The sequence below is a fragment of the Schistocerca nitens genome, chromosome 5 (genome assembly GCF_023898315.1).
Source record: "Schistocerca nitens isolate TAMUIC-IGC-003100 chromosome 5, iqSchNite1.1, whole genome shotgun sequence".
Classification (NCBI taxonomy): domain Eukaryota; kingdom Metazoa; phylum Arthropoda; class Insecta; order Orthoptera; family Acrididae; genus Schistocerca; species Schistocerca nitens.
Window position 1 is genome coordinate 101530463 of NC_064618.1, and position 72089 is coordinate 101602551.

Consider the following 72089-nt stretch of genomic DNA (forward strand, 5'->3'; position numbering starts at 1 on the left):
AGGCGGTTCCATGGCCTCTTCATTTGAATGTTGAAAAGTTCTCACTCTTCTTGTTTATAAACGCTACATTTGCTAAATTGAGCATGATTTAATAAAACGCACTCCGAGGAAATTCTTTTCTCAATTAAAATATCGAGAAACAGAAATACCAAGACACGATATATATTATGTGTTGTTTTAACGAAGTCGTTCAGCTCGCAGCCAAGTATTTCGCTGAGAAAAGTAGATGGTTCTTTTTCACCTCTTTTGTTTCGCATATTTAATCAGCCCTGGAACAGTAACTTCATTTTTATGTCTCGCTGGCATTTCTCATAATATAGTTACCTGAACTCATGAAATAACAGGCAAAATAGTCTATGGATTTAATGCAGCCATCATTTCATATCTCGCCTTCAACTACTGTGCCCCAGTTAGTACGATTATATCCATATTGTGATCAGACTGACCGCTAGCGTGTTACTAGTGATTATTGGTAATGAGGCCAACATGCAAGTCACAACCACTATACGAGTAAATATCTTGTGCAGAATGCGGGATGATTATGTTATCATACAGAATAACTAATATACTAGTGACACAGTGGAGGACTGTGGAACCAGTGTCATTTTCTTTCGCTTAAAACCCACACAGTGAATTAAAACGTAAATAAACTATAACAATTACAGTCACATTTTTGCGCAGGTGCGATATAATTCACAAGATATACAAAAGTATTGAAAAATGGTAACAATTCCTAAAAAACAACGGCATTTACTCAAATATTTGTAACGGTTGGTGATATTGTTACAGGCTGTTATTCAGTCACGTTTCAGGTAAAGATTTAAACAGTTACCAACAAAATAATTATCTATAGAGAATTAATTTACGTAAGAAATCTGCAAGAAAAAGATGCACAGATTTTCCAGTTAACGTTGTGTTAATACTGACTGACAAATGAGCCACTCGTCTGATTTCAACCACACTACGCAACGTAGGTAAAAGACCACTCTTTCGAAACGCCGTAATTGTCTCCCACTGCGACGCAGAAGTTTGAAATTTTGCTCAAAGGTGCCTGCAACTTTCCTGTATAATGGTGCAAAAGCATGGTGGCCTGCCACGTCGCGCTCGGACTCGGCAACGTTTCAAATATCAAGGTTTCAGAACATGTGAAAAGAAGGCCAGAGCGCAGAAAGTGCATGTAAGGTGCATGACGGGTTAATGATGTCACATTGGCGCGAAATTTCACCACAATTCGGCCCAGTGCTACCGCGGATGTGTCTCACGATGGGATGGTCGTCAAACCCCCCCCCCCTCCCCCTCTTACCCGTATTTCACCCCTTCTCCTGACGCATCTGCGATGGAGGTCAGAACCGCAGGTACAGGATGGCACACGAGAGACGGACTGTTTTTAATTAAATAATACTCAGCCAACTTTAAAATTAATGCATGTTTATTTACACAGAATCAAAGCTCATTATTTGCCATTTTAGTTAACAAAGTTATTTGTGAAAAATAATGTCGTCAAGGTGATGTCCATCATTTCGAATGCAGGACTCAAGTCTCTCCTCAAAAACCTCCATCTCACGGACTAAACTCTCTGCAGGGATGGCAGCAATTTCTTGAATGATTGCATTCTTCAACTCGTCCAAATTTCGTGGTTTGTGGTTATAGACACAGTTCTTACGGCACCCCCACAGAAAAAATTCACATAACGACAAGTCGGGAGCCCTGGGAGGCCAAGGAACATTGCCAAAACGTGAGATAATCCGGCCAGGAAACATGCGTCTAAGAACTGTCATTGAAGTGTTTGCGCTGTGCGATGTTGCCCCATCCTGCTGGAACCAAATGCGTTTTAAAGGGATTCGTCGTCTTCTTAGTTCTGGTTTCAAGAATGTTTCAAGCATACGAATGTAACGAACCGAATTAACAGTAACTGTGGCACCGTTCTCTTCAAAAAAATAAGGTCCAATGATGCCAACGGAGACAAGAGCACACCAGACTGTTACTTTTTTCTGAGTGTAGAGGACGCTGGTGGATATGGTGTGGATGCTCTGGAGCCCAGTAACATAGGTTTTACTTATTCACGGTCCTGTTTAAATGAAAATGAACTTCATCGCTCGTCAATAAAATTTCATTTTCATTCGATCCCAAAATCACTTGCATTCTGTAAGCGAAGTCTTCTCGTACAGCAAAATCAGTTTCCTTAAGTTTTTGGACAATGAACATTTTGTAGGGATGGAATTTTAATTCTTTATGGAAAATTCGTCCAACCGATTCACGATTGAATCGTAACTCACTAGCATGACGTCTAGCTGACCGTCCTGGGCTTCTGACTGCCGCTTGCCTTACCCTTTCAACATTTTCTGATGTCGTTACTGTGCGTCTCGGCCCAGGATGCTTCTCATCCAGTATGTTTCCAGTTGATCAGAAGTTTTCCATCCATCTGCGGATTGTATTACGGATCGGAACAGCTCCATGTCGACCGACGTTAAACCGCGCACGAAACAATCGCTGCGTAGCAATAATAGACTCACCACTTTTCACGAAACTGTCATAGACAAACACTCGACGTTGCAAGTCCCACTGCTCCATAGTGACTGAGTAAATGAAATGGCGCCTTGTGTGGATCACAACTATCCCCACCACGACCACCTCCCACAACCGCGCCTTCAGTGCTACGCAGTTCAAAACCGCCCGTCCCCGTGTGTCACCGTGTATCATAAACGGTGTCACTTCATTGAGGCGTTGGTTCCACACATTTGGAAGTCAAAAACGACAGTTCGAAGTGCGATGAGCAACAGGCCGGTGTCCATGATGGCCTTGTACACTGCTGACGTCCATGGACTAACCAACTCTTATGACAACATCGTAGGCCAGCCACCCCATTGAACGTGATCACGGCAGTGCAGATGATAATGATGATGTAGGTTCGTTGGGCGCTCGACATCGTTGTCATCAGCGGCGTACAACTTCCAAATCTTTCCGTTTCCAATCTCGCCACTTCCCATAATGATGATGAGATGATGAGGACAATACAAACACCAAAAAGTCCCCGTGCGGAGAAAATCCCCGACCCGGCCGGGAATCGAACCCAGGATCCCGGGATCCAGAGCCAGCAATGCTAGCCACTTGACCACGATCTGCGGACTTTTTCAGTGCAGTGCAGAACGCTCTGTTGTACTGGGTGGAACCACTAGGAACCGTTGAAAACCATCCGACGAAATTTGAACTTGAAATGAAGCAGTAAAGGATGGATGTGCTATTTCAGCCATCCTGCTACGCGCGCTCTTCTGGTCTGATCACGGAGAGGCGCGACGGTGACACGCGCATGAATAAAACTGCAAAGGGTACCTGTAAGGCACCCCAGTTCGGCCCCACTTTCGATGCACCCGCTCTTGAGTAAGAGGGGCTGTGATGACCATGTACCTGTAGAGAAATTGACTGTGGTGAGGGACCTAGTTGCCTGAAGGTAGGCTATGGTGCGGCTAGTGCCTGCAGGAGTCATCCAAATTTGGAGGCGTGTTAAGGGGTTCCCTGTCTAAAAATACCGAGGACCCTGTCATAGTTTGTACAAAAGAGGAACACGTACAGTGCAGTTTTATAAGTCAAATGTAGATCGCTTTTTTTGTCGTCAGTCTTCTGACTAATGTGTTTTATTGCAGTCTTTGATCACAATATCACTTCTTGACGATGACCAGTTTCAGTCCGTAATGACCATCCTCAGATCTACAATATACAAATATGTACACCTAGTGAGCAGTGTATATATTTGTATATTGTAGATCTGAGGATGGTCATTACGGACTGAAACTGGTCATCGTCTAAAGAAGTGATATTGTGATCCAACACGAATAAAAAACATTTGACAGTATTGGATCACTGTTTGTATATGCGACCATGTCGCAGTTGAAGTCTTCTGACTGGTTTGATGCGGCCTGCCACGAATTCTTCTCCTGTGCCAACCTCTTCATCTCACAGTAGCACTTGCAACCTACGTCCTCAATTATTTGCTGGATTATTCCAATCTCTGCCTTCCTCTACTGTTTTTGGCTCAACATCGCCCCCTCCCCCCCGCGATCTAGTACCATGGAGGTCATTCCCTGATGTCTTAAGAGATGTGTCCTATCATCCTGTCCCTTCTCCTCATCGGTGCTTTCCTTACCTTATCAGTCCACCTAATTCTCAACATTAGTCTGTAGCACAACATCTCAAATTCTTCGATTCTCTTCTGTTCCGGTTTACCCACAGTCCATGTTTCACTGTCATACAATTCTGTGCTCCAAACATAACGTTCTCAGAAATTTCTTCCTCAAATTAAGGCCTATGTTTGGTACTTGGCCAGGAATGCCCTTTTTGCCAGTGCTAGTCTGCTTTTGATGTCCTCCTTGGACCATCCGTCATTGGTTATCTTGCTCCTAGGTAGCTGAATTACTTAACTTCATGTACTTCGTCACTATCAGTTCTGATGTTAAGTTTCTCACTGTTGTCATTTTTGCTACTACTTTTGTATTTCTTCGATTTACTCTCAATCCATATTCTGTACTCATTAAACTGTTATTCCATTCAGCAGATCATGTGATTCGATTTCACGCAGGATAGCAATGTTATTAGCGAATCGTATCATTGACACACTTTCACCACGAATTTTAATTTCACTCCTGAATCTTTCTTTTTTCCATCATTGCTTCTTCGATGTACAGGTTGAACAGTAGGGGTGACAGACTGTGTCCCTGTCTTACACCCTTTTTAATGCGAGAACTTGTTCTTGGTCGTCGACTCCTATTATTCCCTCTTGGCTGGTGTACATATTTTATAATACCCGTCCTTTCCTATAGCTTACTTCTATTTTTCCAAGAATTTCGAACATGTTGCACCATTTTACATGGTCGAACACTTTTTCCAGGTCGACAAATCCTGTGAACGTGTCTTGATTTTTCTTTAGTCTTGCTTCCATTATCAACCACAACGTCAGAATTGCCTCTCGGATGATTTTGTCTTTCCTAAAGCCAAACTGATCGTCATCTAAACACATCCTCAATTTTCTTTTCCATTCCTGTATATACTAGCCTTGTAAGCGACTTGGATGCATGAGATGTTAATCTCACTGTGCAATAATTCTTGCACTCGTCAGCTCTTGCAGTCTTCGGAATTGTGTGGGTGAGATTTCCGGAAGTTAGATGGTATGTCGCCAGACTCATATATCTACACATCGACGTGGATAGTAGTTTTGTTGGCATCGACCCCAATGATTTTAAAAATTCTGGTGAATTGTGATCTGTCGCTTCTGCCTTATTGATCTTAAGTCCTCCTAAACACTGTTAAATTCTAATATTGGACCACCTCTCTCTTCCCTGTCGACTCCTGTTTCTTCCTCTATCACATCAGAAAAAATCTTTTTTCTCATACAGGCCTTCAATGTATTCTTTCCACCTATCCGCTCTCTTCTGTGCATTTAACAGTGGAATTCCCGTTGCACTCTTAATGTTACTACCCGTGCTTTTAATTTCACCGACGGTTATTTTGACTTTCCTATGTTCACTCAGTCCTTCGGACAATAATTTCTTTTTCCATTTCTTCACATTTTTCATCCAGCCATTTCGTCTTAGCTTCCTTGCACTTCCTATTTATTTCATTTCCCTCAACGACTTGTATTTCTGTATTCTGTAGATCACTATCAAGTGAAAAAGTGAAGTATTCAAAGACATCACGTGAAATTACGAAAAAAGTGGGCTTCTGAAAGTCGAAATAAACAAGCAGTGGCTATTAGTCCCAAATTTTTCTCCACTCTTTCACGACAACGGTAACCAAAAACAAAATTCTTCATAACAAGTAAATAACTATAAAAAACATTAAGAACCGCCGAGGATAATAAAAGCGTTAGACATTTCTTGGAAAACATCGTGAACCTGCGACAAGCTTGTGACAGGAAAACGTTCGTGGTTATAACACGTTTGGAGCAAATACGAACCACTGATAGTGCGTTGGTGTGCAAAATTTGCAGTCAAAGTAACTTTCCTGTGACGTGTCACTGCCAACTAACGTAGCTCCATGAAACGTAGAAAGAATTTCTGCGGTATTGTACAGGTGGTAACCCATTGACTTAAACAATAATACTTTCATTCAAAGACAATAACAACATAGAGTCACGGCCTTTTATTAGTACTAAAGGCAGGACATGATTCTCAGTAAGGTGTGTGATCAGCATAGGCGTCAGTGCATGCTGTTCAGTGCGCTCCTATGCTGACAAAAAGGTTGCTAAGGAGTTTTTATGGTAGGGCGCTTCATTCCTTCACCAGCGCAGCTGACAAATGCTGGTGCATGAAGACGCGCTGAAATACACTCCTGGAAATGGAAAAAAGAACACATTGACACCGGTGTGTCAGACCCACCATACCTGCTCCGGACACTGCGAGAGGGCTGTACAAGCAATGATCACACGCACGGCACAGCGGACACACCAGGAACCGCGGTGTTGGCCGTCGAATGGCGCTAGCTGCGCAGCATTTGTGCACCGCCGCCGTCAGTGTCAGCCAGTTTGCCGTGGCATACGGAGCTCCATCGCAGTCTTTAACACTGGTAGCATGCCGCGACAGCGTGGACGTGAACCGTATGTGCAGTTGACGGACTTTGAGCGAGGGCGTATAGTGGGCATGCGGGAGGCCGGGTGGACGTACCGCCGAATTGCTCAACACGTGGGGCGTGAGGTCTCCACAGTACATCGATGTTGTCGCCAGTGGTCGGCGGAAGGTGCACGTGCCCGTCGACCTGGGACCGGACCGCAGCGACGCACGGATGCACGCCAAGACCGTAGGATCCTACGCAGTGCCGTAGGGGACCGCACCGCCACTTCCCAGCAAATTAGGGACACTGTTGCTCCTGGGGTATCGGCGAAGACCATTCGCAACCGTCTCCATGAAGCTGGGCTACGGTCCCGCACACCGTTAGGCCGTCTTCCGCTCACGCCCCAACATCGTGCAGCCCGCCTCCAGTGGTGTCGCGACAGGCGTGAATGGAGGGACGAATGGAGACGTGTCGTCTTCAGCGATGAGAGTCGCTTCTGCCTTGGTGCCAATGATGGTCGTATGCGTGTTTGGCGCCGTGCAGGTGAGCGCCACAATCAGGACTGCATACGACCGAGACACACAGGGCCAACACCCGGCATCATGGTGGGGGGAGCGATCTCCTACACTGGCCGTACACCACTGGTGATCGTCGAGGGGACACTGAATAGTGCACGGTACATCCAAACCGTCATCGAACCCATCGTTCTACCATTCCTAGACCGGCAAGGGAACTTGCTGTTCCAACAGGACAATGCACGTCCGCATGTATCCCGTGCCACCCAACGTGCTCTAGAAGGTGTAAGTCAACTACCCTGGCCAGCAAGATCTCCGGATCTGTCCCCCATTGAGCATGTTTGGGACTGGATGAAGCGTCGTCTCACGCGGTCTGCACGTCCAGCACGAACGCTGGTCCAACTGAGGCGCCAGGTGGAAATGGCATGGCAAGCCGTTCCACAGGACTACATCCAGCATCTCTACGATCGTCTCCATGGGAGAATAGCAGCCTGCATTGCTGCGAAAGGTGGATATACACTGTACTAGTGCCGACATTGTGCATGCTCTGTTGCCTGTATCTATGTGTCTGTGGTTCTGTCAGTGTGATCATGTGATGTATCTGACCCCAGGAATGTGTCAATAAAGTTTCCCCTTCCTGGGACAATGAATTCACGGTGTTCTTATTTCAAATTCCAGGAGTGTACATGTGCCACGCGTGCTTGACGGGTTATAACACTGTTCCCTGATAACTGAACCTTTAGTTATGTCACGAGAAGAGCTACGTATAACACTAACATGCCACGAAACACGCTAATGTTACCCTCTGAGAGGATTCCAAGTTGGACCGTGCGTGTGTCTAATGGAAAAGGGTATCGGACGATAATTTCGAATTTTGTGAATTTGACAGTGAAAGAAAACGGGCATTAACCTTGGGAGTTAACAGTAAAATTATAAGTGAATGAAAAAAAAATGAGCAGTCGTCAGCCTAATTAGGCACATTAACTTGGAAATATATATTTGGGAAAATTGGATATTCGTTATTGAAGCTACTTTTGTTGAGATTTCCCTCTGAATAGCAGACATGATACAAACTGACACAGAGCTCTCTGTACTGTGTGTAGCAGCAGTTATCAATAACACACACACCAGTAAATTATGGGAAGCAAAATTACACCGAGCTCGTACCAATGACGACCACAACCAATGGCATTACTTAATCAAAATACTGAAACGTCAGTGCATAAAGTGAAGAACTAATTTCGGGCAGGAGGGACTTCTATCTTGACAGCCATGAACAACACAAATAAAGATGAATAACATCTTAAATACACTGTTTGAGCCCCTCTACATACCGCAGTTTTCCTTAGTAACAGTGATAGTTCATTCCTTTCTTAATAGGAGGACAATATGATGGGGACCCACAAACTGGTATACTTTCAATAGCCAAGGTTCTTTGATTATTGAAAAAGTAAAAACTATCTATAAAAACTAATAATTCACTTAAATTACTATGTAGGGTAAAAAAATGCAAGCGCGGGATTAGCCGAGCGGTCTAAGGCGCTGCTGTCATGGACTGTGCGGCTGGTCCCGGCGGAGGTTCGAGTCCTCCCTCAGGCGTGGGTGTGGGTGTTTGTCCTCAGAATAATTTAGGTTAAGTGGCGTGTAAGGGACTGATGACCTTACCAGTTAAGTCCCATAACATTTCACACACATTTGAACATTTTTTAACAATTAAATGCAATACTGGGCTCAATTAACTTCAAAAGGAACAATTGGCGATGGGTACCAAAACTACACTGTCTTTGAAAATGTGCATAACTTTACTTCTAATAGTAATACCGCAAATCAGTACATTAACGATTTATATGTACTTTTTATTACCTGTGAACAAGGTATTCTTAGCAATAATACCCTACTGGCCATTAAAATTGCTACACCACGAAGATGACGCGCTACAGACGCGAAATTTAACCGACAGGAAGAAGATGCTGTGATATGCAAATGATTAGCTTTTCAGAGCATTCACACAAGGTTGGCGCCGGTGGCGACAGGTACAACGTGGTGACATGAGGAAAGTTTCCAACCGATTTCTCATACACAAACAGCAGTTGGCCGGCGTTGCCTGGTAAAACGTTGTAGTGATGCCTCGTGTAAGGAGGAGAAATGCGTACCATCACGTTTTCGACTTTGGTAAAGGTCGGAATGTAGCCTATTGCGATTGCGGTTTATCGTATCGCGAAAATGCTGCTCGCGTTGGTATAGATCCAATGACTGTTAGCAGAATATGGAATCGGTGGGTTCAGGAGGGTAATACGGAACGCCGTGCTGGATCCCAACGGCCTCGTATCCCTAGCAGTCGAGATGACAGGCATCTTATCCGCATGACTGTAACGGATCTTGCAGCCACGTCTCGATCTCTGAGTCAACAGATGGGGACATTTGCAAGACAACAACCATCTGCACAAACAGTTCGACGACGTTTGCAGCAGCATGGACTATCAGCTCGGAGAGCATGGCTGCAGTTATCCGTGACGCTGCATCACAGACAGGAGCGCCTGCGATGGTGTACTCAACGACGAACCTGGGTGCACGAATGGCAAAACTTCATTTTTTCGGATGAATCCAGGTTCTGTTTACAGCATCATGATGGTCGTATCCGTGTTTGGCGACATCGCGGTGAACACACATTGTAAGCGTGTATTCGTCATCGCCATACTGGCGTATCACCCGGTGTGATGGTATGGGGTGCATTTCAGCAGGACAATTTACGACCGCATGTTGCAGGTCTTGTACGGGCCTTTCTGGATACAGAAAATGTTCGACTGCTGCCCTGGTCAGTACATTCTCCAGATGTGTCACAAATTGAAAACGTCTGGTCAATGGTGGTCGAGCAACTGGCTCGTCACAATACGCCAGTCACTACTGTTGATGAACTGTGGTATCGTGATGAAGCCGCATGGGCAGCTGTACCTGTACACGTCATCCAAGCTCTGTTTGATTCAATACCCAGGCGTATCAAGGCCGTTATTACGACCAGAGGTGGTTGTTCTGGGTACTGATTTCTCAGGATCTATGCACCCAAATTTCGTGAAAATGTAATCATATGTCAGTTCTAGTATAATATATTTGTCCAATGAATACTCGTTTATCATCTGCATTTCTTCTTGGTGTAGGAATTGTAATGTCCAGTAGTGTATATACGATTTTGTCAACCATTTGCCAGGACTTTTACCATCGCTGGCTTTTTATGGTTATTTATATAGGCCATTTAGTTAGAGTTTCTTGCCTTCTATTTAAGTGGTTTTCTGATTAATGAGATTTAAATCGGAAAAGTGTATATGAACGCCAGAATAGCAAGGAACTTTAAAATTTTAAATTAGATGTAAGTTGTGTGTGCTTAGATAATTTACGTCTGTCTTCGAGCAAGAAGGAGGCAGATGGGTAGAGTCAGCCATTGTCTTGAGTTTTTACAGTACTCTGACAGTACACTGATGTAAACAAAAATAACACCAAGAAGTACTTATGCGACATAAACGAAAGTTGGTAGACGTGTTTCTACATCTGAAAAATTATGGCTATTCAAACTTCGTGTCAGTTGCGTGAAAGTGGTGCTAGTAGTGCCAATATGAGGATGCAAATTAGGTTTGCTTTAAATACACGTTGTAACGGTCGTGAGCCTTAGTTACCTTTGAAATTGGACGTGGTAAGTTGGAGTTAGGCAAGAATGCCTTTATGGAGATAAAGACCCCATTATCGACGCCTCATTGAGTTTGAACGGGGTCATGTAATAGGGCTACGAGAAGCTGGATGTTGCTTCTGCGATATTGCAGAAAGACTTTGCAGGAATGTAGCCACAGTGCATGATCGCTGGCAGCGGTGGTAACGAGAACGTACGGTCGCAAACAGACCGGGCTTCGGACGGCCACGTGGCACTACCGAGAGGTAAGACCACTATGCTCGGCGTATGGCTGTGGAGAATCGTACAGCATCTGCAGCAGCAATCTGAGCGGCAGTTCGCACCACAGTCACTCAACAAACTGCTGCAAAATGGGAACTTCAAGGATAGCTCCGAGCCAGACGCCATTTAGTGTCTACGAGGTGTGGCTAGAAAAAAACCGGACTAGTACTGGTGAAACAATAAAACGAATGCAATAAGGCTGAAAGTCGCGTGGCCTGTCACGTGAATCTCGCTCCGCCTACTGCTCGAGTTTCATCTGCCTCCTGCACTCAGTCTGCCCGTGGCGTCTGTTTTAAGTAGTTGACGTTTTGTCTGTGCGTCGGAAAATGTTGAGTGTACAGAAAGAACAGCGTGTTAACATCAAATTTTGTTTCAAACTAGGAAAATCTGCAAGTGAAACGTTTGTAATGTTACAACAAGTGTACAACGATGATTGTTTATCGCGAACACAAGTGTTTGAGTGGTTTAAACGATTTAAAGATGGCCGCGAAGACACCAGTGATGACACTCGCACTGGCAGACCATTGTCAGCAAAAACTGATGCAAACATTGAAAAAATCGGTAAACTTGTTCGACAAGATCGCCGTTTAACAATCAGAGCAGTGTCTGAGTTAACAGGAGTTGACAAGGAAAGTGTTAGGCAGATTCTTCATGAAAGTTTCAACATGAACAAAGTGTGTTCAAAAATGGTTCCAAAGTGTCTCACAATTGAACAGAAGGAACGCCGAAGAATGATTTGTTCTGACATCCTGGAAAACATTGAAAGTGATCCCACCTTCTTACAAAATGTTATTACTTGCGATGAATCGTGGTTTTTTACTTACGATCCCAAAACTAAACGCCAATCGATGCATTGGAAAACTCCTGGTTCTCCACGACAAAAAAAAGCACGAATGTCAAAATCGAAATTCAAGGCAATGATGATTGTTTTTTTTTTTTTTTTTGACATCAAAGGGATTGTGCACATTGATTGGGTACCAGAGGGACAAACAGTGAATCAGTATTACTACATTAGCGTCCTGGCTACCCTACGTGAGCGAGTACGGAGAAAACGGAACGATTTGTGGAGAAAAAAGTCATGGATCCTTCACCAAGACAATGCCCCAGCTCACAGTGCGTTGTCAGTGAAGACGTTTTTGGCAAAACACAACATTCCCATCTTAGATCATCCACCCTACTCACCTGATTTGGCCCCCTGTGACTTTTTTCTTTTCCCTAAAGTCAAGTCAGCTTTGAAAGGAACTAGATTTGAGACTGTTGAAGCAGTAAAAGAAAAAGCGACGAAAGTAATGTATGGACTTACCGAAAATGATCTGCAGCATTGCTATGAACAGTGGAAAATTCGTATGGAGCGGTGTAGAGACCGAGGAGGAGAGTACATTGAAGGAGATAACATGAAATTGTAAATAATTGTAAATAAATGTTTTTTCCAGCATCAGTCCGGTTTTTTTCTAGCCGCACCTCGTATTCCACTGACATCAGTCGTGTGAAGCGAGTGTTCATTGAAGGTCAGGGTGGAGGTCTGGTGTGTTCTGGATAGGGGATGGTCGTGTGTTGATTAATATGAGGCCAGCTGAGGACCTGCACCGAGCCTGTCTGCGTGCTACACGCACTGGAACAACACCCTAAGTTATGGTCTGGGGTGCGATATCATATGCAGGAGCAGTCTCGTCGTTATCCTAGGCATCCTGACTGCAAATTTGTACTTTAGTCTGGTGATTCGACCTGTTGTGATATCATTCGTGAGCAGCATTGCAGGGCGTGTTTTCCAACAGGAGAATGCTTGCCCACATACCGCAGTCTACACAGTGCCGACATGTTGCCGTGTCCTGCTCGACCACCAGATCTGTCTCCAATTGAGCACATATGGGACAATATTGTGTTCGAACATTATGAATTACGTCGAAGAAAACGGTCTATTGACACACAGTCGCCGGCAGGAGTGGTCGAGCGGTTCTAGGCGCTACAGTCTGGAACCGCGCGACCGCTACGGTCGCAGGTTCGAATCCTGCCTCGGGCATGGACGTATGTGATGTCCTTAGGTTAGTTAGGTTTAAGTAGCTCTAACTTCTATGGGACTGATGACCTCAGAAGTTAAGTTCCATAGTGCTCAGAGCTATTTGAACCATTTTTGACACACAGTCAACATGTGTTTAGAAAACATCGTTCGTGTGAAACACAGCTAGCTCTTTATTCACATGAAGTGTTGAGTGCTATTTACAAGGTGTTTCAGATCGATTCCGTATTTCTGGATTTCCGGAAGGCTTTTGACACTGTACCACACAAGCGGCTCGTAGTGAAATTGCGTGCTTATGGAATATCGTTTCAGTTACGTGACTTGATTTGTGATTTCCTGTCAGCCAGGTCACAGTTCTAGTAACTTATGGAAAATCATCGAGTAAAACAGAAGTGATTTCTGGCGTTCCCCAAGGTAGTGTTATAGTACCTTTGCTGTTCTTTGTCTATATAAACGGTTTGAGAGACAATCTGAGCAGCCGTCTTCAGTTGTTTGCAGATGACACTGTCGTTTATCGACTAATAAAGTCATCAGGAGATCAAAACGAACTGTAAAACCATTTAGAAAAAATATCTGAATGGCGCGAAAAGTGGCAGTTGAGACTACATAACGAAAAGTGCGAGGTCATCCACGTGAGTGCTAAAAGGAACTCGTTAAACTTCGGTTACACGATAAATCAGTCTAATCTAAAAGCCGTAAATTCAACTAAATACATAGGTATTACCATTACGAACAACTTAAATTGGAAGGAACACATAGAAAATGTTGTGGGGAAGGCTAACTAAAGACGGTCTTTTATTGGCAGGACACTTAGAAAACGTAACAGACCTTCTAAGGAGACTGCCTACGCTATGATTGTCAGTCCTCTTTTAGAATACTGCTGCGCGGCGTGGGAGGACTGAGCGAGTACATCGAAAAAAGATCAAAGAAAGGCAGCACGTTTTGTATTATCGCGGAGTATGGGAGAGAGTGTCACAGAAACGATACAGGGTTTTGGCTGGACATCATTAAAAGAAAGGCGTTTCTCGTTGCGACGGAGTCTTCTCACGAAATACCAATCGCCAACTTTCTCCTCCGAATGCGAAAATATTTTGTTGACACCGACCTACATAGGGAGGAACGACCACCACGATAAAATAAGGGAAATCAGAGCTCGTACGGAAAGATATTCGTGTTCATTCTTTCCGCGCGCTATACGAGATTGGAATAATAGAGAATTGTGAAGTTGGTGCGATGAACCCTGTGCCAGGCACTTAAATGTGATTTGCAGAGTATCCATGTAGATGTAGATGTAGATCGAACGGAAATTCCAGCGTCATCCAGAACCAGCATTAACCGTTCCTGATTTGACCGACCAAGTGGAACAGGCATGGAACTCTATCCCACAAACTGAGATTCGGGACCCTTCCAGCACAATGCATGCTTGAATTCAACATTCTGGCGGTTACAACGGTTAATATTGTACCAGAATTTCATATTTGCAATGGCTTATCTCGCTTTTGCATTAACCTGCGATCTTTCAGTGTGTTACCTAGACAAATGTTCTCCCGAAATTTCATACTCCACAGTAATTATCTTTTGGTATCGCATTGATTTTGTCAGTGTATTTAAATGTGTTTCTCCTTTTTGGCAGGATTTTAGCGTGTTTTGTGGCGTGTCTAGGATGGAGTTTGCGTGATTAAGAGGAAGTATTTGATTTTTGTCAGTGACTGGGTATGCCAAGGTTAACGCGTGCTCACATACGTAGTTTAGAGAAGATGACTGAATGTGATATAGAAGCTATTAGTCCAGATGTGAATAGAAACTGTGAACTTAAATAGAAGTCGGGCAAGACAGTTCACACACACTACTGAAGTTTGGTAAAGTCTTGCTACCGAATGTCAAGGATCGGTACCGATATACAGTGAATTAAGTGACATACGTATTGATAGGGAGCAATCCGAAGCTGAGAATGTCACAGGCAACGGGAAACTCTATAGCCACCGGGTAGCAGTCGCTAACTCTCTGAGTGTTGGCTGTCGTGCTCCGACACCTTCTTCGCCACCACCTTTCGATCTTCTTTCCTTGTTGGCTGAGACGGCATTGTAAAATAAGAAAAAAAACCACTATAGTGTGTCCAAAAAGACAGAACAATGGCATAAAAGAGCGGAAGAGCATTACAAAATAGTTGATGAGCGTCATAAAAAAGGACGTTTTTTGAAAAAGAATAAAACTTTGTGGCACTCGCGCTAATGAATAATCAGTAAGATGACAGGTACAGTGTGAAATCCAAGAGAATAGAAGAGCAATTGAAATATTATAAGGGATATTTCGAGGAATTACAGCAGCAGCTAACGGGTCGCGTGCATTGATAGTAGCGGAATGAGTAAGTACTTGAGGCAATAAGTTAGGCACGTTATCTCAGGAAGTGAAGGGTGTAACCGAAGAATTGCGCAAGCGCGCTGATGTGTTTAAAGAATGGAAAGACGAAGTAACGGTTGACATGACATAAGTCAGGAAACAAGTAGATCAGTTGCCGTTATGTAATGATGGGGGTTCAGAAGGACCATGTCAGTAAGCTAGAAAGATCAATAGTAGATAGCAGTGTTGTTCCAATTTAAGAAAATACAGGCAGATATCAACCGTCGTAATCGATGGTAGATGGTAGAACTGTTCGAAGAGTGGGACGAAAATAGTGGTTCAGAGGACAGTATGACAGTCAGAGAGACAGTAATGAGTGAAGAAGATAGGCGAAAGGAAGAGGAAGAATTTTCGTCAGTTAACCAACATACTCTGCTAAACACGTGGGTGTTCTGTAACACTGTCTGAAAATGTGCAGTCAACAGTACCTGTAAGTATTTTGTGCATAGAGATCGAAGAGAACGAAGTTACAAAACATTTGGTCCAGTGTAGAAGTGCATGTCGTTCCCGAACAGATCGAACACTTCGCATCCAAAGATTTGGGGACGTTTCATATGTCGACCCTTAGCCGAGGATACCTCACTGGAATCTTCTGACTTTTTTCTTGTAGTTTGTGTAATTAGTGTAGATTTTGTTTATTGCTAGCGTGTAATTGTAGAGAGAATCTCCTTTGTAGAAAGCATCGCAAATACGACACGCTCAAACTTGAAAACATATGAAACGTCCCCTTTGAACAATTATACAAGACTGTCCTTAAACTGACACACAATATTTTTAGCGCAACGCAATCTGACTTTCAAAATTCCGTAGAAAAGAATGGCCCTGACTAACATTAACCTTTACCTTTCACAAATCACTTACCCCGCAAAAATCTTCGTTACTCAAGCTACAGCAATACAGAGAGCGCCACTACTGCCAGCTAAATAAAAGATTCAAACTACCGAAGGCACTAACTACTGATATGCATAGTTAACAAATGAAAGATTTTGATAGAGAACAAACAATGTATTTACCTTACTAGTGTTCAAAAGTCATAATATAAATAGCAGTTCATGACAACCAGTCTTACAAATTTCAAAACTCCGCCATCTCTCTCCCCACAACCACCACTGCTGGCGGCTCACCTCCAACTGTGCCACGCTACGCGCTGTTAACATCCAGCTGCCCAACGCTACAATGGCAGACAACAATGCAAACTAGCCACAGACTGCACACAGCACAGCCAGTGATTTTCATACAGAGCGCTACGTGGCGTTGCCAATATAAAAACCTACAGCCTACTTACAATATGTAACACATGAGAAATTCCTAACCGTTAGACACAGATGATGACACGATCGCACGTACGGTCGACGCGGCCATCAGGTGTCAAAGCAGTCACAGACAACCATTTAGGGCCGTGCCGTGCCACAACCCCCGCGAACTGAGGCAGCCGCTGCTCGGTTTCCACGCGCTCCGTCACAGTGCCGGAGCCGGCGTCATCGAACACCGGTGAAAGTTGCATGCTTCTATACAGTCACCGTTGTAATGTCATAGCATTCCAAAGCCCGTTCACGCCAGTCTCATACCGAGGCATCTCCAGGCAGGCGCCACCTGTTTTTACCATTGAAGGCAGAATAGCACAGAGCGTGTTGACACACGTGTTCAACCGCACGTACCCGCCCCAGTGTGACTGTCACATCGCCATCTAAACCATTCTCAATGTTATTCTTACGTCACATGGCTTTGTGAAAAAAGAAATATCAGCCAAGTCCAGCTCTCCGTAATTTTATAGTGCCCCAGAAATAGTTAACGCTCTCTTTCATGTTGTCTCAGCTTGTATACGCCAAAATTACTGCCCTAACAGAACCTGTTTACCAAAATATCGCCGAATCCAGTCTTCAAAAAATGGTTCAAATGGCTCTGAGCACTATGGGACTTAACTGCTGTGGTCACAAGTCCCCTATAACTTAGAACTACTTAAACCTAACCTAAGGACATCACACACATCCATGCCCGAGGCAGGATTCGAACCTGCGAGCGTAGCGGTCGTGCGGTTCCAGACTGTAGCGCCTTTAACCACTCGGCCACTCCGGCCGGCAATCCAGTCTTCCTCCCGGACATAACGTGATAGCCTTCCTGCTCTCAACATACGCAAATGTTCTCTCCGCTCCTATATCCCACCACAATCAATCGAGCATTTTCTTTCTGTGGCTTTCTGTCGTTATTTTGCAAAGATTGCTAAATTGCACCGACAGTTCCCTCAATCTATACACCCCCAACCTGTTCTTTCTTTCTGCAGACGCTAAACTCAGTGGTAATAAACTATTTTACACTGATTACCATTTTGCACCGACAACTAAACAACGCAAAGTTGTCTACAGGTCATCAAATGCATACGATACTCAACAAGAATATTGGAGCGTCAAACCGATCTCCAACCAGGGAATATATCACCGAGTACTGTCTCGATCTAATAAACCTGTAGTTCATATCCCCACCATACCAGATCATCCCCTTTACATCAGAGACAGTTCGTGAATTGTGTACAAAGCCAGACCGACAGGCATTACATGCACTGACCAAAAAAGGATAGTGCATTGAGAATGGCTAGTTGCTACCTGAAATCTAGATCTGCCAATAAAAATTACAAAGGACGACTGATAGCTGAAATCTATTATTTACAAACTTCAGGATCTGTTCCCATATTCTACTAACTGGGACATTAAATGTTATAGCATTCCTTATCATCAAATCAGAGTAAAAGTTGCCACAACTACACTTAAATTTACACTTCCTAGCCACGCACGTTAATTCTGTGTGCCACTGACGGTACGTCTGTTCCGGCTTCTTCTGATAGCGAAAAAACTGATGTCCAGCTGCAGGTACTTGGAATTGCTGGTCGTAGTGCTTGGTTAATGCAGCGATTACTTGCTCATAACTGAGTTCGTCGGGAGATGCAGTTTAGTTTTTGTGTTAACATGAATACTGGGGACCTCGCAATCGAAAGAAAGTATTGTAGCTTTACAGTACGCTGAACTCGGTGAACTTGACAATGTAGTTGGAACTGTGTCAGGTGTTCGTACCACTCCTCTTCCTGCCGCAAAGGTGGTATGCTGGTCGGCGGCACTTGCTGGGCTGGTTGGTTGGTTGGTTGTGGTTGTGCGGCTGACCCAGCTCCTGCAGCCAGTAGTTGTATCGACGTCAGTAAGGTAGCGATTCGTTGGTTCTTTAACTGAAAAATTTATGTTACATTCATCACATTGTGAGGCATGTGGACAGGGGTTCGAGGGATGGGGTAGCTATGGTTTGCACAAATACGTTACAGCAAATAAGCAAGCAAAGCCTCGGAAAAGAAATTTGATTAGTTCTGCGGCTCCCCCCCCCCCCTTCTCCTGGAATACATGTCATAACAAGACAAAAAATTAGTAAAATGATCACCCCTGCAAGCTAAAACACAGGAGAAGCAAACAGAATCGTCGACCAAGATGATTAACTTCAATCTGTGCTGTTGAATTACCCTCGTCGTCACTTTTGCCCCACCTCGTTGCCGCTGCAGAGTCTTGTACTTTTGTATCCCGCCTGGAAGGCGGCGCGTTGATATGCTCCTGAAAACTGAAGGGTAGGCCGAATGTAGGAAGCTACGAGGAGCAGGTGAGGTAGACCACTTGGTACCGCAATTAGGTTATAACTCTTTTACATAACATTGCGTACAGATGAGCACGCAGGTGCGAAACCGTTCAGCCATTAAATATAATAGCGGCTAGAAATTACACAGGCAAAATCTAGTGGCTCGCCGACTATGAAATAGCAACAATGTTGCTTGGTCGTCCCCTCGGAATCAACTGGACTGAATCTGGAGCGGCGCTCGTAGAGCTGCACAGCGCCGGCTAGAGGGCGCTGTCGTCGGTGTCGGTGTCTTAGAGCCAACCTAGAAGAGAGCACCTACGTTGTGGCATCGTAGCTATCGATACCACATGTACCATGGGAAGCAAGGAGAGGACGTTGTTTGGTGGCCTGTATCCTCTTTCTACAAGAAAACTGTACACATGTATTACCAAGGTTCCTTCTTAACACAAGCAGTGACATTATGACCACTACCCAGCGCTACGTTGGATGCCGCCTGATGGCGTTGCACGCATGTGACGCTGTAACGAAAGTATGTAACAGAAGGACTGATGAACGAGGGGACACCTTAGCGAAGATATGGGCTGCAAATGGGGAAATCCTTTGAGATAGCGAATTTGACAGAGGGCCGATTATTATTAGGCATTGCCTGTGAACGAGCATCTACAAAACGGTGAGACTGGTAGAACGTTCATGTACTGCAGTCGTGAACATCTACGGAAAGAGGTAGAAGGACAGTAAAAGTACCACTTGGCGCTAAATGGCTGGACTTCTAGGACTCTCCACAGAACGCGGGGTTCGGAGGCTTGTCTGATCTGTAAAGCAGGACAGGTGGTGATCTGTGGCATCTCTGCCGAAAGAACGCAATGCTGGTGCACGCACAAGTGCTTCGGAGCACACCATTCATCGTACATTTTTGAAGATTAAACTCAGCAGCAGACCACCCCAATGTGGTCAATTACGTCAATTACGATTGTAGTGGACACGGGACCATCGGGATTCGACCGGTAATCAATGGAAACGTGTTGGCTCTTCGGGTGAATCACATTTTTGCTCACTACTTCGTCATCGAGGTGAACGGCGGCTCGAAACGCGCAGCGCCCTGGACGCAGGCTGGTGGGAGCTGTATTATGCTATGCCTACCTGTTACGTAGAGACGCTCTCCTAGATTTATCTCCCCTTGCAGAGTCGTAGCGTCGCCGTCGGATTCTGAAAGTGCAGTACTACTGTGAATGTTTCACGCAGTGAAGCGAGAAGAAGTTTTCTTTTGTGCAGATAATTTTTAAACGGACTGCCGTTAAGGAGCGTAAAATGAACTTGTTCATACAGATTATAAGCCGACTATTAACGGTACGAAGGAATGGTCTACCACAAAACTAGATCGACAGCATCCTATCGGTGACTGGCGACTATGGCACACAGTTTCTAGCTTGAGCGTGCAGTAGCCAGAGTTTATGTAATACCGTGCATCTTCGGTCAAGCAAAACCTATTCATTTATTTATTAATATCAACGTTTCCTAGCACTGTAAAGTTACTGAAAGATAATATTTGTGACCCATGGACTCCTAATGTCTGAGTGGCAAAAGGCATCTTTTCTTAGCAAATGTTATCAATACCAATTACTCGATTCGCGCTAGATTTGTTGTACTTTCCCTACGCATCACTTCGCCGATGTCACGAGCGATTTCCTGGCTCTGAAAGCACCAGACGGCCAACCACCTCAGCTAGCCAGTGTGTGAATCTACCGCTCGCTCCTTACTGCAGCGTTCATACGGTCACCTCACGTCTGTGAAGTGACAAAATTGGAGACAAAGTAAAATGAGCTCTTTCTGCAAGTAAGGGGTTCCTTAAAACGTTCTCTTGCGCTTGCATGTGACTCGTGGTAGCAATCGAAGGTGAGCTGACAGCTGCGAACCACCTGCATCCCTTCATACTTGGTGTCTTCCCCGACAGTGACGCATTCGGGAGGACGACAGTTCAATCCCGCGTCCGGCCATCCTGATTTAGGTTTTCCGTGATTTCCCTAAATCGCTCCAGGCAAATGCCGGGATGGTTCCTTTCAAAGGGCACGGCCGACTTCCTTCCCTAATCCGATGAGACCGATGACCTCGCTGTCTGGTCTCCTTCCCCAACCAACCAACCAACCAACCAACCCGACAGTGATGTAATCTTTCAGCAGTATAACTGTTCTTGCCTCAGAGCCAGAGCCGTGCTACATTGGTTTGCGGATCATTATAGTGAACTCACGTTGATGTCTCGGCGACCAAATACACATGATGTAAATCCCATGGAACCCATCTGGGTCGCTATCGGGCGTCATCACCGCATAGGCATATCAGCGGCCGGTTATTTACGCGAATTACTTGACCTGTGGGTAGAGATGTAATGTCACATTCTCCACAAACCTACCAACAAACTGGCGGACCCCTGATAAGCAGAATCAGTGATGTATTCCGTTCCAAAGACAGACAAACAAAGTGTTAACCAAGTGGTCGTAACGTTTTGGCACATCACCGTAGAAACAAATACTCTAGACAAATTTAAAATCTTTGTAGTAGAGAAAATCGTATCAATAGTCTACTTCATACAGTGAGTCGACAGAAGTAATGCCCAACACATTTTTTTTCTCGGCCAATTTTGGTTGAAAAAACCGGAAATTTCTTGTGGAATATTTTCAAACATTCCCGCTTCGTCTCGTATAGTTTCATTGACTTCCGACAGGTGGCAGCGCTGTACAGAGCTGTTAAAATGGCGTCTGTAACGGATGTGCGTTGCAAACAACGGGCAGTGATCGAGTTTCTTTTGGCGGAAAACCAGGGCATCTCAGATATTCATAGGCGCTTGCAGAATGTCTACGGTGATCTGGCAGTGGACAAAAGCACGGTGAGTCGTTGGGCAAAGCGTGTGTCATCATCGCCGCAAGGTCAAGCAAGACTGTCTGATCTCCCGCGTGCGGGCCGGCCGTGCACAGCTGTGACTCCTGCAATGGCGGAGCGTGCGAACACACTCGTTCGAGATGATCGACCGATCACCATCAAACAACTCAGTGCTCAACTTGACATCTCTGTTGGTAGTGCTGTCACAATTGTTCACCAGTTGGGATATTCAAAGGTTTGTTCCCGCTGGGTCCCTCGTTGTCTAACCGAACACCATAAAGAGCAAAGGAGAACCATCTGTGCGGAATTGCTTGCTCGTCATGTGGCTAAGGGTGACAATTTCTTGTCAAAGATTGTTACAGGCGATGAAACATGGGTTCATCACTTCGAACCTGAAACAAAACGGCAATCAATGGAGTGGCGCCACACCCACTCCCCTACCAAGAAAAAGTTTAAAGCCATACCCTCAGCTGGTAAAGTCATGGTTACAGTCTTCTGGGACGCTGAAGGGGTTATTCTGTTCGATGTCCTTCCCCATGGTCGAACGATCAACTCTGAAGTGTATTGTGCTACTTTTCAGAAATCGAAGAAATGACTTCAGCGTGTTCGTAGGCACAAAAATCAGAACGAACTTCTCCTTCTTCATGACAACGCAAGACCTCACACAAGTCTTCGCACCCGAGAGGAGCTCACAAAACTTCAGTGGACTGTTCTTCCTCATGCACCCTACAGCCCCGATCTCGCACCGTCGGATTTCCATATCTTTGGCCCAATGAAGGACGCAATCCGTGGGACGCACTACGCGGATGATGAAGAAGTTATTGATGCAGTACGACGTTGGCTCCGACATCGACCAGTGGAATGGTACCGTGCAGGCATACAGGCCCTCATTTCAAGGTGGCGTAAGGCCGTAGCATTGAATGGAGATTACGTTGAAAAATAGTGTTTTGTAGCTAAAAGATTGGGGAATAACCTGGTGTATTTCAATGCTGAATAAAACAACCCCTGTTTCAGAAAAAAATGTGTTGCATTACTTATTGAACTGCCCTCGTAGTATCGCGCACATAAGGTAGAAAAGGGGAGTGCACTTCAGGAATTTTATGCGTCTATTATGTAACTGGTGTCTCTGTGCGTAGGCCCCGGATGGTAGAGTTCATGGTGGCCAGGTGGTAAGTGTTTGAGCTTCGTAAGACAAACGATGAGACGTTGCGACTCCTGCTCACAGCATCATTTTTGTAGCACAAGTGTAAACTACGTGATATTCAAAAAAACTGCATCTACACTATTCGTCCTTGCTACATTAGCAACGTTTCACCGCTACGCAGGTTAACTGCTAAATGGGGCCTCCACTTTGTCTTCAGCTCGAAGCGTCAAGCCGGCCGCGGTGGTCTAGCGGTTCTAGGCGCTCAGTCCGGAACCGCGGGACTGCTACGGTCGCAGGTTCGAATCCTGCCTCGGACATGGATGTGTGTGATGTCCTTAGGTTAGTTAGGTTTAAGTAGTTATAAGTTCTAGGGGACTGATGACCACAGACGTTAAGTTCCATAGTGCTCAGAGCCATTTGAACCATTTTTTCGAAGCGTCAAGGTGCAAAGTAGTTCCGGGTTCCTTACGAGATTGAATGTATAAGGGATTTCCCAAATCACGACAGCCATACATATTCACAAAAACTCTATGCGTTTATTTTCATTTACTTGTCGATAGTTACAAATATGTTTATTCTAAAAATTAAATGTAATTAAAATTAGTAAGTAGCCAAATAACATGAATTTAATGAAACTTCATGCAAATACAGGTGGTTTTTTAATAATATTCACCTCTAAAATGTCATATAAATTAAATAATATCACCAGAGATGAAAAAAATATAGATCCAAATTTAAATGTGTGCGGGAATCGAACTGTCGCTTCGTGTACGTATGTCTTAAAAATACTTGAACGCTAATCACTTTCTGAAAGACATCATCTTTACGCCAGTGACTGTTATAATTTTTTATTGCACACTGTTGCCATTTCGGCCTTAGACCATTATCAAGTGCTGATACTACGTCTTTAAAGCAGTCAACGTAATTAATCTGATAAATTTGTATGTCGTTGACAATCCTGTTAAATACATTAAATGTATTTAACACGATTGACAACGACATACAAATGTGTCAGCTTACATTACGTTGACATGGCTGAAAGCCGTAATATCAGTACTTGATAATGGCCTAAGGCCGAAATTGCAGTAGTGTGTAATAAAAACTTATAACAGTCACTGGCGTAAAGATGATGTCCTTCAAAAAGTTTGTTATGGCTGTGATTCCTAGCTACAACAAGCTAATCAATTGCCTATCATAAACTATGACTTCGGGTACCTACGCACAGATACATTATTTCCATAACTTTTCTTGCGATTTTCTCGGAACTGTCAAGGTAGTGCACTTACTACTTGCACATTATCTTGTTTTAATGGCCGGCAAAATGTGTACAAAGTTTGAAATAAATCTGTGATCCCAACGTCGTGACCACCCGTTGTTAGACCTCCAGACGACGGGAGTTTGATTACAAAATGGCTCTGAGCACTATGAGACCTAACTTCTGAGTCCCCTAGAACTTAGAGCTACTTAAATATAACTAAACTAAGGACATTACACACATCCATGCCCGAGGCAGGATTCGAACCTGCGACCGTAGCAGTCGCGCGGTTCCGGAATTCACGCCTAGAACCGCTCGGTCATCGCGGCCGTCTTTTGATTCCAAAACGAGTTGCTGTGGGTTGTACTGAGGTTACTAAAGTTATGGGGTAGCGATATGCACATATACAGATGGCTGTAGTATCTCGTACACAAGCGATAACAGCGCAGTGCATTGGCGGAGCTGTGATTCATGTGAAAAGGTTTCCGATGTGAGTATGGCCCCAAGACGGGAATTAACAGAGAAACCTGTTAGTTAAGGAAGGCAGAATTCTGTTACGATTGTGAACAGGGCAGTAATCGGTTATTGTCGGTTCCCTTTTGCAATTACACACATTTATTGTAAAACGGTAATTCCAGACTCAGCAATAAGGGTATCACACGTTATTAGGAATAAACAGCTGTGTAATTAGTAATGCTTTCAGTGCGTTACAGTTTACCAAGTGAACACAAAATACAGACACAGCAAATAATGTTTTAAAAACAAGCCAATGTGATCCCAATTAGAATTTTAAGGCAGTCACGGCTGAAGTCCTTTAACGCCAAGAACGGCAATTATAAAAAAATTTAACAAATTGCTGTAAAACAGCAATGCAATAGCAAGGTTAATTTAAAAAGACGGGCAACTGATCACCAAACGGGAAAATGATGGTGTTTTTGGTAGCACAACCATTTAAACCTGCTGTAACGCCAAGAATGGCAATAATATAAAAAAATTTAAAATACTTACAGTAAAGCAGCAAATACAACAGCAAAGGTTAATTTCAAAGGACAAGCAACTGATCACCAAACAGGTGAGACAAAATGGTGGTAAACTTGGTAGCACAATATTGGGCAAACAAATTGTAGTTTCCGGACACGAAAAAGTAAAGTAAGTTTATCCTTTGGTCTAACTGAACCGATCACTGACGGGAAACGGTTATGTCCGGCTACTTGGAAACGATTTGCAACCTTTCGTGGACTACATGTTCTTAAACAACGGTGTCGCGTACCGGGCCACAATCGATCGCGACTGACCTGAAGAACATTCTGGACTATTCGGCTGAATGATTTGTCCCGACATGAACTCGATTTAACATTTGTGGGACATAATCAAGTGGGCAGTTTCTTGCACAAGTTATGTTATTACTCTACCACATCGGAATAGTCAGTAAGTAAAAGAAATGAAGATTATCAAAAATTTCCGTTATCAGGACAGCAAAATTTCTTAAGACATTAAAGAAACTAAGTTTATTTGCAATTGTTGTGTGTTCCACGTAGAAGATTTTCTTCCCAAGGTATAATGTAGTTGACGTTATGTAAGTATTTTTTAAAAAATGTGCAGAAATTTATTCACCGTAGAATTCTATCTGAAAAATTAATAATATCCTCCATAGAGCTTTAATATATTATACAGCACTTAAATATGTAGCAACCGTGATTTTTATAAACGTTGAACAAGACACAACCTCTGATGTAAGGAAATATTATTATTATTATTATTTAAGCATCAGATTGAGCAGGGGAAGCAGCATATATTTGCTTGGTTCTCTTTCCCGTTTAAGAAGTGCAGCGTACCATTGAGGAACAGTGAGGCTGTTTGCGAGCGATGTGCGATTAGAGAAGTTTGCTAAGAAATTCCCGGACGTCACTCGCACTGAAAATGTACGTAAGGGCCAGTTTAAAACTGAGTTTGGCGAATATTACAAGGGGGAGGGGGGGGGGGGGGAATATAAGTAATATGTTAACGTCTGCCTCAACTGTTCTGCCCGCACAATAACACGTCGGACACGGTTGGCTCTGTAAAAAAACTGGCACACAGAAAGTAAATGATTAAGCAAACACAAATTTAGAGTATTTGACACTGTAATTACGAACTTGGACGTACATATAACATGTTAACACTTACGTCAATAACAATGACAGAGCTTGAGTGGTTTGAAAAGTTTAGAAATCACATAGGAATGTCCATTAATTAACTAATCTGCGTTTTTCACACATATTAGTCTCACAGGCAAGAAAGTAACAGCATTTATCAATAGATTTAAACAAATTAGAAGTCTAATAATGACGCCTATGTAATGGTGCGTCCGTATTATACAAAGATAAAGAGAGAGTGATATCGTCCGGCAGTGGACGATCGGTTGCGCGCTTGTTTTTTGTAATATTCAAATGTCTTCAGAGTCTGTCTTTAATATCGATGTTTCTATATGTGCGCTGAATTAGTCTATAGTCTCTTATGCGCGTCAGTAGCGCTGGATTCCTTTCTCCTTGTAAATCGCGAAAATACATCATTACAATGCGTAGTTAAATATTATACATTGGCAAATAAATGGCTCTTGGCCTCTTTCATTACTCAAATCAGTGTTTTCTGTGACGAGATATGGCGGTGTGAAAACACAACATCTCAAACCTGATGTCTCGAAACAACAACAACAACAACAACATCAACCATCGGAGGTTGCCATAGACTGCTTATGGAGGTCACTAGTCCATGTTTTTATGTTTCCTTACGCGAATGAAGTAGATTAAATAGTCGCAAATACTGGTAGTTCATACCGTCCACAATATCATAGCAGTAACTCACAGACTAGGTTCAGAATATACCACAGGGAGCACGAATGGTGATACCGAGAAGTTGTAAAACGTGCGAATAATACGAATTTCCCTATTTTCGCTGCTATAAAATGAGAGTAATTTAATTTGGAATGGTCTCCACAAGGCACATCATGTGCTCTGTATCCGTTACAGCTTTAATCTAGCCTGCGAAAGCATTTCATTTAATTGTGTAGTTCGTTGAAATATATTTTAATCGCTGGAAAATTAAGCAGCGTTCGTTTTACCGGTTGGAGAATGGTATCGAGAGGGCTCGCTGGAGAACAGAAATAGCTTTCCACATCCGTGGGCTCCTCTCTCTGGGGCACTTCAAGGAACAGTCGAGAGAAGCCCACGTCTCGCAGCAGAGGCCGCCGCCCGCTGCTTGCAGCTTTTATTGAATTGCCGTTCATTCGCTGCACGCCCACCAGCAGAGTGTACAGCGCCGTAGCTTCCTCGCCGTACAGCGCACGGTTATTCCTGGCACCGCCCGCTCGCTGATGCTGCTGTGTTAGAATCACACCTACTCTTGTGTACAGGTGTTGTGTAGGTTTTGGGAGGAGCGAGGGCTGCGCAAGCGTGGGCTTAATTTCACAAACAATGCTAAACGTAACATGCCCTTCTTGGCAGCCGACAAACAGTAATACAGGGTGCCCGTAATTATGGTCCCAGTTTCAAAACGCTGTAGAAAGAGAACCAGTGCTCAGTATGACATCGGATTTGAACAGACTATTGCCGGCCGGGGTGACCGAAAGCTTCTAGGCGCTACAGTGTGGAACCGCACTACCGCTACGGTCGCAGGTTCGAATCCTGCCTTGGGCATGGATATGTGTGATGTCCTTAGGTTAGTTAGGTTTAAGTAGTTCCAAGTTCTAGGGGACTGATGACCTCAGAAAGTAAGTCCCATAGTGCTCAGAGCCATTTGAACCATTTTGAACAGAATATTATTGACGCAGAGGGAAACTTCACGCAAGTTCAACGCAAATTTTACCAGTAGACGGCACTGTAAGCGTCTTAACGTAAATGGGGTCGGCAACAAACGACAGAAGAATCGCAATACGACGGTTGAGAATGGCTCTAAGCGCTATGGTACATAACATATAATGTCATTAGTTCCCTAGACTTAGAACTACTTAAACCTAACTAACATAAGGACAGCACACACATCCATGCCCCATGCAGGATTCGAACCTGCCTTCGTAGCAGCATCGTGGTTCCGGACTGAAGCGTCTAGAACCGCCCGGCCACATCGGCCAGCCAATACGACAGCTATTGTTTGAATTGCACATTACACCACCCGTACTGATCAATGTGCATGAGTGCAAAGGTTTGCCAGTCAAGAGTTGTGGCTCTTTGGTTGGGTAAGCCCATCCACCACGGAAAGGTCGTACCATATCGGACGGCCAAAATATGTTTCTAGTTGTCCTGAGCCCAAAAACTGCATTAAAAGCAAAAACACGTCGTTCTTTTATGGTCATGGGGCCGACAGCCGCATAAAAAGTGAACTGACACCGATTTGTTACTGTAATGGGGCCAGAAACCGCATAAATAGCAAAATGACATCGGTTTCTAATTGACGTGATACTGGCGCAAGACATGTTCAATATGCTGTCCGCCGTTTTCTGCCACGAGTTGAAATCCAGAATCAGCATTTTCCGCAACATATCGGAGAGTCTCTAAGCTCATGATCAGAATGCACTGCCCAATGCTTGCCTTCAGTACAACAACTTTCGTAAATGGAGCACTGAACGCATCATCTTTCAGATAACCCCTCAGCCATAAGTCAAGCAGACTAAGATCAGGTGATCTGTACGTTCAGGATGTAGAGAAACGACGGCTGTTAAATCTAGCATTTCCGAAATGCCTGTGCAGCGCGCTTCACGGGCTGTGCAGTGAGCAGAGGAGGCCCGTCTTGCAATAGAATGATCCAACCCACACATGCACTCTGTTGAAAGGTTGGAATGACCTGGTGCGAAAAAGACTCATAGTGTTTACCAGTGCCAGTACAGGTAACAGGACCTGTAGGACTCGTCCATTTTATGCAGTTCTGTGTATTAACATATCCTTCGAGATGGAAATGGGCTCCGTCTGTCCACGGAATTTTGTCTTGCCATTAATTGTCCACATCCATACGAGTAATAAATCCCAGAGCGAACGTTTGTCTTGCTGGCAGTTCCTCAGGAAGCAAGTCTCGACCATGGGTGGCCTTGTATGCGCAGGAATGCAAGATGTTTCTTAGGACTTTGTGCACCGTACTGGCAGGCATGTCCAACGTTCGGGCTATTCCCTGTGCTTTGCATGTTTGCACACCCTCGCTCGACCCCTCCTGTAATGCTTCCACAGACGTCGGATCAATTGCTTTCCTCCCTCTGCCACATAACACTTCAAAAGAACCTGTCATTTCGAATTTTATAATTATTTTCTGCAGACTCGTAGCAGATATGGTACCAATGCCTTTTTTCATACCCTTCAGTGCCTGAATTTCGGCAGGTCTACTGGCGCATCGTCACCTTTCTTGCAAAAGATTTTTACCAGCAGCCCGCAATGCTTCATGGAGACAGTAGTGTTTGGAGTCTCGGACGCGAATCGAGGAAAGAGCTGCCGTGCCGCGTGTCTGTTGGTGTGCACAATCTGACGCTCACAGCGCCATCTGTTCGTCAGATTTTCATTTTTTGGGTTGTATGTTCTATGAGTTTTCCCCCTGCGACAGTAACATGCTGCTCACGGTTGACTGGTTCACTTTCTAGAGCTTTATGAAACTGAAACTTTAATTACACACACCATGTAAAAATGATCTTAATTCGTAGCACAGATATAGTTCCCGAAGCTGGAGCGTAATACATATACAATAACAGCGTGCAGTTACTTCATCACGATCCTCCTACCAGATCTAATCCCTCCTTCTTCCTCCCCCACCCTCCTTACAAGGGAACCTCCCCATCGCACCCCCCTCAGATTTAGTTATAACTTGGCACAGTGGATAGGCCTTGATAAACTGAACACAGATCAATTGAGAAAACAGGAAGAAGTTGTGTGGAACTGTGAAAAAAGAAGCAAAATATACAAACTTAGTAGTCCATGGGCCATATAGGCAACATCAAGGAGAACGTGAGCTCCGGAGCGACGTGGTCCCGTGGTAGCGTGAGCAGCTGCAGAAGGTCCTTGGTTCAAGTCTTCCCACCAGTGAAAATTTTACCTTCTTTATTTTTGCATAGTTATTATCTGTCCGTTCGTTCATTGACGTCTCTGTTCACTGTAATAAGTTTAGTGTCTGTGTTTTGCGACCGCACCGCAAAACCGTGCGATTAGTAGACGAAAGGACGTGCCTCTCCAATGGGAACCGAAAACATTTGATCGCAAGGTCATAAGTCAACCGATTCCTCCACAGGAAAACACATCTGATATATTCTATACGACATTGGTGACGGCATGTGCGTCACATGACAAGAATATGTTGTCGACCCACCTAACTTCTACACTTGCCGAATGGGTAAAAAGATTCTTCTACCTTGGCCGATTTAGGTTTTCTTGTGGATGTGATAATCACTCCCAAAAAAGTGATGAAAACATAAGAGTTTGTCACATAAACTGAAAATAAAAAATTAAAGTTTTCTCTCGATGGAAGATTTGAACGAAGGACCTTTTGTTCCGCAGCTGCTCACGTTACCACGAGACCACGGCGCTTCTGCGGTCCCTGTGTCCTTGATATTGCCTATCTTCCCATGAACTACTCAGTTTGTATATTTTGCTTATTTTTTCACAGTTCCACACAACTTCTTCCTGTTTTCTCAATTGATCTGTGTTCAGTTTTTCAAGGCCTATCCACAGTGCCAACTTATAACTAAATCTGAGGGGGGTGCGATGGGGAGGTTCCCTTGTTAGGTCTCCCTCTCTCCCTCCCTCTCCCCCTCCCTCTCCCCCTTCCTTTCTTCCTCCTTTTCCCCTGCTGAACACTTTCTTTCTCCTTTTTACCACCCCCCCCCATGCTTCTAGCTCCTTTCCTTCTCCCCTCCAGTGTCCCCCTCCTACCCCCCTTCCTGGATTTCCCCCTACCGTCTCTCCCCCTCCCTTTTCTTCCCCCCTCCTCCCTTCACCCTGTGGTCGGTCCCCTTCAGTGCAGTGATTTTTAACGTTTTCGTTGTGGTGTCAAGTGTTACTCCAGTGCCGTGTGCAGTGCTACACTCCACCAGCACCAACAGTGTCGCCAGCATCATTCATTCCCACTGGTGTTTCTTTGTTTTTTGTGTCGACTCACAGTGTTCATTCTTCGCATGTGTGTATGGCTCTCGTCTATGTTGTTTTTAAATCTACAGTTTATACTCATCTAATTTCTTGGGTTTTTTTTATCACTTAATACCATTCTCTGTTATGTGTTCTCTTCTCATGTGACTACATCTACATCTACATCTACATCTACATACATACTCCGCAATCCACCATACGGTGCGTGGCGGAGGGTACCTCGTACCACAACTAGCATCTTTTCTCCCTGTTACACTCCCAAACAGAATGAGGGAAAAATGACTGCCTATATGCCTCTGTACGAGCCCTAATCTCTCTTATCTTATCTTTGTGGTCTTTCTGCGAAATGTAAGTTGGCGGCAGTATAATTGTACTGCAGTCAGCCTCAAATGCTGGTTCTCTAAATTTCCTCAGTAGCGATTCACGAAAAGAACGCCTCCTTTCCTCTAGAGACTCCCACCCAAGTTCCTGAGGCATTTCAGTAACACTCGTGTGATGATCAAACCTACCAGTAACAAATCTAGCAAAATGGTTCTGAGCACTAACATCTATGGTCATCAGTCCCCTAGAACCTAGAACTACTTAAACCTAACCTAAGGACAGCACACAACACCCAGTCATCACGAGGCAGAGTAAATCCCTGATCCCACCAGGAATCGAACCCGGGAACCTGAGCGTGGGAAGCGAGAACGCAACCGCACGACCACGAGCTGCGAACAACAAATCTAGGAGCCTGCCTCTGAATTGCTTCTATGTCCTCCCTCAATCTGACCTGATAGGGATCCCAAATGCTCGAGCAGTACTCAAAAATAGGTCATATTAGTGTTTTATAAGTGGTCTCCTTTACAGATGAACCACATCTTCCCAAAATTCTACCAATGAACTGAAGATGACTATCCGCCTTCCCCACAACTGCCATTACATGCTTGTCCCACTTCATATCGCTCTGCAATGTTATGCCCAAATATTTAATTTACATGACTGTGTCAAGCGCTACACAACTAATGGAGTATTCAAACATTACAGGATTCTTTTTCCTATTCATCCGCATTAATTTACATTTATCTATATTTAGAGTTAGCTGCCACTCTTTACACCAATCACAAATCCTGTCCAAGTCATCTTGTATCCTCCTACAGTCGCTCAACGAAAACACCTTCCCGTACACCACAGCATCATCAGCAAACAGCCACACATTGCTATCCACCCTATCCAAAAGATCATTTATGTAGACAGAAAACAACAGCGGATCTACCACACCTCCCTGGGGCACTCCAGATGATATCCTCACCTCCGATGATCACTCACCATCGAGGACAACGTACTGGGTTCTATTACTTAAGAAGTTGTTTCTGTAACTCTCTTGGCTGAAGAGCGGAGTATTGTGCCACTGTCAGCTCGCCATATTTTGCGGAGTGAAATAACACCGCTCCTCAAAAATATTAAAATAATTCCAACAACAGCGACATAAAAATTCACAATATATGGCATATAATGATGACAAAAGGAAATAGCCTCCACTATAATCACTCACACAACCATTAAATCTGAAAGAATTCCTGCAGTTTAGATGGCTATCTTACATTAATACTGAACTAAACCTAGATCTAATACATCTCCAACCACTAACTACTCACTGCAAGAAAGCTTCTAGCAATCTACTAATATACTACCTACGGAAATTTAGCAATTACAACGTTCTCTTTGAAATGGAATATACAACCTCAGTTACGCTCGCAGTGTGATAACAAGATAAGTATGGCTCTCACTCTGAGAAAACAACTGCACACCCAAGGTGCCTGCAAACACAATAAACTCAACACATTCTGATATTGTCCATCTTAAGGACCAAAGGTAGCGGTAGTTATGGTAATCGGTATACATATTTTAGCATATGAGCATTATTATCAGAAATGTGATCCAAAGTGACACGTTTAGGGAGGCAAACTCCTGTCATACAGCTGTCCAACTTAATTCTATTTAAAATACGCTCCAGAAGCACTCTCGTCAAAATATAAAAGCATGTAAAATTATTCGGACATGATGGCCTCACCTTACTATAAAAATGCAGCAGACGCACTTAGGCTGGTGAAGTACACAGATCGTTTCTGATGGTGGCCTAATTTCAGATAGGTGGATATTTGCATCCTGGACAGCGCTACCGGAGCGCAAACTAGCTGAAATGCTTGTGTTTCCGCCATTTTAGTGTTCTACTAACTGCCAAGAACATCAGTCGCGGTGTGTGCTGGCAACAGATTCTTTTTTCTTAGTATCTTTCATTTGAGTGTAATATTTTGTAGACACAACGTAAACATCACAACTGCATGGTACATAGTTTGATATTTTAGTGTTATCTATTAGTGATACATCATATTTGATGAAACTTGTGAGTAACTGTTAAATGCAATGATTCACTACATGTTTCGTTAGTCGAGTGCCGACAGTCGGCAACGCAAACCAAAACATTGCATCAAAACAAGTGTTCGGTTCCTAGTCCAGCGAAATGTGAAAAAAATCCCAAGGGCAATTATAAGACGAGGAAGGGTACCAAAAATTGCACAGAGACATAATATGCAGAAAATCATCCTGGCAATCTGCTACTGAAGATGCCTTGCAGAGAATAAAGGCGAAACGCGTATGGCACGAAAATTGTGTTTCACTCAGTTGTTGTCAGATGGTCCGGAAAGTAAAAGTTATCAATATACCGAAAATGCACAGCAATGTGGGAATTATCGGCTCAGCGTTATTATATCTGTAAGTGAACATGGAAATAGTTTAATTACGTTGACCTACTTGTGGGTCGAAAACCTCACTATCGCAATATCTCTATTCCATGCCAGGATGTTGTTTATGCAGTGGTTTAAGAGGTTATCTTAAAAGAACTGCGACGAAGACAAAACTTGGCGTGCTCGGTGTGTGGAGCAGAAACTGCGTACCGCGGTTCGCAAACTGTTAATTCAAAGCGATTTCAAACGCAGTGTCGGTTTGCTGCTTGCCGTTCCGTACAGGGATCGGGCACAGCAAATGATGGTAATATTGCTAGGCGCTATTTCGACAGTCTACCCTTAACTGCACAAATTTTGGGGACTGATGAGGAGCTGATGGCGAAGAACGAAGTCATCTAGCAAACAATGTCATGCGGGTGTGCCATTAATGCCGTGAAATATAAAACGTACTCCTTCAATGTGGGTCGGTGGTAGGTAGGTTTATACTAACGGTACTATATGCCGACATCGGTTCTTGCGATTTTCATGCACAGATATGCCATATTCGAAGCTGCTCGGTTGCCAATTGGTCCGACGTGGATATCCAGCATTGCCGAGAAAGTCGTACCCGCGAAAATTCCTCTGAGAAGACGATGTGTGACGTATTCAGTCGGCTTCTGACATCTTCAGATCCAGTTATCTTGAACTTCCAGTAGGCGGCAATTGAAGAAGGTAAACAGATACCACCTGACGTAACAGATCCGCTTCCGGACCATCTACCAGTGGACAGCCCGACAGCAACGCATCTGAATGCGACAGTGACGCAAGCGGCGTATGTGACCTCGATTTCGACTGAAAAATGTAAACACTGCATTCGACTGGAAAACGTAAATACGGAATATTTCGATACGCCAATTCCGAGTTCTAATTCGTTATCGGCGACCTCAAAATTCCCTATAACCGAAGTGTCACCCGAATTCGCTAAATTAGAAATCTTTAAAACGCCGTATTCGAACTGCCGTTTGGAATTTTGTAATTCCGACATTGGTTTCGTAATCAGCGATCCCAAAAATCTAAAAAGAACACAGTTTCATAGGATTTAGTGTCCACTTTTCGGTTACGTGCAGTTTGCGAAGCGAGTTGGCCCGTTGTGCGCCGGCTGGGCAGGGCAGGTAGAAAATCGTTTTACGAGGTACAAATTCGCAGCAGACTGGTCAGCATTCTACTCGTAGATGATTAACAGTGCTTTCAATCAGTGCAAATATCTCACTGATGTGAACTGAGCTACTGAACTAATAAATCTTCTGCGCTGTCTTCAACATTTGTAACGACTTCAGACTGAGAACCACACTATTAATTCAAGTAAATTTGGCATGACTGTGCGTTTGCTAGAAAGACAAACTCCACTAAGGAAGTTCTTTAACTTACTGGAAAACCGTTTCGTCTCTTTGTACGTCATCCTCATATGTGTAACACAATGTATCTGGGCTATTCAGACACTGCCTTCCTGGCATTTCAAACACGGCTTCAGTGAAATAACACGGCTCCTAGCTCAGCTGTTGATTTCTGCGGCGACAACGGGAGGTCATCTCTGAAGTTTATTCTCCCTCTCTACCTCACCGTCCGGCAAACGAGCAATATTGGCACGTTTACATAAATGACATTACATAACATAGATTTCGCAGTAACTAGTAAATAGCCCGCTGTAGGTCGGGAGAAGTATTAGCTGTGCAGCGTGAACTAGTGATGGGAACAACAGAAAGAAAACAATCGATTCATACTGTTGTTGGAAAACAACTGACTCATTCCGTTGCAGTTAGACGTATCGGCTGAATTATTGGCTCTGAGCACTATGGGACTCAACTCCTGAGGTCATTAGTCCACCAGAACTTAGAACTAGTTAAACCTAACTAACCTAAGGACATCACACACATCCATGCCCGAGGCAGGATTCGAACCTGCGACCGTAGCCGGCTCGCGGTTCCACACTGCAGCGCCTAGAACCACACGGCCACTTCGGCCGGGCTGAATTATTCATCCATTCTTTTGAGTGAAACTAGTCTGTGGGAGCAACCTAATGGAAACAATCGATTCAGTCAGTTGCACTACTCATTCATTGGTTCGAGTGAAACCAGTCTATGGGAGCAACGGAACGAAAACAATCGTTCAGTTGTGATTCTTCTATTACTCCGGTGTACTTCATTAAGAAAGAGTTCACGGGCGAACAGCCTGGTGTTAGTGTCCAACGGGCACAATAACAATACTTCGGCAAGCGATCACGTTGCCTTCGTCAGGTATGCTGGATGAATTGACCGCCGAGGCGCCCGCGCCGGGCGTTTATCTTCTTTCTCCCCCCCCCCCCCCCCCCCACCAACCAGCATCCAGCATCCGTTATATTCGCGGTCAGCGCCCAGGGCCGCGTGTCGGCGGCGTCTTCTTAGTATCTCTGTCAGTTCTCGAAGTCAGTGCGTGGTGGGATGTCTTATTTCTCCTTTTAATCAGATTCAAAGAGGGTTTTTGAAGAATTCGATCTATCTTTCCCAATAAAGCGCCATAGAACGGAATAAATACTAAGTCCCCATCCTGCTGAGGTCCTCTCGTGTTTCCTCCAGTTGCACAGTCAGTGAGAGACGTACATCTCTCCGAATTTGCCCCATACGGGGCGACAAGAAGATCCAGATATCGTGATCTACGACAAAGGCAACCAACTGTGATCTTATCTCTTCAGGATTTCATTCAGAAAATGCGAAGCTCGGTAAAGAGATCGCACATCGGAACATCAACGGTGATCCTACCAAGAGAGTGGAGAGGAAAACCATGGCTCTTCTCAGGGAATCCGGCTAACCAGACGATGGTTGCAAAGAAGCTACGACAGAGGTCGTGTGTTCCATCGAGGCTTTACGGACTCCCGATTGATGGTACACATAGAGGGAGTGCCCTTTCGTCCGATTGCATTCAACATTGGTGCTCCGACGTACTCACTTGCAAAATACCTGAGGGATATGCTAGACTGGTACCCGTGATCTAGGGGTAGCGTCTTCGATTCATAATCAGAAAGTATTCGGTCCCGGATTCGATCCCCGCCACTGCCTAAATTTTGATACATAATCAGCATTGGCGGCCGAAGACTTCCGGCATAAGGAGTCAGCCTCATTCAGCCAACGGCCTTGTCAAAGAGGGCGGAGGAGCGGATAGAGAGGTTCAGGGCACTCTCTTGCCCTAGGGGTGGGAAATTGTCCCTAAAGGCGGAAGAATCAGCATGATCAACGACATGAGGATGCAGAAGGCAATGGAAACCACTGCATTAAGGACACGTAACATGTATCCACAGGACATGTGGCCTGTAATTGAAGAAGTGTCATGATGATCTCTCCATTGGCAAAAGATTCCGGAATAGTCCCCCATTCGGATCTCCGGGAGGGGACTGCCAAGGGGGAGGTGACCATGAGAAAAAGATTGAATAATCAACGAAAGGATAACGTTCTACGAGTCGGTGCGTGGAATGTCAGAAGCTTGAACGTGGTAGGGAAACTAGAAAATCTGGAAAGGGAAATGCAAAGGCTCAATCTAGATATAGTAGGGGTCAGTGAAGTGAAGTGGAAGGAAGACAAGGATTTCTGGTCAGATGAGTATCGGGTAATATCAACAGCAGCAGAAAATGGTATAACAGGTGTAGGATTCTATATGAATAGGAATGTAGGGCAGAGGGTCTGTTACTGTGAACAGTTCAGTGACCGGGTTGTTCTAATCAGAATCGACAGCAGACCAACACCGACAACGATAGTTCAGGTATACATGCAGACGTCGCAAGCTGAAGATGAACAGATAGAGTAAGTGTATGAGGATATTGAAAGGGTAATGCAGTATGTAAAGGGGGACGAAAATCTAATAGTCATGGGCGACTGGAATGCAGTTGTAGGGAAGGAGTAGAAGAAAAGGTTACAGGAGAATATGGGCTTGGGACATGGAATGAAAGAGGAGAAAGACTAATTGAGTTCTGTAACAAGTTTCAGCTAGTAATAGCGAATACCCTGTTCAAGAATCACAAGAGGAGGAGGTATACCTGGAAATGGTCGGGAGATACGGGAAGTTTTCAATTAGATTACATCATGATTAGACAGAGATTCCGAAATCAGATACTGGACTGTAAGGTGTACCCAGGAGCAGATATAGACTCAGATCACAATATAGTAGTGATGAAGAGTAGGCTGAAGTTCAAGACATTAGTCAGGAAGAATCAATACGCAAAGAAGTGGGATACGGAAGTACTAAGGAATGACGAGATACGTTTGAAGTTCTCTAACGCTATAGATACAGCAATAAGGAATAGCGCAGTAGGCAGTACAGTTGAAGAGGAATGGACATCTCTAAAAAGGGCCACCACAGAAGTTGGGAAGGAAAACATAGGTACAAAGAAGGTAGCTGCGAAGAAACCATGGGTAACAGAAGAAATACTTCAGTTGATTGATGAAAGGAGGAAGTACAAACATGTTCCGGGAAAATCAGGAATAAAGAAATACAAGTCGCTGAGGAATGAAATAAATAGGAAGTGCAGGGAAGCTAAGACGAAATGGCTACAGCAAAAATGTGAAGACATCGAGATAGATATGATTGTCGGAAGGACAGACTCAGCATACAGGAAAGTCAAAACAACCTTTGGTGACATTAAAAGCAACGGTGGTAACATAAAGAGTGCAACGGGAATTCCACTGTTAAATGCAGAGGAGAGAGCCGATAGGTGGAAAGAATACATTGAAAGCCTCTATGAGGGTGAAGATTTGTCTGATGTGATAGAAGAAGAAACAGGAGTCGATTTAGAAGAGATAGGAGATCCAGTATTAGAATCAGAATTTAAAAGAGCTTTGGAGGACTTACGGTCAAATAAGGCAGAAGGGATAGATAACATTCCATCAGAATTTCTAAAATCATTGGGGGAAGTGGCAACAAAACGACTATTCACGTTGGTGTGTAGAATATATGAGTCTGGCGACATACCATCTGACTTTCGTAAAAGCATCATCCACACAATTCCGAAGACGGTGAAACGGTCCCCTTTGAACAATTATACATGACTGTGCTTAAACCGACACACAATATTTTTAGCGCAACGCAATCTGACTTTCAATAATCCCTACAAAAGAATGGCCCTGACTAACATTAACATATACCTTTCACAGATCACTAACCTCACAAAAATCGTCGTTATTCGAACTACTGCAATACAGCAAGCGCCACTACTGCCAGCTAAATAAAAGATTCAAACTACCGAAGGCACTAACTACTGATTGGCATAGTTAGCAAATGAAAGATTTTAATACAGAACAAACAATGTATTTACCTTAATAGTGTTGAAAAATAATAATATACATAGCAGTTCATGACATCCAGTCTTACAAATTTCAAAACTCCGCCATTTCTCTCCCCACATCCACCGCTGCTGGCGGCTCACCTCCAACTGCACAACGCTACGCGCTGTTAACATCCAGCTGCCCAACGCTACAATGGCAGACAACAATGCAAACTAGCCACAGACTGCACACAGCACAGCCAGTGATTTTCATACAGAGCGCTACGTGGCGTTACCAATAAGTAAACAGAAACAGCCTACTTACGTAGCCTCCATGCTCCCCACAAAAAATTTTACAAATTGTTTTGGGCAGTGGCCAATAATGATTTGATAAAATTTTTCATAATCTCAATAACAAAGATATCAATGTTGGTCATAAGCTAAAATTTTCTCACAGTCCATAAAGACAGTCCTGGTCATTCATCACAGTAAAATTGCACTGTTTTTCTCAAAGTCTGAGCAGTAAAAGAAAATACACATGGAAGTAGTGGATTTCCATGCAGTCTTGAAGAAGTAGTGTTGTCCTTCCAACGGAAAGACAGTGCTGACTCTCGACATGCATACAAGTAATGGGTCGCAACAGAGCAAACCCACAGCAGAGGCATTAGAAGTTTTGAAGAATATTGGTAGACCCACTGTAGTCCGGGTAGAGATTACGGTATTGGTGGGCCACCAGAGGTGCAGACCCACTCTAGTCCTGGTAGAGATTGTGGTATTGGTGGGCCACCAGAGGTGCAGACCCACTGCAGTCCTTGTAGAAATAATGGTATTGGTGGGTCATCAAAGATGCAGACCCACTGTAGTCCTTGTAGAGATGGCCAGCAACCATCTGTTGTGACTGTGCACGTGCACAATCACCATTGAAGAGTCTTGCAGATAATATAGCAACTCCATAAACCACCACTTGTGCACAGACAAAGTTTTTGAATTGTCCTTAGAACCAGCAATGCTGTTATCCAGTCCCTTGCTGAATTATTAACGCACGTGCAAACACTATCAGTCCCTACTTCTCACATATTGCCCATATACTATGACCAGCAGAAACGTGTGCAGTGAAATGTAACTTACAAGTTACTTAATCTGATGAACTGGTGTCCATTACAACTTTATAACATAAGAATACAATTACAAAGATACAGAATACATCATTAAAGAATGTAACAATACATATAACATTTGTAGTAATAGGGGCTTTACAAAAGAATAGAAATAAACATATACATCAGTGTTACAGGAATTATGACATAAGTAAAGACATAAAAGATCAGAATAAGTTTTGAAACATCAACTTCACACATGAGCATTAAAACAAAACAGAATAAATAATGTGTAAGCATATTTACAAGGTAAATAACATATTATTATGCCAATTATATTTGAGGATAACAGTATTCCTCATCATAGTGAATGTAGCTTAGTATTAGAAGAAAAAAAATTCTATGAAACTACACAGAGACAAGAAGAAAACAAATACACAAGGGTACACAAACACATAGTGGGATAACACAAAAGGAAAGGACAGGGTTTGTTTTCAGTGTAACATTTGGTACTGCAGTCCAACCCAAAACTTCATTCCATAGATCGTTCCTCTTATTTCGACATTTGCTCCAGCCAAAAAAAAAAAATCCTATCCAAGTATGCTTTCTATATTCTGTTCACATCCTTTTTCAAAAATAGTTTTTTTCCACTGTACACTACTTTTTTTTGGCCAAACCATTTTCTTATAGCTTCTCAATGCATGTCTTCCAATCCATCATAGTTAGTTTCTTATATAGTCTATCCCCTCTTAAGCTAACTTAAATCTACTGAGCTCAGATATATATACCAATGGACGAGGCAATGCAGCAGCACATAACAAATTAACACAAACCACAAGGACAAAAAATTCAAATTGGCAAAGCAAGCAGCAGTAAAATAAATTAGCAGAGCAATTGCAATATTACAACTAGTATAAGGCAATGTGCAGCAAACAATAAAAATAAATCAGTAGTAAAACTGGCTTAACAGAGTAATACAAAGTGAAATTGAGTAGCACTATGCCTGGCACACAGCAGCAGCAAATGCAATAACTTACATCTAAACATGACAAAGCTCAAGCAGAAAAATATTACAGTAAAGACAACAATGCAGATAAGGGAAATGTCTATTCACATCTTAAAGTGGTGCACTACAAAAACTAATTCTACAAAAAATTACCAAGTACCTGAAAAGAAAATTATATATGCAGTTACTGTTATTAGTCCCTTCTTATAGTTCTTTCGGTTCCAAGAGCTCCTTTTTCGAAGAATGTGGATCATAAAGTAATTATTTAATAGATCTGTTGACAGAAAGTGTTCACATTAGCAGATGCATTTAATTTTATTGTATAAAACCAATGCTGCAACACAGCTGGAAAACAGATATCAAATGAAATAAGCAACTATGTACAAAGCATAAAAATATCATTCAATAGTCATGTGACATTTCATAAGTTAGTAGAAATTCTCTCAACTCTCGTAGAAAGACACTTGTCATAATCATGTGTGCAGATGTACGGATATTTCCCATCAATTCATAAGCATTTCAGTAAGTAGCACAAAGTACGAGTAATCATGTTTCCAAGTAATGAGCGTGTCGTATTTGCGATGCTTTCTACAAAGAAATGTCAATAGCCAGGATAATGGCCTCTTTTTTCTTCACCTAATGGCTTTTTCTCCAGGCGACTCACACAGCTGGTCGCCCATAAAGCATTATGTCAAGGTCACTTAGCTTTCTTACCGAAATATTTACGACTCCAGTTTTCACTACAGTGACAGTCTCATATAAAAATTTTCACAGGTCAAGAATTTGCGTTGCAAATGTGTGGAAACAAAATCCTATGAATATAACAGTGTTCAAAAAGTTTTCGTCGGCATTGTGATACATTCGCGCATTTACACACATTTCATAACTCTTAAAGTACGATTCTTGGTTTCCAAAATCGTTTTCCACAAATCAGAGTCCCTAACCACTACTTATTTTTCATATACGTATTCGTCGCCACTTCTTCAATATTTCATCACAATAAATACATAGCATAATCAAATTCCTCATATAGCATTAGCTTATTTATCATAAACATACCTCAGCAGCATAATACACATCGTGGTCGTAAAAATAACATCATAACACCTCAGTCAAATCTCAAAATCGTCGTAGGTTCCTCCAATAATACCAAAACCTAAAGAAAATTCTCTGCTCATTTCAATAGTGTCATCTACCTCAAACATACTTTAAAAATCACGATCCCATACCAAATATATCATTCAAAGCTCTCATAGTATCACAATGGTCCCGAAAAAATACGAACAGTTCACAAAGTACAGACGAAATACAATTTCATAAGTGTGAAATTATCCATCTGTGTAATTGCGTAAACATGTGTCACTGATGTAGTAAAAAAATGTTTGTTTCTCTGTTAAATAATCAGATAGCTGTGTAATTTATGTGTTAGAGAAATATGGTACCGATGTGTATAGTTGTATAAGCTAATACCATATTAGCTAGGGCTCCTTGTGCTTGCCAAACACATGGTACACAAAGTAGGCATTTACCCCCTGAGGATTCATGTAATTGTACCCTCAGGTGTTACAGATTACAGCAATGGAATGAAATGTATCACAGAAAACCTTTGTATCATTGTACTTCAAATATCTTTAAAAATAAATGTTTTAAGTACAAAATTATTCACTCAAATGCGTGTCCTGTAGCGCTAAATGTGCGTCTTGCTGTAAGATAATTCTGTGAAAGTGTCGTAGTTATCGTCCTCTGTAAGCAAAGTTCTGCTAAAGTCAATGTACTTACCTCATCATAAACAAAAGTGAAATGCTTTGCGTATAAATATGTTAGTTATTACGCTTATTGCCGTGATGAAGAAAGTACTGTGCTGTAACGTATTGTTGTGCTATGTAAAAGGCTGTCTCATTGTAGCTATACCACAAAAGTTACTACTAAAACATGTTTCCCTTTCCAGAAGAATTCAGAAAAACTATGCTTCACGTGTCTGTTCAAGTGTGGAATCTAACTTTTGAAGCTTTTGCTGTGTTTGTCTCTGATTTTGTTCCATTGTGTCTAACTTTTGAAGCTTTTGCTGTGTTTGTCTCTGGTGTTGTTCCATTGTGTCTAACTTTTGAAGCTTTTGTCCCATTTGTTGCATTAATTATAATAACAATGCACTGGTGTCTAAAACATGTTCCTCAGTGCTATTCGACAATGTATTTGAACCGGCAATATTCGCATTTTGAAATGCAGGAAGTGTGTCTTGACTTATTTGAGAAAACGGCGAGGACGCAAAACCTGAATCTACAGTATTTGTAGGATTGTGTCCTGTCATTTCGGATTCCTGAGGCAAGCTGTTGCCGACCGATCGATCGATAATGTTTCCCTGTTCACTAATTGTTTCACTGCCTACACCATTATTTGCAGCCCGCTCCATTTCCCTATGCACAATTACCAAATTACTACTTTGAACATTAGATAATTCATTACACGGTGGCGCTAACACACTGCTTTCGTCTTCACTGTCATTTCTCAGTTTACTTTGGAGCCTAGTATTACGTTTTTCACACGCCATTATTGTCACAATATTTCACACGACAACACAGAAAAGCACAATTTGAATAGCAAAAATAAGAGAACACATTAACATAGCATTGAAAATAATATCTCTTTAATTGCTAGTGCAGCTGCGATATACTTGGTGCAAATCTACCAGTATGCCACAACTCTTTTACTGTACAACAATGAAAGACTGCAACTACAAAGGAGATTCTCTCTACAATTACGCGTTAGCAATAAACAAAAGCTACACTAATTACACAAACTACAAGAAAAAATCAGAAGATTCCAGTGAGGTATCCTCGGCTAAGGGTCGACATATGAAACGTCCCCTTTGAACAATTATACAAGACTGTGCTTAAACTGACACACAATATTTTTAGCGCAACGCAATCTGACTTTCAATAATCCCTACAAGAGAATAGCCCTGACTAACATTAACCTATACCTTTCACAAATCACTTACCTCACAAAAATCTTCGTTACTCGAACTACTGCAATACAGCGAGCGCCACTACTGCCAGCTAAATAAAAGATTCAAACTACGGAAGGCACTAACTACTGATAGGCATAGTTAGCAAATGAAAGATTTTAATACAGAACAAACAATGTATTTACCTTAATAGTGTTGAAAAATAATAATATACATAGCAGTTCATGACATCCAGTCTTACAAATTTCAAAACTCCGCCATTTCTCTCCCCACATCCACCGCTGCTGGCGGCTCACCTCCAACTGCGCAACGCTACGCGCTGTTAACATCCAGCTGCCCAACGCTACAATGGCAGACTACAATGCAAACTAGCCACAGACTGCACACAGCACAGCCAGTGAATTTCATACAGAGCGCTACGTGGCGTTACCAATAAGAAAACGGAAACAGCCTACTTACAACGGCAAGAGCTGACAAGTGCGAGAATTATCGCACAATCAGCTTAACAGCTCATGCATCGAAGCTGCTTACAAGAATAATATACAGAAGAATGGAAAAGAAAATTGAGAATGCGCTAGGTGACCATCAGTTTGGCTTTAGGAAAAGTAAAGGGACGAGAGAGGCAATTCTGACGTTACTGCTAATAATAGAAGCAAGGCTAAAGAAAAATCAAGACACTTTCATACGATTCGTCGACCTGGAAAAAGCGTTCGACAATATAAAATGGCGCAAGCTGTTCGAGATTCTGAAAAAAGTAGGGGTAAGCTATAGGGAGAGATGGGTCATATACAATATGTACAACAACCAAGAGGGAATAATAAGAGTGGACGATCAAGAACGAAGTGCTCGTATTAAGAAGGGTGTAAGACAAGGCTGTAGCCTATCGCCCCTACTCTTCAATCTGTACATCGAGGAAGCAATGATGGAAATAGAAGAAAGGTTCAGGAGTGGAATTAAAATACAATGTGCGAGGATATCAATGATACGATTCGCTGATGACATTGCTATCCTGAGTGAAAGTGAAGAAGAATTAAATGATCTGCTGAACGGAATGAACAGTCTAATGAGTACCCAGTATGGTTTGAGAGTAAATCGGAGAAAGACGAAGGTAATGAGAAGTAGTAGAAATGAGAACAGCGAGAAACTTAACATCAGGATTGATGGTCACGAAGTCAATGAAGTTAAGGAATTCTGCTACCTAGGCAGTAAAATAACCAATGACGGACGGAGCAAGGAGGACATCAAAAGCAGACTCGCTATGGCAAAAAAGGCATTTCTGGCCAAGAGAAGTCTACTAATATCAAATACCGGCCTTAATTTGAGGAAGAAATTTCTGAGGATGTACGTCTGGAGTACACCATTGTAAGGTAGTGAAACATGGACTGTGGGAAAACCGGAACAGAAGAGAATCGAAGCATTTGAGATGTGGTGCTATAGACGAATGTTGACAATTAGGTGGACTGATAAGGTAAGGAATGAGGACGTTCTATGCAGAATCGGAGAGGAAAGGAATATGTGGAAAACACTGATAAGGAGGAGGGACAGGATGATAGGACATCTGCTAAGACATGATGGAATGACTTCCATGGTACTAGAGGGAGCTGTAGAGGGCAAAAACTGTAGAGGAAGACAGAGATTGGAATACGTCAAGCAAATAATTGAGGACGTAGGTTGCAAGTGCTACAGTGAGATGAAGAGGTTAGCACAGGAAAGGAATTCGTGGCGGGCCGCATCAAAGCAGTCAGTAGACTGATGACCAAAAAAAAAAAGAAAAAAAAATGCTTAGCCTTCCGTCAGAAAATATCTGTGGTGTCACCGCCAGACACCACACTTGCTAGGTGGTAGCTTAAATCGGCCGCGGTCCATTAGTACATGTCGGACCCGCGTGTCGCCACTGGCAGTGATCGCAGACCGAGCGCCACCAGAAGGCAGGTCTCGAGAGACGTACTAGCACTCGCCCCAGTTGTACGACGACGTTGCTAGCGACTACACTGACGAAGCCTTTCTCTCATTTGCCGAGAGACAGTTAGAATAGCCTTCAGCTAAGTTAATGGCTACGACCTAGCAAGGCGCCATTAACCATTTGTAACGTTGCATGTACCTCAAGATAGAGTCTCACTTGTATCATCCAGAATGCTGTATACCAAAGGACAATATAAAAGTTAAATGTTCTAGTAGCTACGTTCTTTCCTTTATCACATTCATTACGAATCCTGTTCCAGACTTAACGCCAGACGGCGTGAACTGATGCGTGCCCTTTCGGCTACTTCACTGTGGACTGGCTGCCTTAACAGTCCACTGCAATATCCACATCATATTCGCATCTCAGTGGATTTTGTCAGACGTCTTAACAACTTCAGACTTCGTAATTCGGAGATTCTTGCGAGTTTCGAAGTTGTTTCTCTCTTCACGAGGGTGCCTTTGCAGGAATCCTTGGAACTTATTGGTCAGAAATTTGACGCAGAGTCAACCAACCTCTTTAGACACGTCCTGACGTCGACATACTTTGTCTTCGACGGTGGATACTACGAGCATACGGAAGGAGTAAACATGGGGAGTCCACCTCCACCAGTCGTCGCAAACTTGTTCATGGAACATTTCGAGGAGGAAGCCCTGGATTCAGCATGGTGGATACCTATCTGTTTCTTCCGCTATGTTGACGACACCTTTGTCATACGGCCACATGGTAGCGATAAGCTGAATGGTTTCCTCATACATCTCAATTCCATACACCAGAACCTCAAGTTTAACACGGAAGTCGAAGTGGTTGGAGTGCTCCCCTTTCTGGATCTCTGGTTAAAAGAAGAACAGACGACACACTGGGCCACAGCGTGGACGGTCAGAAGACGTACACCGAAAACATTGGTTCACAGAGCCCATACCCTGTTTGACAATGAGAGCCTTAACCAAGAACTTGAACATCAGAGGTCGGTTTCCGTGAAAAACGGCTACACAGAGAAGCAAATTCGGAGAGGTCTATTTCCAGCACCGATTGTACAACCTGAGGAAACAGAAGAGGAACCTCAACAGGATTGGGGCTTAGCATTTATTCCGTTCTGTAGCTCGTTATCGGGAATGATTTGTCGAATTCTTCAAAAACATCAAGTGAAGGCTGTCTTCCGCCCACCAACTGAGACGCAGGCACTGCTTGATAATGTGGAGGAGATGTAGGACTATGGAAATCCGGAGTCTACCATATCCCCCGCGAATGTGGCGTGAATTACACAGGTCAAGCGGTGCGTTCTATCGAAGATCGTTGCCTAGAACATCAACGGCGCACCGAGATTGCAGCAGCCTGACAAGTCGGCGGTTGCTGAACATTGCCTCTCGGAATTACACAGAATGAATTACGACCAGACAAAGGATCTGACACAGACGTCCAGATACTGGAACTGTTTTAAAGAATCTATCGAGATTCAAGTACGGGAACCGTTGGTCGATGGAGACAGCGGTTACGTCCTTAGTAAGGCCTGAGAACACGCTCTGAATCTGATTAAAATGTGAAAGATGACATCCTACCAAGAACTGACTTCGAGAACAGGCAGCAACATTCCGGTCTAGACTGTATACCAATCGTGTTCCCTTCTCAGTATGCTGATGCAATATCTCCATAGGTCCGCACCTAAAGAATGGAAACTTGCTCAGGTCACACCAACAATCAAGAAAGGAAACGGGAGTAATGCGGTGAATTCAAGACCCATATCACTAATGTCAATTTGCAGTACGGATTTGGAACATTTGCTGTGTTCCAGCATTATGAAGTACCTCGAAGAGAACCATTTATTAACTAATAGTTAGCACTGACTCAAAAATTAGCACTGACACACAATTAGCTGTTGACTAACTTGAAGTAATGAGTGCTATCGACAGGGTATCTCAAATTGAATCTATATTTCTAGATGACCAGGAGGCTTTAGACAATGTTCCTCATAAGCGACTTCTAATCAAATTGCGAACCTACAGACTATAATCTCAGTTGTGCGACCGGAACCGTGCTTTCGAGTTAGAAAGGTCGCAGCTAGCAGAAACTGAAGCAAAGTAATTGAGTCAAACAGAAGTGATATTTGGCGTTCTCCAAGAAAGTGTTATTGGCCCTCTGTTGCTCCTGATACACGTGAACGATTTAGAAGACAGTCTGAGCAGTTCACTGACATTGTTTGCAGTTGATGTCATTTATCAAGTTGTAAAAGTCATAAGATGATCAAAACATTTTGCAAAGTGATGTAGGCAAGACATCTGTATGGTGCGAAAGTGACAATTGACTTTGAGTAATGAATAGTGTGAAGTCATACCGACAAGTACTGAAAGGAATCCGCTAAATTTCGGCTACACGATAAATCAGACGAATCTACAGACAGTGATTTCAAGTAAATACTTAGGGGTTAGAAATACGAATAACTTGAAGTATCACCGTAGATAATGTGCGGAAAGATAACCAAAGACTGAGATTTATTGGCAGAACAATCAGAAGATGCCTACACAGCGCTTGGCGGCAGAGCGGTGTGGGATCCACATCAGGGAGGATTGAGGGAGGACACCGAGGTCAAAGAAAGGCAGTTCGTTTTGTGTTACCGCGAAATAGAGGAGAGAGTATCACGGATATGATTGCGAGATGCGGCAGTAATAACATATTTATAGATGCGGAAGGGTCTTTTTACGAAATTTCAGTCAACAATTGTCTCCTGCGAATGCGAAAAAATTTGCTGGCGCGCACCTACGCAGGGAGAATTGATCATGATAATAAAATGAGCAAATCAGAGCTCAGGCGGAAAGATTTGTGTTCGTTTTTCCCGCGTGCTGCTCTAGAGTGGAGCGGAAGATAAATAATTTGAAAGTGATATGATGAACTCTTTGCCAGGCACTTAATTCTAAATTGCAGAGAAGTCATGTAGATGTAGAGGTAGGTGTAGAATGTCCGGAAGCGGATATGAACCGTTGTCCAATAGAATGCGAGTCTCATGTGCCATCCACAGCGCACTTCGCTCGGTAACGAGTGCAGAGGTACCAAAAGGAACGGCACTGAGTGCTATAGCAAAACCATAAACTAATTTTTCCCGTCAGAAAAGGATGGATTGCTGTTAGGGTGTGTTATCAGTTGCGAATAATGATTGCTAGATATGAATGTTATGAGCAAATATTTATGAACTCAGGGTTTCTTAGCGATCAGTGGAGAGATACACGTTGGTAACTACTAAGAGACAGACGGGAATCGAGTGGCGTCAAATTCGTAATGGCTACTGTAATGAAGCGAAATGCAGATGGACAGGACATACAGCCATGTGTATGGATGGCTAGTGGAGGGCGGCAGTTGTTAGGTGGACTTTAACAGATAATAAAAGAGCGAGCAAGCAGTTAAGGAAACAAAAGAAACATTCGGATTAGGAATTAAAATCCATACGGAAGAAACAAAAACTTTTAGGTTCACCGATGACATTGTAATTCTGTCAGAGACAGCAAAGGACCTGGAAGAGCAGCAGAACGGAATGGATAGTGTCTTGAAAGGAAGATATAAGATGAACATCAATAAAAGCAAAACGATGATAATGGAATGTAGTCTAATTAAATCGGGTGATTAGATTAGGAAATGAGACGCTTAAAGTAGTAAATGAGTTTTGCTATTTGGGGAGCAAAATAACTGATGATAGTCGAAGTAGAGAGGATATAAAATGTAGACTGGCAATGGCAAGGAAAGCGTTCCTGAAGAAGAGAAATTTGTTAACATCGAGTGTAGAATTAAGTGTCAGGAAGTCGCTTCCGAAAGTATTTGAATGGAGTGTAGCCATGTATGGAAGTGAAACGTGGACAATAAATAGTTTAGACAAGAAGAGAAGCTTTCGAAATGTGAGGAGGTATTCAATAGAATTGGAGAGAAGAGAAATTTGTGGCACAACTTGACTAGAAGGAGGGATCGGTTGGTAGGGCATATTATGAGGCATCAATGGATCACCAATTTAGTATAGGAGGGCAGCGTGGAGGGTAAAAATCGTAGAGGGAGACCAAGAGATGAATACACTAAACAGATTCAGAAGAATGTAGGTTGCAGTAGGTACTGGGAGATGAAGAACTTGCACAGGATAGAGTAGCATGGAGAGCTGCATCAAACAAATCTGTGGACTGAAGACCACAACAACAACAAAAAAAGAAGACGTCCTAATGGTAGCTGTGTAGATGTCGTTACCTAGAAAGAACTAAAGAGCTACATAGATGCATATGGATACATACAGCACAAGACTGTAATGTACGGAAAGGTGTGGAGGCAGTAGATGTGAAACAGTTGTCGATCACAGTGGTGATGAAAATTTCGCAACAGTGTACCTCGCCCATTTACCCTCGGAGTACACGGATAGCTACCCGTACCTTGCAGATATCTCATTCCGCATTTCTTGATTTTTCCACTGTATTCAAACATTTGATACTGCAATAGTTGACAAGCAGAAAGTAAGCTTCAACCAGTTTTCTGTTGGTAACCCTGTTCTGGGTCGTTTTTGCGAAGGGCACTGTGAGTGGAAGGTTAGCTACATTTCTGTATTCACAGTAAATACACGGTCCAGTCACATTAATATGAAATAACCAGTCAAGGTGAAACGTCCCCTTTGGAAAAAATTATGAATGGCAGTGCTGGAAAACCTCTACGTTATTTGATTTACAAACAGCTGAGCAAAACTGAACGTACTCAGTTCTCCCTTTACTTATTCTACTCAGACAGTTCTCCCTTTACTTATTCTGATCATCACTCAACTGACACACAATATTTTAGCACAACGCAGTCTGACTTTTAATAATCCCTACAAAAGAATGGCCCTGACTAACAATGACCTATACCTTTCATGAATCACTTACCTCACAAAAATCTTCGTTACTCGAACTACTGCAATACAACGAGCGCCAATACTGCCAGCTAAATAAAAGATTGTAACTACAGAAGGCACGAACTACTAATAAACATAGTTAGCACCGAGCGAGGTGGCGCACACTGGACTCGCATTCGGAAGGACGACGGTTCAATCCCGTCTCCGGCCATCCTGATTTAGGTTTTCCGTGATTTCCCTAAATCGTTTCAGGCAAACGCCGGGATGGTTCCTTTGAAAGGGCACGGCCGATTTCCTTCCCAATCCATCCCTAACCCGAGCTTGCGCTCCGTCTCTAATGACCTCGTTGTCGACGGGACGTTAAACACTAACCACCACCACCACCACCACCATAGTTAGCAAATGAAAGGTTTTGATAGAAAATAATATATACATGCCATCCAAGCTCTGTTTGACTCAATGCCCAGGTGTATCAAGGCCGTTATTACGGCCAGAGGTGGTTTTTCTGGGTGCTGTTTTGTCAGGATCTATGCACCCAAATTGCGTGAAAATATAATCACATGTCAATTCTAGTATAATATATTTGTCCAATGAATACCCATGTATCATCTGCATTTCTTCCTGGTGTAGCAATTTTAATGGCCAGTAGTGTAATTTCCATCCTGCCCTGCAGCCAACCATGCAGTGTGAACGTGCTGACGCAAACCGTTCAGAAGTTATGACGATATTAATTCATATAGTTCAGTAATTGTCACTCTGTACATGGCATAGTACATCCTTCACACAGACACTGAAGTAGTATTTAATATAGAGGATAATTATACGGTTTTGGGACTGTGGCCTGGAAGCAACTGGTAGACTCAATTGAGGGACGGCGCTAGTGTTTTGTTGTGGTTTTGTTAGTACATGTGCATAGTTCTTCTACTGTGGCCACTAGATTCTTGTTCTGGAGTGATGTGCCACCATTTAGTACATTTATACCCTGACTACTGACATCTGTGTACGTCAACTCTCTTCTGTTACTCATTCCTCATGCCAGCTGTGACTTGTTTTAAGAATTACATCGAAAAGATGGTTAGTTCTAAGGGAAAATTCATTCAGAGAAATGATTTAGTCATTAGACTTTGATGTTGTTGGTAGCTGTGACGCCCTTAGATGGGTTTCATAAGCGACAAATTGGTTCGGACACGCGCGATTTTCTACGTGCACCAGCGGCTGTGGGCCAGCCGCGTGCGCAGTGACCGCAACACGAGGCCCGGAAATGGCGCTGACCGCGTGCTTCCAGACAAAGCTCCAGCTCCAGACTCTCCCCACCCCCGCCCCTCCGCCCCCACACTCGAGCGCCGCATCTCCCTCCGGCCGGGGACTCCCCTAATGGAATTTTTAACTCGACCTATTGGGGGAGTAACGTTCGGAGATACGGCCTCGCAGATATACGGGTATACGGCGGCGCGGGCGCGGCGGATCGACTGCGCGAGGCAGTCCAGCCACCCACCCACGTCCAGTGCAGTACCACAGACCAGCCAGAGGGACACACACTTTGGCACTGTGGGAATCTGTGTCCACACTGCCCACGCAACCGACAGGTGTGTCATACACGCGTGACTCAACTTCTGTACTGAGCAACTCGTATTTCTAACGTCTGAACCAATGATAAGATTCACTGGTGATATCGCTGTCCTCGGAGAAAGAGAAGGATTACTGGATCTACTGAATGGAATGACCTGTCTAATGATTACAGAATGTGAATTACGAATAAACGGGAGAAGGGCGGAAAAAGTGAGGAGCAGCACATGTAAAATTAGAACAAATGTAACATAAAAATTGGTGATTACACAAGTAGACAAAGTGAAGGGATTCTGCTACCTAGGAAGAAAAGTAGCACGTGGCGGGCGAGTCAAGGGACAAATAAAATCAGATGGGCACAGTCAAAGAGTGCACTGTCGGCTAAGACGAGTCTACTTGTACGCTGTGTGACCAAAAGTATCCGGACACCTGACTGAAAATGACTTACAAGTTCGTGGAGCCCTCCATCGGTAATGCTGGAATTCAGTATGGTGTTGACCCACCCTTAGCCTTGATGACAGCTTCCATTCTCGCAGGCATACGTTCAATAAAGTTCTCGAAGGTTTCTTGGGGAATGGCAGCCAATTCTTCACGGAGTCCTGCAGTGATGAGAGGTATAGACGTCGGTCGGTGAGGCCTGGCACGAAGGCGACGTTCCAAAACATCCCAGAGCTCTTCTATAGGATTCAGGTCAGGACTCTGTGTAGGCCAGTCCATTACAGGGAAGTTGTTGTCGTGTAATCACTCCGCCACAGGCAGTGCATTATGAACAGGTGCTAGATCGTGTTGAAAGAGGCAATCGCCATCCCCTTATTTTTCTTCAATAGCGGGAAGCAAGAAGGTGCTTAAAACATCATTGCAGGCCTGTGTTGTGAGAGTCGAACGCAAAACAACAAGCGGTGCAAGCCCCCTCCATGAAATAGACGACCACACCGTAACACCACCGCCTACGAATTTTACTGTTGGCACTACACACGCTGGCAGATGACGTTCACCGGGCATTCGCTATACCAACACCTTGCCATCGGATCGCCACATTCAATGTTTACGCTCCTTACACCAAGCGAGGCGTCGTTTGCATTTACCGGCTTATGAGCAGCCGCTCGACCATGAAATCCAAGTTTTATCACCTCCCGCCTAACTGTGATAGTATTTGCAGAGGATGCTGATGAAGTTTGGAATTCCTGTGTGATGGTCTGGATAGATGTCTGCCTATTGCACATTACGACCCTCTTCAACACTGTCGGCGGTCTCAGTCAGCAGACGAGGTCGGCCTGTACGCTTTTGTGCTGTACGTGTCCCTTCACATTTCCACTTCACTATCACATCGGAAACAGTGGACCTAGGGATGTTTAGGAGTGTGGAAATCTCGCGTACAGACATACGTCACAAGCGACACCGAATGGAAATGGCAATGAGCTGGCGTGAGCTGCATGACAATCCCACACTGTGGGAGGTATCATTCTGTCAAATACCAGCGGCTCCTCTCAGCCTTGCGCTGCGCGTCGCGACCGCGCACGGATTCCAGGCACACACGCATCCAGCCGTCATATCATCTCTCCATATTCACACCACGCGGCTCACAGTCCAGACACAAAAATGACTATCTAAGCACAGAAACCACGGATTAATTATCACAGTAGAAAGTCTATTCACAAGATATAGCGCACTGTCAACAGACTTCTACATTTTGCTACACAACTACTGCTGTACAATACTCTATTGAGTCACGTACGCTCTCAGGCTGCGGTCGTTAAAAATTCCAACCTCGCGCTCGCCTTAATAAAATGCGTAGCCACTGGGTGCTACTACCTGTCGAACCGAGTATGGGCCCTCATGCAGGTGAAAGAACTTTTCTATTCTTTCTTTTCGGCCTATGCATTCTTACGAGAACTCGGTCCCCGACCTCTTTAAGTCTTCGTCCGTGTTCCCCGCTCCTTCTCTTGGTCGCCTTCTCCAACATAAGCTCTCGGGCTCGATTCACGCGTTGCTGGTGTGTCTCTGCCTCTCCTCCCGTCGGCGGTTTGACGATCCTGTCGGCAACAGACTTCTCCGGCTTCTGGAACTGTAGGTCTGTTGGTCTGTATCCTGCAATGCACGACTTCGTTGAAGTACCTCTCTATCTTCGGTAGGTGCTGTACCCAGGCATTGTGTCTGTCAGGAACCAATATTCTAAACAACACTCCCAGCTGCCTCACGTATCGTTCTGCAGGGTTATATCGAGGGTTCCTAATTGAGGAGAACGTCACTTTGATCCTTTCCTTTTCTAATCCTGCCTTCCATCTCGGAGATGTGAAAATTGTGGCATGGTCTAAGAGGACTCTCTTGGGCTTCCCACATGTGCGCACATAATCTTCCGTCAGGATTTTTACACGGCTTTTCGTTGTGGCGTGGTGTGTGGCGTAAAGCCTGACCTGCTTAGTAAATGCGTACACAACAGCGAAAATAAACTGACGCCCGAACTGTCCCTTCGGCAGAGGGCCGTAATGATCAACGCACACCAGGTTATTCGGTGCTGCTGGTGTGATGGCATGCATTTCACCTGGCACAATCGCGTTTGGATGTTTTACACGCTGGCACATGTCGCATTTTCTAACTACCTCCGTAACTTTCCGTCTGTGAATGGTATGTTCCCACCCCTTGGCCATTGTCGCATACAGTTTTGTCACCCCGCAATGGCCAAGGTTCTGGTGTTAGCGATCGATTAAATCTTCTAAAAGGGCGTCAGGGAGCCAAATTGTCCACCTTCGTTCTTTCACGTTCCATCGGAAACATACCACCCGACCTATCGTGCACAACAGAGCAGTATTTCTAATTCGCACTTCCTCTCCATCAGCGCCGTACATCAGAAAGTCCTTTACTCTCCGGATTTCTGGCTGTTGGTCTTGTACTGTGGCTGACTCTCTCCTGTATTGTCGGATGCACGCCAGGTCCCACTGTTGTTCAAATGGTTCAAATGGCTCTGAGCACTATGGGACTCAACTGCTGTGGTCATAAGTCCCCTAGAACTTAGAACTACTTAAACCTAACTAACCTAAGGACAGCACACAACACCCAGCCATCACGAGGCAGAGAAAATCCCTGACCCCGCCGGGAATCGAACCCGGGAACCCGGGCGAGGGAAGCGAGAACGCTACCGCACGACCACGAGATGCGGGCCACTGTTGTAGCATTGCCATTATAGCGTCATTATTCTCTCGCGCGACGTTTTCTTCGTCGTTGCCCTCCCGCGAAGGATTCCGGCTTAACCAGTCGCAAACTTGTTGCGTTCACCCCGGCAATAAGCGATTTCCATATCGAGTTCCTGAATCGCCAGGGCCCAACGCACCACTCTGTTACCCGTGTATCTGACAGTTCTTAGGAACGTTAGAGTATGGTGGTCTGTATATAAACGAGTTTTTCGGCTGAAAAGGTAACTCCTGTTTTGTCGCGTAGACTATGGCCAGCATTTCTAATTCTGTAGTGAAATATCGTGTCTCTGCGTCCAGTAGCTTCCGGCTACATGTGGCGACAACGTGCACGTTCCCATCCTTGTCTTCCTGTTGTAGACATCCCCCAATGACTTGTGCCCTTGCTTCTGTGAAGAGTTGGATAGGTGCCGTGAAGTTAGGATGCGCCAAACAAATACCGTCATGAAACGCAATCTTAATCTTCTCGAACGCATTTTCCTCCTCGTTTCCTCAGCTCCACATCTTGCCCTTCTTCAACAGCGTGTACAGACGACGCGACATCTGCGAGAAGTTGACAATGTGGCCTCTGTAAATTGAAGCCAGCCTCAAGAACAGTCTTAATTCTCGCACGTGAGCGGGCCGTTTCATATTCGTGATTTCCCCCAACTTGCACTTTACCGGACGGATGCTTTCCGGCGAGATGTCGAACCCGAGATATTCCACCCTGTTTACGCACGGGTTCGCTTTGTCAGGCCTGTGGAACATTCCGTATCTCTGGAGTACCACCAGCAGCCGCTTTATGTGCCACATGCGTTCTTCAAAAGTTGCAGACACGACAATTAAATCGTCTATGTAGGTACCACAAAATTCCCTGATCTCTGGAGTGATTATATCATTCAGAGCCCTCAAAAGTGCCGAAATTGACCCGAATGGTACGCGGTTGTACACGTACTGTTCCCCTTAGAATAAGAAACCAGTGTATTTTCTGCAGTATGGATCGAACTCAACTTGACTGAAACCGGCAGTAATGTCAAAGGTCAACAGCCAAATTTTTGCAGAGAACTGGCGCAGTACGTCCTGGATAGGTTCTGCTGGTCTTCTTCGATCTGCCTCAATATGATCATTTAACACCCTCGCGTCGAGGCAACAACGTACCGACCCATCTTTCTTGAACACAATCGCGAGCGGATTCACATATTGCGAGGCGGCTCGCGATATGACTCCGGCTGCCTCCATCGCCTGTATCGCTTCCCTAGTAGCTTTCCGGTGCTTCCAGGCCGCTGGGTACGTTTTCCCCGCCGGTGGCCGGTCACACGTTACTCTAAACTTATGGACAGCTCCCCGAAATCTTCCTGGTAGGAACGAGAGTGTATCCCTGTATTCCATGATTGGTTTCTCGAGCTCCTGTCTCTCCTGCAGATTAAACCATGGGTTAGGTTAAATATTCTTTCTAAGTATTCCCGCCGGATCAGCCTCCGAGTTATCCACACACACTTATGGCCGATCGTCTATACACAGGGCGCCATCTACTGTGTGCCTTGTTTCTGAGTGAGGCATGATAAATTTATCTCGCCACTTCAACACATGAAAACACCTGCAGTCCTCGGAAAACGGTTTTACTTTTGCAAATTTTGTGACCGTGGAGGGAACAACATCATCTTGACCTGCTGGCGAGTGGGCATTAGTACTTCTGTGGTGCACTTCACAGTGCTTCTCTGCCACTCTGCAATCACTTTCGCATTTTACACTCCACGTGTGGTTCTCTGTGGCTGTAGGGGCTTCACCTTCAACGTTTCTCATTGTCTCGGCGCTCTTATCATAGCATTGGACTGTGATCTCTCACTGTATGTCGTTGTGTTCCGTTTTGAACGCGTCACCTATAATCGCATGGACGGTATGGGGTGTCACAGAGCTTACGCGTTTACGGCGTCTGGCCCTCTAAACCCTAATAGCACATGTGCCAGAGTCTCCAACCCACGACCAGTCGCATCATGTCCGTCAGATTCACATTCGTCGGCTGTGTTTGCGGAATTCTCATCACCACTTGCGGACGGCAAACTGACTTCATCTGGGACACCTGTTCCCACCTTTTAGCTCCTGTGGCCCATCTATGAAAATTTCCTCGTTCTCCCTATATTTTACAAAATTAACTGTGCTCTTCATGCCATCTGCACCACATGCTACCGGATATTCGAACAAACTGACTACAGTTTTGCTGGTCTAGTCCATGACCACCGCTCTGCTGGAGAGTACGTCATTCCCGATTATAAAATTGGGCGACAACCCACAGACGACAATTGCTTTCACCTGAAAGGACTTCTTCCGTCGCCTAACGACACCAAGACCTGTTTTTCTACACTCTTTCTTTTCGCCCCTAAAGCGGGAATTAACAAGATTCCTTTTACAGGTTTCACAGCTAATTTACTACCACTTTCCACCAGATTTGAGTAAAAAGACGTTGAATGTGCTTTCATTTACGACCCAGAATCGAGACATGCTCTCGTCTTAATTCCCTCCACAGTTTTCTCAATGAGGGGACACCGATTGTCCGCTTTTTCCGGCAACTCTGGTTCATCACAGTACTGGCCAATGACGTCTTGCGCTTGTGATTGCAAGTGCCGCACATTGCGCATGTGGCATCCCCTGCAATGTCACATTTTCTCTGGTCTTTCGTTTTCGTGATCTCACGCGCCTCTACCTGAGGTGGGGTCAGAGTTACTGAACCTGCATTATGCTCACGGAGTGTCCCATAATGCGACGCTTGCACGCAGTTCACGTGGCGTCTTTGGTTTCTCACTTCGTTCCTGTCTTGTTCTCCATGGTGTGGACCATGACGTCTATCTCGCTCTCGCCTATTCCCCTCTACTATCCTTCGTCCGTTATTGGGCCAATTCTGTGTGTCATTGCGGTTCAGAAACCCTTACGGCGCCCCATTTTCTGTCCTATTTGCCTGTCCATTTGCTGTCCTTTGCTTCTCCTGCTCTTCGATTTCGTCCAAGAACCTTAAAATATCGAGGAACTGTTCTCTCGACGGTGCCCCGACGAGTGCACGCTGTACATGAGCAGTTAAATGTGAGCGCATAGCGCTGCACCATTCCTCGTCTGACATTTTGTCATTCAAGTATCCCGCTCGAACGACAAAATGAGCAACATAGGTTGCCCTGGATTGGCGTGACTGTGGCGCATACTGTCCCCGATGTATGCTCATCTTTGCACTCGCCTGTGCGGCCAGATTCCAGTATGTTGCCAGAAACTTAGTGTAGAAATCCTTGTAACTACTGTTCCCGCAAACTGTAACGTCAAACCAGGCAGCCTCTTCCTGATCGAGCGTCTGCCGTGCATCGAGTAAAGAGTTACTTTCCGCCACTCCTTTTGCACGCAGATACGCGTCTAAATTCTTTACGTATGCCTTCGGGTGAGTGCTGCGCGTTCGGCAGAACTTGGGCAGTGGTATGCCCACCCCAAGCAAATTCTTTCGCGTGATCTGCGGTACAAGGCCATTACCTCATCGCATTGCTCGAGGACTGACACTCGTGTTTGCGTTTCCTTGGATGATTTACTTTCCTCATCTACGCGCACAGAGATATCAGTCATCTCCGCGTTTACCCGCGTGTCTAAGTTGGCAACCTTCGTTTCACACTCTTTTCTCACCTCATTTAGGTTGTTGCTGACCTCCGTCCGTATCTTTTCGGTTTCGGTCTCCAATTCGCGCCTAACTTCAGCGATGTGCCAATCAAGTTTTTGATTGCAAAGTTTTAGTTCAGTTTCCAATCTTTCAAACCGTGTTTTACTCTCCTCCCTTATGGCTGTTAACTGTGATATGTGGTTTTGTAATATCGCGAGAATTCGATCAAGTGGACTCTAAATTTGCGTATCCCCCATAAACGTGCCTTGTGTTGTCTCGCAAGCCCCCGAACTTCTCTCAACTGGCTTGACTGTTTCCATATTTATCAGTCTCCAAGACCTCAGTTGCATAGAAAAACTAAACTAAAAACAACAAGCACTCCACAGAAAGAACAGGGACAGTACAATGCTGATCGCAACGCTGGTAACAACGAACAGAACAATGGAAACTGTGGAACAGAATATTCACAACAATCTACATACTCTAAAAGTACATGAAAAACTACGAGGAGGCTAAGGGAACCAAAATTGACTGCACTAGCTGCCGCTTTATCTATTTATACGCTCATTTGGAGCGCACTTAGAACACACAATCACACCATCCGTGCGCCTGACATCTTACACAATGAGCTTAACATATGCTAATAATGGAATGGGAATTCTTCCTGATTCGTGTCTCGAAATTAAGTTCCCACACTTACGACAATGTGAGAATGAACCGAAATCGAAGTCCCACGCTGGGCGCCAAAAATGTAGTGAACTCGAGAGATTATTTTTGTGACATCAGATACCATGAAAATTAACTATCATGTCCCTCCATGCTGGGGGCAAAAAATGTATTGAACTCGAAAAATTTGATGAAATCAAACACAAAGGGTACAAAGTGAAGGGGTTCATGTATGAATGTAAAAGACTGCTTACAGGATCAAAACATGAAAGAAATGTGTTTATTTTCGTGCTATTTACAAAAGCAAAACAAAATTACAAATGCCAGGGCCGGTTTGACTAGGCGTAGGCACGAATCAGTTATTAAGGGGAAGGAGGAAGGAACGAATCGTCTCACCGTTTTTCGTAATCGTTCGTCTTACGCTGCTGTCGGCGGCAGGTGCTGCGTCGATGCGGCGCGTAGCGTCGAAGCTGCTGTGCTCTGGTTGGCTGCCCTCATCAGCAATCGCGGCTTTTCGGCAGATTCCAGGTACGATCTCCGCGTTGTCTACTCATTGTCGGTTGCGTGACCGAAGCTGTGCTACCACAACTTCGGAAGGCGGACGTCGGCGATGGGTGGAAGAGCGCCCACGTCCTCTCGCTTCCACGGTGTCTCCACGACTCCCCTTTTCTGCCTTCTCCTCCATCTCTCAGCTCAACTCCTCTTCGAAACATAATTCCTTTCAGCGTTGTCATTGGCAGACGAAATTTTCAATGTAGCCCAATGACAGATCGCCGTTTCATCGCCATGCTTCTTCGTGCAGGGTGGAAAGTTCCTTTCTGGCGTAGGCTGGCGTGTGCCTCGTGAATTGGCATCTTTCTCACGATTTCACGTTCTTAATATTTTTTCCTGCATTCCGAGGCTGTTGGGAGAGCAGCTACACAACACTTCGTTGAAACTGCTCTCTCTGCGTGAGCCCTGGACGGACCCATGTTCGGGCTCCGTCTCAGAATCAGCCGGCGTCCGTCATTTACAGGGAATGCCCTCACTGTAGAGGTAAACATCTTCTTAAGAATGCTAGTTTCTTTCACACGCCTCCCTGCGCCAATTCCCCGCGCTTTTTGCACTCTCCTCCCTGTGCCCGTGGGGTGCTGGAATTCTCAGCACATCCCTGTTTCCTAAGGCAGGTATAATGACTGCCGCAATGCCAGAAGAACTCGGATACTTTCGCGCATACATTCTTCGCGTTCCGTCCTAATGGCTGCAGGTGTCCATCAGCTCTCGGCACGCGTCTCGCTGTTAGACAGGCCCCTTCGCCTCGTGTCTCTTCTTGAGTGATGCGAGGATTTCTTCCCGCCGTGCACTTGCAGAATGACTGCACCCGGGGCCTCTTCCCAGGGAGTCCGGACTCTGCCTCCTCCACGGCTGCTGGCGGCGACTTGGTAAAAGTGGCTACAGTGTTACAGTACACATTCTAGTTTCTCAAGTATAACTCTCAAGGTCGATTTCGTATCAAGGTCGGTTTTCGTCCGTAGGTCATGGTCTAGTGGCTAGCGTTTCTGCCTCTGGATCACGGGGTCCCTGGTTCGATTCCCGGACAGATTCTGGATTTTCTCTGCCCGGGGACTGGGTATTTGTGTTGTCCTAATCATTTCGTCACCATTCCTGAAAGTGGCTACATTGGGCTGTGTAAGGATTGGGACTTAATACGGGGACTGATGATCATGCAGGTGAGCACCCCAAAATCCAAACATCATCATTCACAAGACTCCCTTTTTTTGTTTCCTGTGGCGGAGTAACGAGGTACGGTATGGCTGCTGGCGGAGCTGCGCTAGACGCCTGCTAGCGGTGAAAGGTGGCTGTCGAACTCTAGTCCGATGCGATATTCGCTTTATCGATATGTGTCTGCAGGGGCAGTAGGACACGAAGAGTGCAGCAGCAACTGAGCAACGGTGCTGCATGGCGATAGCAGTCGGAGCTGGCCTAGTACGCACGAGGGTCTGTGCTGGAATAATGGCTATTCATTGTGTTTGAATGATCCTGTTAACACATACCGACACAAAGGATATCGCACTGGACTAGCTTGGGAACAGTGTATCGAATGGGCGTGTAAAATTTCGTTTTAAAAATAATTTTGTTTGGAATGGGAAACAAATCGGCGCTTTCCGTCGATGCTGGGCGTCGCATGAAAGACGTCTTGAGGAGTCTTTGTTTCAGCTAACTCCAGCAAACGCACTGAAGAAACTAAATTGCAAATATCTGCCGGACTACCGGGAAAAAAATGCCTCTGGCGATGCATTTTTTTAAAAATCCGTATAACTGCTTGACAAATAAAGGGTGATTTTTTCCACTATGTACAAACTCTACGGATCGTTTGAGGAGAAGATACGGAACAAACGAGGTCTAATAAACGTATGTCCGGAAATGCATATTTTCCATGCTAGAGACCATTTATTCCATCATACTTTGCTACAAAGACTGCAGTCTAATACGCGCTACACCGTATCCTCTCATCGATCTATCCCTTGAGTTTATACACAGCGGAAAAAATCATCCTGGATAAGAACCCCAAACTAGAGGACAGTAAATGAAACTTCACGGGGTGAGAAGGAATATGATCTCGTTGAAATGATTACAGAATTTGCAGTGACTGGAAAATCCAGCCAAATGTACAAAAAGAGGTAGTATGACCACACTCATCAGAATGACGTTGCATCCTCTCTGTCCTGGATGCACGCGGTCATTCGGTTCAGATGGGTGTCGTCAGGCCGTTGTTCATCTCCTGGGGCGAGCTGGCCTTGTTGTAACCGATTCCTGATATCCTGGGTAGTGGTAACGGGATAGAGTTTACTTCCGAGCTGGTCCCTTATACTGTGTGGAACAGATCTGGGAATCCTGCTGACCACGGGAGTATCTCAGTCCTTAGAGATAAGTGTCAAATGCGCGCCAGCATTGTCGTGTTGGAAAACTGCACCAGGAAACAGTTGCATGAAGAGGAACACATGACGAATTTCAGAAAAACGTGTATCTCTGCTTCATTGATGATGCCAAAATTCTTTGACTTCGTCTATCACAATAAATTGTGGGAAGTACTGAAAAATATGGGAGTACCAGATCACCTCATTCATCTCATACGGTGTTTATACTCTGACCGAGAAGCTACAATGAGAACTGTGTACGGAATAACTAAATGGTTCAAGATTCTGAAAAGGGTACGCCATGGCTGCATATTACCACCTTACTTATTCAATCTGTATGCAGAGCCGTGCAGACCCGTGGTCTAGGGCAGCCGGCACGGTAGCTCAGCGTGTTCGGTCAGAGAGCTGATAGGCCTCTGTAATAAAAAAACTGAGTGTAACGATCAACAAACGAACCTTAACGAATGTCATGTGACGCCCGCAACGACAAAACACAACGATCAACAGCGAAAAATAAATAAATAAATAAAAATAAACCCTATCCGAGCCTCAGGTACAGGGCGGGTCGCAGGTGGCGGATAGCGAACGATCCATTAGATATGGTGGACAGCTGCGAATAAGGGGAAACCCAAATAAGCAGTCCCGGACCGAGGCGGCAGCATCACGAGGGTGTGGGAGTGTGACTTTTGGCAAGGGTCACACTCATTCAAAAACCACAGAACCCAAAGACGTTGCTGTGTCATGGCGAGTAAGTGCCGCCATTACAATAAGCACCGTCAACACCCAAATCCAGGACGCGCCTGAAGTGGGAACCATCGGCATCCTGGTCAGCGTCTGTTCACACAATGTGCGGCTGGTCATAATGCTCCAGGAACTAACAATCCCTGGTTCTAAACACCCAGTGGAAACACTGGACCAACTTGATTACAAGCAAGTATGACTCGTGCAAGTAATAACAACATTACCCCAGGTGGTAACCAATCCACCCATCAACAGATGGCAACCAGGAATTCGGATTCTGGGGAACCTGGACTTACACGATTACATCAGAGAAAGTCGGAGCTCTCTGGCAAACTTCCACTTAAAACACCTACATACATTGGAACCTTTAACATAAATACATTAATCCAACCAGGAAAACTTCTAAACCTTACAACAGAACTTGAAAAGCAAAAGATAGTAATACTAGCTTTACAGGAGACACGTTTTACAGATGAAGAAACATCAGATTATGGCAACTATCGCATCTTTAAGAGCAAGACGGATAAACGAATCGGAAGAGGAGCCCCCCATCTCGGGATGGCGTTTATCATACACAAGAGCGTGCTCAGCTCCATCAAGGAAGTTACTCCCGTAAATAATAGGATAATGACGATGCGCCTACAATGTGCCAACAAAAAATACACAATGGTTAATGTTCATGCTCCCACAAACGGAGACAACAAGAAAAACCCCATAGAAACAGAAACGTTCTCGGAAAATTTGGAGAATATAATGGCCAGGATTCCAAAAGATGATACAAAAGTTCTACTCGGCGATTTTAATGCCCAAATGCGTAGAGAGAAAATCCACCAAAAAACCGTAGGCAAATATCCTGCACATAAATTTACCAATAAAAATGGTACAAGGCTCGTCGAACTATGTAAGCAGAATAACCTGAAGATAATGTCAACATCTCTAAGAAAATGTCCAAGAAAACAAAAGACATGGAGATCTCCTATACAACAAATTGGCGAGTTTCAAATAGATCATGTGGCGATTTCATACCCAGTACAAAAAGAAATTTACGACGTCCAAGTACGCAGAGGAGCAAACATTGATTCAGACCATTACCTAACTAGAATTAAAATCAAGTTTACAGCACGAAGAAGTCATCAGAAGAAAACAGAAATACAGAAATATGACACCAAGAAGATTAAAGAATCTAAAGTAAAAAAGAATGGGAGAAGGAAAAGGCAAACACATGGGAAGAATTTCAATCTAAAATCACGTGAATAGCTAAGGAAACTATTCCCTTGAAAAAGATATTCAAACACCCTTGGTGGGATTCGGACTGTGAAAATGCATTGGAAAGGAGAAAAAAGGCATTTCAAGAATATAACAGTAAAAAATCACAAGAAAGTCTACATTTATTTAACGAGGTTAGAAAACAGGTTTCAAAATCTATTAGGCAAGCAAAAAGGAAGTACATAAAGGCACAACTGGATGCCATAGAAGAAAATTTCCAAAACTATAATACAAGAGACTTCTACAGAACTTTCGCAGATAAAATACGAGGATATATCCCTCAAAATTTATGTTTCAGAAAACCAGATGGTAAATTAGCCCTAACAAACCAGGAAAACTGTCAAGTATTGGCTCAATATTTTTCTAAACTACTAAATTGCCCAGAACCTAGTTTAAGGTTTCCCAAAGAAATCTGTGCCAACGCTCAACCGGATTCATTACCACCAACACAGGAAGAAATCAAATGTCACATTAAAAACTTAAAAAATAATAGAACATCTGGCGAAGATGACATTGTTGCAGAGCTATTAAAAAACCTAGGACCAAAGACGTTGCAAGAGCTCACAAAAATAATAACAAAAATATTGGAAACAGAAAAATTACGAGGAGTGGAAATGTGCCCTTATTCACCCGTTACATAAAAAGGGAGACAGAACAAATGTCAATAACTACAGGGGAATCTCACTTTTACAAGTCACCTACAAAATTCTCTCAACATGCCTGCTGAAAAGAACACAAGAGCAGCTGGAATGCCAAATTGGTGATTATCAAGCTGGCTTCCGCCCCGGTCGCTCATGCATAGAACAAATACTTAATTTAAAGACAATATTAAAACACAAAGCAATTAGAAATGCCCCCATAATTTGTACATTTGTAGATTTTAAGAAAGCCTATGACTCAATTGACCGGCAATCTTTGTTTAACATTTTAGAGGAACTTGGACTTGACTCCAAAACACTAAGGCTTATCAAAGAATCACTGACAGACACTGTATCTAAAGTTAAATTCAGGGGAGAAATCTCTGAACCTTTTCTCATAAAAACTGGAGTACGTCAAGGTGACGGGCTATATAGTCCTGGATAAAGTCATTAAGGAATGGGAAAAAGAATTAAAAAATCAATCCTACTGGAAACCAATCCATCTTGGTAGAACCAAAGACAACGTGGAGATATCTTGTTTAGCATTCGCGGACGACTTGGCCATACTTGCAGATGATGAAGAAATCGCCACCAAACAAATAGAGATCCTTAAGGAATGCGCGGATAAAGTATGTTTACAAATTTCGTTTCAAAAGACAGAATTTTTCTGTACAAAATTCCATATACACAGTTTGAACACAAAATATGGAAAAATAAATAGAGTAAAACATTTTAAATACCTAGGTGAAATTTTGGAGCCAACCGGAGGAGAGAAAGTTGCACAGAAGATCAGACAACAGAAAATGAAGAGAGCATATGGTATGACACATGAAATATACAATAAAAATGCATCTCCTCGAACACAAAAATCAGACACTACTGCGCAGTAATTAAGCCAGCAGCACTATATGCTAGTGAAACGCTCACACTCCACACAAAATGTGATTTAGAAAAAATACTAAAAGAAGAACGAAAAATTATGAGAAAGATTTTAGGTCCAAAATTAACAGAAGAAGGATACCGGATACAATCGAGAAGAACCACAGAAACTATATCAAACCTGGCAGCAGACATAAGAAGGCGAACATTAAAATTTTATGGACATGTCACTAGACTTCCTCCCACACGACTCACCAACAGAATTCTCACTTACATAGAAAAAGTCAAATCAACAACACCATGGATTAGCCAAGTAAAATTAGATTTACAAAAAGCAAATATTGAACTTAAAGATGTCAAAGATAGAAAAACTTTTAGACATAAGGTGGAAAAGTGGAATGTATTGTCGGAGAAGGAAGCACTAAAGAGACCAGGAACAAAATGGACAGAAGAAAGAAAAAGAAAACATGGAGAACGAATGAAAGAAGTATGGAAGAAACGACGTCAGAAAGCTTTGCGTGATCCTTCTGGGTCCATTCGCGATAAGTAAGTAAGTAATAAAAATAAAAGGGGTAGCGTCTTTGATTCATAATCAAAACGTCTTCGGTCCCGGGTTCGATCCCCGCCACTGCCTAAATTTTGATAAATAATCAGCATTGGCGGCCGAAGACTTCCGGCATAAGAAGTCAGCCTCATTCTGCCAACGGCCTTGTCAAAGAGGGCGGAGGAGCGGATAGAGGTTCAGGGCACTCTCTTGTCCTAGGGGTGGGAAATTGCCCCTAAAGGCGGAAGAATCAGCAATGATCAACGACATGAGGATGCAGAAGGCAATGGAAACCACTACATTAAAGACACGTAACGTGTATCCACAGGACATGTAGCCTGTAACTGAAGAAGTGTCATGATGATCTCTCCATTGGCAAAAGATTCCGGAATAGTCCCCCATTCGGATCTCCGGGAGGGGACTGCCAAGGAGGAGGTGACCATGAGAAAAAGATTGAATAATCAACGCAAGGATAATGTTCTACGAGTCGGGGCGTGGAATGTCAGAAGCTTGAACGTGGTAGGGAAACTAGAAAATCTGAAAAGGGAAATGCAAAGGTTCAATCTAGATATAGTAGGGGTCAGTGAAGTGAAGTGGAAGGAAGACAAGGATTTCTGGTCAGACGAGTATCGGGTAATATCAACAGCAGCAGAAAATGGTATAACAGGTGTAGGATTCGTTATGGATAGGAAGGTAGGGCAGAGGGTGTGTTACTGTGAACAGTTCAGTGACCGGGTTGTTCTAATCAGAATCGACAGCAGACAACGATAGTTCAGGTATACATGCCGACGTCGCAAGCTGAAGATGAACAGAGAGAAAGTGTATGAGGATATTGAAAGGGTAATGCAGTATGTAAAGGGGGACGAAAATCTAATAGTCATGGGCGACTGGAATGCAGTTGTAGGGGAAGGAGTAGAAGAAAAGGTTACAGGAGAATATGGGCTTGGGACGAGGAATGAAAGAGGAGAAAGACTAATTGAGTTCTGTAACAAGTTTCAGCTAGTAATAGCGAATACCCTGTTCAAGAATCACAAGAGGAGGAGGTATACTTGGAAAAGGCCGGGAGATACGGGAAGATTTCAACTAGATTACATCATGGTCAGACAGAGATTCCGAAATCAGATACTGGATTGTAAGGCGTACCCAGGAGCAGATATAGACTCAGATCACAATATAGTAGTGATGAAGAGTAGGCTGAAGTTCAAGACATTAGTCAGGAAGAAACAATACGCAAAGAAAAGGGATACGGAAGTACTAAGGAATGACGAGATACGTTTGAAGTTCTCTAACGCTATAGATACAGCAATAAGGAATAGCGCAGTAGGCAGTACAGTTGAAGAGGAATTGACATCTCCAAAAAGGGCCATTACAGAAGTTAGGAAGGAAAACATAGGTGCAAAGAAGGTAGCTGCGAAGAAACCATGGGTAACAGAAGAAATACTTCAGTTGATTGATGAAAGGAGGAAGTACAAACATGTTCCGGGAAAATCAGGAATACAAAAATACAAGTCGCTGAGGAATGAAATAAATAGGAAGTGCAGGGAAGCTAAGACGAAATGGCTGCAGGAAAAATGTGAAGACATCGAAAAAGATATGATCGTCGGAAGGACAGACTCAGCATACAGGAAAGTCAAAACAACCTTTGGTGACATTAAAAGCAACGGTGGTAACATTAAGAGTGCAACGGGACTTCCACTGTTAAATGCAGAGGAGCGAGCAGATAGGTGGAAAGAATACATTGAAAGCCTCTATGAGGGTGAAGTTTTGTCTGATGTGATAGAAGAAGAAACAGGAGTCGATTTAGAAGAGGTAGGGGATCCAGTATTAGAATCGGAATTTAAAAGAGCTTTGGAGGACTTACGGTCAAATAAGGCAGAAGGGATAGATAACATTCCATCAGAATTTCTAAAATCATTGGGGGAAGTGGCAACAAAACGACTATTCACGTTGGTGTGTAGAATATATGAGTCTGGCGATATACCATCTGACTTTCGGAAAAGCATCATCCACAGAATTCCGAAGACGGCAAGAGCTGACAAGTGCGAGAATTATCGCACAATCAGCTTAACAGCTCATACCCATAGCTGCTTAGAAGAATAATATACAGAAGAATGGAAAAGAAAATTGAGAATGCGCTAGGTGACCATCAGTTTGGCTTTAGGAAAAGTAAAGGGACGAGAGGGGCAATTCTGACGTTACGGCTAATAATGGAAGCAAGGCTAAAGAAAAATCAAGACACTTTAATAGGATTTGTCGACCTGGAAAAAGCGTTCGACAATATAAAATGGTGCAAGCTGTTCGAGATTCTGAAAAAAGTGGGGGTAAGCTATAGGGAGAGACGGGTCATATACAATATGTACAACAACCAAGAATGGACGATCAAGAACGAAGTGCTCGTATTAAGAAAGGTGTAAGACAAGGCTGTAGCCTTTCGCCCCTACTCTTCAATCTGTACATCGAGGAAGCAATTATGGAAATAAAAGAAAGGTTCAGGAGTGGAATTAAAATACAAGGTGAAAGGATATCAATGATACGATTCGCTGATGACATTGCTATCCTGAGTGAAAATGAAGAAGAATTAAATGATCTGCTGAACGGAATGAACAGTCTAATGAGTAGACAGTATGGTTTGAGAGTAAATCGGAGAAAGACGAAGGTAATGAGAAGTAGTAGAAATGAGAACAGCGAGAAACTTAACATCAGGATTGATGGTCACGAAGTCAATGAAGTTAAGGAATTCTGCTATCTAGGCAGTAAAATAACCAATGACGGACGGAGCAAGGAGGACATCAAAAGCAGACTCGCTATGGCAAAAAAAGCATTTCTGGCCAAGAGAAGTCTACTAATATCAAATACCGGCTTTAATTTGAAGAAGAAGTTTCTGAGGATGTACGTCTGGAGTACACCATTGTATGGTAGTGAAACATGGACTGTGGGAAAACCGGAACAGAAGAGGATCGAAGCATTTGAGATGTGGTGCTATAGACGAATGTTGAAAATTAGGTGGACTGATAAGGTAAGGAATGAGGAGGTTCTACGCAGAATCGGAGAGGAAAGGAATATGTGGAAAACACTGATAAGGAGAAGGGACAGGATGATAGGACATCTGCTAAGACATGAGGGAATGACTTCCATGGTACTAGAGGGAGCTGTAGAGGGCAAAAACTGTAGAGGAAGACACAGATTGGAATACGTCAAGCAAATAATTGAGGACGTAGGTTGCAACTGCTACTCTGAGATGAAGAGGTTAGCACAGGAAAGGAATTCGTGGCGGGCCGCATCAAACCAGTCTGTAGACTGATGACCAAAAAAAAAAAAAAAAAAAAAAAAAAAAAAAAAAAAAAAAAAAAAAATGCAGAGCACGATATGAGAAATGTCGGGCTAGATGAAGAAGAAACTGGAATTAAAGTAGCTGGGATTAATACAAACAAACTTAGATATGCAGATGATACTATACTGCTGGCAGAAAGTGAAGAAGAGTTAAAGGGTCTCTTATTGAAAGGTGAAGAAGAAAGTGAAAAGGCTGGTCTTAGGCTGAACGTTAAGAAAACGAAAATTATGACAACTACACCTATCATTTCATGGTATATAGGACGAGAAACAATGAAGGTAGTATCTACTATCAGTTATCTCGGTTCACAGATTTCTGTAGATGGTGACTGCAGCCACAAAATCAGGAGACGATTGCTGCTTGGCAGAAAGGCAATCTCAAAACTTGACAAGGTTTTGAGGAGTAGAGATACAACTTTAGCAACAAATATGCGTATTGTGAGGCCTATGGGCTTTCCAGTTGTGATGTACGAATGTGAGACCTGGACCATTAGGCAGAGTATCGGTGAAGAGTACATTCCTTTGAATTGTGGTGTTGGAGGAAACTTCTTAGAGTCCCATGGACAACAAAGAGAACGAATAGATAAATATCAGAGCAAATAAAACCTCAACGCTCCCACGAATGTCTGATAAAAAACAAAAGGTGTCCTGCTTTGGACACATCTTGAGAAGCATGTTTCACTAGAAGAAACACTAACGCTACGGAAGATTGAAGGCACCAGAAGAAGAGGACGTCAGAGGATGAGATGGATCGATGGCACCACTGAAGAAATATGTTCCAGGTTCGAAAGCCTACTGGCGAAAGTGCAAAACAGGAGAAATTGGCGTGCTTTGGTTCATGGGGTCAAGGAGAGTCGGAACCGACTAAACGAATAGAGGCAGAGCGAGAGAGAGTGAACGGCAGCCTATGCATGTGACAGTAATTCGCCAGTGCGCTACTTTAATGACCTACATGTCGACGGGATGTTAAACCCATTAGTCTGGCTACTCCAAGTCTTCAATAAGTGGTGAGGGACGACAGAATACTGCAGGGAAGTCAAGTACTTGTTCTCGGATGGCAAATGCAGATAAGATGTGCTTGGTTATCGCTGAAGCAACCGGCCATCAGTTTTTTTCCACGCCAGTTTAACCTTACTTTTAAATCCGCTCAAAATAGCCGGTTTCTGAAATAACCGATTTTATTTTTATGTTCGTACTATTTCTCATAATAAAAGTAGCAATCAAATATTGAATTTCTCAGTTTCAGGATACATAGAGCCAAAAACTGAATTAAATAGGCCTAACAAATAAACTGAGCCGTGGCGAGCTGGCCCCAATGTTATTTTGTTCATGTATCGTTGAGATCGATTGTGGTTGAGTTAAGCTATCTTTGCTTTTCGCGTGTCTTATCTTCCGGGTTGGCGGGAGAAGCGATTTGGTTGTTAGCCTTCGGCGGGTAACCCTTGAGATCCGGTGAGATTCGCTGGGAGACGAGTGTCAACGGCTGCCGAACGAGCGTAATGACCGTTAT